Source organism: Telopea speciosissima, chromosome 3 (genome assembly GCF_018873765.1).
Source record: "Telopea speciosissima isolate NSW1024214 ecotype Mountain lineage chromosome 3, Tspe_v1, whole genome shotgun sequence".
Classification (NCBI taxonomy): Eukaryota; Viridiplantae; Streptophyta; class Magnoliopsida; order Proteales; family Proteaceae; genus Telopea; species Telopea speciosissima.
Genome location: NC_057918.1, coordinates 35,359,465 through 35,424,915, shown reverse-complemented (window position 1 = coordinate 35,424,915; position 65,451 = coordinate 35,359,465). Strand labels below are relative to the sequence as shown.

The 65,451-nt window shown below is 38.9% G+C and overlaps 5 protein-coding genes across 6 annotated transcripts in view; 2 read left to right on the top strand and 3 right to left on the bottom strand.

Moving 5' to 3' along the window:
• Nucleotides 1-5,452: 5,452 nt before the first annotated feature.
• On the bottom strand, nt 5,453-9,621 carry LOC122653736 (dolichol kinase EVAN-like). Of its 2 annotated transcripts, XM_043847674.1 has the most exons (7): nt 9,244-9,621; nt 8,654-8,766; nt 8,126-8,329; nt 7,854-7,958; nt 6,026-6,096; nt 5,855-5,935; nt 5,455-5,780 (listed from the first exon to the last, which is right to left on the bottom strand). In XM_043847674.1, the coding sequence occupies exons 1-7, from the start codon at nt 9,432-9,434 to the stop codon at nt 5,514-5,516; spliced, it is 1,032 nt and encodes a 343-aa protein (XP_043703609.1). In that variant the 5' UTR covers nt 9,435-9,621; the 3' UTR covers nt 5,455-5,513. The 2 variants fall into 2 exon arrangements, with proteins under 2 accessions (XP_043703610.1, XP_043703609.1); XM_043847675.1 differs by lacking the exon at nt 8,126-8,329 and having other exon boundaries at nt 5,453-5,780.
• Nucleotides 9,622-11,782: 2,161 nt separating this feature from the next.
• On the bottom strand, nt 11,783-21,723 carry LOC122655118. Its single transcript, XM_043849353.1, has 4 exons — nt 21,700-21,723; nt 12,318-12,398; nt 12,153-12,212; nt 11,783-12,070 (listed from the first exon to the last, which is right to left on the bottom strand). The coding sequence occupies exons 1-4, from the start codon at nt 21,721-21,723 to the stop codon at nt 11,783-11,785; spliced, it is 453 nt and encodes a 150-aa protein (XP_043705288.1).
• A 9,153-nt stretch (nt 21,724-30,876) lies between these two features.
• LOC122654367 (cell division control protein 48 homolog D-like) lies at nt 30,877-36,022 on the top strand. The gene is made up of 9 exons (XM_043848433.1): nt 30,877-30,923; nt 31,081-31,246; nt 31,896-32,124; nt 33,161-33,927; nt 34,025-34,246; nt 34,349-34,420; nt 34,517-34,798; nt 34,915-35,274; nt 35,506-36,022. The coding sequence occupies exons 1-9, from the start codon at nt 30,895-30,897 to the stop codon at nt 35,797-35,799; spliced, it is 2,421 nt and encodes an 806-aa protein (XP_043704368.1). The 5' UTR covers nt 30,877-30,894; the 3' UTR covers nt 35,800-36,022.
• Nucleotides 36,023-49,141: 13,119 nt separating this feature from the next.
• Nucleotides 49,142-51,749, top strand: LOC122656890. Its single transcript, XM_043851583.1, has 4 exons — nt 49,142-49,173; nt 50,422-50,632; nt 51,333-51,481; nt 51,558-51,749. Exons 2-4 carry the CDS (start codon nt 50,450-50,452, stop codon nt 51,643-51,645), a joined length of 420 nt encoding a protein of 139 aa, XP_043707518.1. The 5' UTR covers nt 49,142-49,173; nt 50,422-50,449; the 3' UTR covers nt 51,646-51,749.
• A 6,565-nt stretch (nt 51,750-58,314) lies between these two features.
• The window catches only part of LOC122653625 (SNF1-related protein kinase regulatory subunit beta-3-like), a 10,179-nt gene continuing 3,042 nt past the window's right edge, over nt 58,315-65,451 (bottom strand). Inside the window, exons 2-3 of the mRNA XM_043847529.1 lie at nt 58,982-59,025; nt 58,315-58,891 (exon numbers count right to left, since the gene is read on the bottom strand). Of these exons, the coding sequence (XP_043703464.1) occupies nt 58,565-58,891; nt 58,982-59,008 (354 nt within the window). The 5' untranslated portion in view covers nt 59,009-59,025 and the 3' untranslated portion in view covers nt 58,315-58,564. The remainder of the gene's footprint in view (nt 58,892-58,981; nt 59,026-65,451) is intronic.

Sequence of the window (65,451 nt, the reverse complement as noted above, 5' to 3'; positions counted from 1 at the left end):
AGCACTGACTATCGGCCAAGATCGAGGTTGCGCAATCATCACGTACGCACGAAGTATCGTGAACTTCAAACTCGGCGCCACAAATCCAACATTAAAGTAACTAAATCACTGAAAAATAAGGATATCCACAGGTGAGCTCTCAACTGAGCCGTAAGGGGGGTTCAAGCATACAAACACAATAAATCCACGATGACGTGTGTAAACTAAGCATGTTCCTAAAGACAGATACTAAGTCTCATGGGGTATAAGTACTACTACTAGTGGTAGATGCTAACCTCGGTCCCAGAACTAACCCTTCGGTAACCCGAGCGAAACCATTCTACCACGGTGAGGACCCGCCGTTCGGAACTAACACATCGGACCCGACAGACCCCTAAATGACCAACCCCGCTATTTATTCCCACAAAATAAATTAGGGACCCGCTAACACGGGACGTAAGATGGCATCCCTAACTAACACATCGGTCTGCCACGGTTGTCCAACACCTTTCCCCTATCGGTAAGGGGCGCAGATCGGGTAATGAATATCAACTAATTCAATATAGCCTAAACATAATGAGGCAAGCATGATCTCGAGTTATAATTTACCGAATTCCATCATCATAAATTCACATCATATAAATAATCAATGCAAATGCAATGCAGTATGTCTTTGTGCAACCTATTTTACATGCATCTAATGCATTAAATAAAAGCTAGAAAACTACATGTTCCAGGTATAGAGGTAATGATGCGTAGGCGTACGGCATTCAAAGATAAAGTTGAAATTAATGTGATAAACACACAGAAATTAAGGTCGAATCCCCACCGTAGTTGTAGCTAGCCTAGGTGAATAAACTCCAATGTAGACAGTAAGAAAGTACACAGACGATCCTAAATATGAGACAAGAATATTATAGATTAGTTATAGAAGGAATTCTAGGTCAGTTACCCACCAACAATCCAACAAACCGACTAGAAAACAGTAGAAACAACCTTAAACAACCTACCAAACACCGTGCAATAGGTTCTGGGATGGTCCAAGGTCAAGTCCCAAGGGGTCTAGGTCATAAGGGCACAAAAATGGGGGAGCCGGATGCAGACTTCCAGGGAGCCGGTCAACCGCCCCTGGGCCTGCAACAGCATCCGGGTCAGTGTCCGAATTTGGGGGTTTTGCTTCATTGGCGGATCTTTGCATGTATGGCCCAATTAGGAGTTTTAACGTTAATTGAAAGTGGGTCAATCTATTTTGGGTGTTGATTTCATATTTGGCTTCCTAATTTAGGGATTTCATAATTTAAACCTAAATTAGTTGACTTAGGGTTTATGGTTTGCCATTAGAAATAGCAATTGGGCTGATTAGAGGTACAACCATGAAGATTCAGGCATAGCTGAACCTAAACAACACTAAACAGTAAGAAATTAGGTGGAACTTCCACTGTTTAAGCTTGGATTAAAAGCTTTAATGGCAGAAATCTATTTAGGTATAGTCTAGGCTGAAATTAGATCAAATTTAGAGGAGGAGAAGATGGAAACAACAGGGATTCTCAGAGCTTACCTGAAATCAGCAGCAAGAAGGGAAGATGGCAGCCTTGCCTTTATGCTCTAAGGTCTCTAATGGAGGTCTCTAAGCTTCCAACCTTAGGCTAGGATGAATTTCCAAGGTATGCTTCTCATTTCCCTTCATCTTCTTCTCTTTTTCTTCTTTCTTTCTTATTCTCCAAGGCTGGAACGATTTTGGTTCCTCTTCTTTTTGTTGGTGAATAATGAATAGTGTAAAGAGGGTTATATTTATAGAAACTTAAGCACTAAGGGGCAGAATGGTCATTTGGTTATAAATTATTTCTAAAATTGATTCTTTTGTATTTATTACTTTATTCCAGCTACAGAATGATGTCATGCGACATCAGGGATGATCCGGATACGGGTAACTGTCCGGAATTACATTCCCCACTGGGGAACTGGATCCTACAGAGGCAATTTTACTAAAATACCCTTTTAACCCTATTTGGTCGTACAAAACGTTATATAAATATATTTTAAATTATACTTACATTGAGTTTAATTAAGGGGGAGGTCCTGCAGCTTGTCCAGCCAGCAGACCCGATACAGGTAGCTCTGGTGCGGGGTCCCATAAGGTAAAAATTACTATTCTGCCCCTAATACACTAATTAATTAAAAATACAACATACATATATATAAAATGGGATTCTTACCTGGGATTCGGCCTAAGACAGAGAGAGGCTTCGTAGGCCATTAATCCAGCATGCCAAGCTTATGTGTTGTCTTCCGTTAGACGCCTCGAGACTCATTTAAGGCCACGGTAGTTGGCTGATCGAGAATGCCTTCTACGGAGCGAGTCATGAGATAGGTCTGAATTTCTTAATCAAGACGGCCCACAACTTAGAGGCTAGTATGGGCAAAGTTGAACCAGAACTTGAAATCACACAGATTCCAAAAGTTCAAATTTATTCGGAAATTTGACCGGGTTTCACAATCCATATTTGAATCACTTGGTTCAGCCAGATCAGACCAGACCAAAACAAACCAAACCAAACCAGACCAGACCAGACCAGATAATGTAGTCCTAGATAAATGATAGAATCTACTGGGAGCCAGGTAAATTCATACCCTTGCAACCTACTAGCCGATTGGCAGTTTTGGGGCTGTTTAGGTCAAAACTAGGGTTAGGTTTAGGTGAATGGGGGTAAATTTTATATGGTAATGCTAGGCAGGTCTAGGGGAAGCTAACAGTGAAGGTTTGATCAAAGTTTGTATGGAATTTCAAATTTCAGAAAATTAGGGTTAGGGTTTTGGGTTTTAGGAAACAAAAAATGAGGTGAAATTAGGGTTTCAGTTTGGAAATTAGGCTAGGGCTTAAGGTCGAATATTCTAGAGATGAAGGAGAAGATTTGGCCAAGGTTTGATGAATAATGGAGGGTTAGAAGTGATGGATCTGCAATTTAGAGTTTTTGGGGAATTAATGAAGGATGGAGAATTAGGGTTTTTTTAATGGTGGAATGGACCTACAACCAAGGTTGAGTGGAAGAGGAGGGGTGATGGGGCTGTGGTTGAAATTTGGCTGAATTTGGTTGGTGGAATAAAACTGGACAGAAAGTTTGGGGTGTAGGGGAGTTAGGGTTTAATGGGGATTGATTGTGGGTAGGTAGGTTTAGGTTGGAAGGTGAGAAGAAGGTAATTATAGAAATCTGTAAATTACTTACTTGAAAAAAAACTGATCTTCAAAACAGTAGCAGCTTGAAGATTGATTGAAGAATGTATCTCCCGATCTGAACAGATGCGAGGAGTGAAGAAGAAGAACATCCCGATCTTAACAGATGCAAGGAGTCGATTGGAGATCCACCAATCCCTCACCTTGAGATCCACAAGACAACAGCACTCTCACAGGAGCAAAGGCAACAGCAGCAAAGGCAGCAAGCATAAAACTATATTTTTTTAAATTCTGAAATCTGTAGGGGGAGCCTCCCACGTTTTGTATTTATAATATGGCCTTGGGCCCAATTCCTAATACAAGTCTAAGAAGTCCTCCCTCTAAAAATCGTGGAGGGGAGGATTTAAAACAACTTAAAACTCTTAAAACAACAACCAATAGAAACTAATCACTTAAATTGAACCAAGACTGAACCGGTTGACAGGTCAAAACCCAAAACCGCTAAGAACTGGAGCCTCATTTTAGTTTGATGCCTGGTCCAATTTTAAAATGTCTGGTCCTAACCTTACAGCACTTTTGGCATGACATAACACAACAAGACTCAAGAACCTGCGTCCTCGCACCAGCAGCCCGAGCTTTTACCATCACATCAGGCAACAACCTTACTATGTCATCTCAAATGTCATCACTTACTCATCTTATATATAAGGTGAAGCATGCAGTTAAGGCCAAGGATACACAAAAAAGATGTAGCAAATCTGACATCTGCAGACAATAACACTCAGCTTAATATTTCTATTATTTTTTAAACAGATATAGCAAGATCCTATGTCACTCATTCCACAATGTGGCAGGTGGATACATCCTCAGCAAGTGGTTAAGCAAAATGAATATGAAGACCAAGTTCTAGAACCAAGGAACAGGTTCGCTTTTATATGTTCCAGTTCTTGCCATGATATAACCAACTATATAGAAAAGCCCTGGGGCTCTTTGGTCAAGGCAGCTAGGTGACACAGGGTGCTCTCAGCTCCTAAGGTGAACCATGAAATAGGCATAGCTAGGTAAGCAGACGTAACTACTAATACATATTCGTACTAAAAAAGCAATAAAACTAAACACTTTTAACATCTACATTGTCAAATAGTGGTAAGGAACGTGCAACGTGTACTTCAAACTTCTAAAAAGCCCTGAACAGAAGTAACACTCCACTCTAATTGATCAGGTAGGTCAAAATTAATTATTTTACCCTCTCTATAGAGACCAATAGATAAATGTAACATTTATGTATCCGAAGAAAAAATAAACATTTTTTATTCTTTTATGTAACATAGAAAAAAGAATTGGCAATGGATTTAACAAGTCCATCTGGCAAACACTAGTCTTCCCTAGGATTCATTGACCACTTCTACCTTGATATGGTCAAGCAATGTAATGGATATCCAGGTCAACTTTGTCAAAAAGAAGACCGACAGTGATTTAATACACCATTAGGATCTTTATCTCATGATTGCATCCTATGCATATCCATTTGATGCAAGCAGTGTGATCACGACATGTATACTACTATATCATAAATAATTTTAAATGATAACAAACTATAACAGTAGTCTTCTGACCTTATTTTCTTTCATTTCCAACTAAAAGGAGGAATACGGAGCAAGTGAAGGATAAACATCAGATATGCTAATGTTCCTGCGTGGCAATGAAACTACCAGGATAAGTTAAAATGTCCATTAGAGATTAGGCATACTGTCACAACATGCAAGATCCTTCCAACATGGAACTGCATCTGTACAAAGTCCACAGCTTCCAAAAGGACGTGCTTATTCAATCATAAAAGAATATACATGTCCCCATTACCCTTTACATTAGAAAATAAAATGCAAGCCTGAAGCTCAATGACATCAAGGGAAAAAAGTTATTAAAACTACACTGGCAGCAATTTCCAAAGTTTCTCTATTCAAACTAAAACACAGCATCTAGCAATAGCACAATACCATCAGAAAAATTCTATTGTGAGCAATCTACACAATATACAGTTCTATTATGAAGAGAAATCTACATACAGCAACCCATTGAAATGTATAACCAATCATAAAAAATTAGGTAAGAGATCGATGCCTGGTCGTGCGGCCCCTGCACCAGCTTGGGGGCCAATGAGACCATGCGTATGGGCATCAACATGGATGAGATTTTTTATTTCATGAGGGGTGGGGCAGTAATTTGCGTACTCCTGTGTTTGGGCGCAGGATCCACGCAACCAGGTAGCATTTTTTTCACAAAAAATTAATAAACTTGAAATCTACATACAGTTTCTTTCTATGACATGGAGCCGGGAAGAACTCAAAACACTCAAGAGCAATCAAGAATGCCAACATGAATATAAAGAACTCACATACCATAATAATGGGTGCACAAGAAAATCCTGAACATATTGTATCCATGCAGGAACAATCACAATCAAGGTAACTGCCAGAGAGGCATAGAAAATAAAAGATCTCTCAATCCCTTGGGATGTTCTTTCTTCACTTGCACAAGCTACAGAGTTGACCATGCCTGTTAAGCGTGCCCAAATTCGAAGAACAAACTTATAAAACATGGGAAATACGACAAGGCCAACTAGCATTCCCTGCAAAGAAGAGCACAACCTTACAATTCCAGTTTCAACATTCATAATCATTGTGTTCTGTTAGAGAACCATACCTGAATGATGGTACTTATCTCACTTCTTCTACTTCCATATCGTGCAGAAGCTAAACTTGATGAAGTTAAATATGCATCCATCTGCTGAAACAAGGTCCACAAAACATGGATCAAGTTTGATGACTACACAGGAATATATAATGCAACCTATTGAGCACAAAACCAGCTGACCTTTACAAGAGTATATGCGAACATATCACCAAAATAGAAAACAAGACCAGAAGTCACCAAAAGTGCCTCACCTAAGAAGAGGAAAGAGAATTTTTAATGCAGCCAAATAACAAGAGGTATTTCAGTCCAAGTATGTTGATAAGACGTGCACTCACCAACAGACTGACCAATAACAAGTTGATAGCTTAACAGAATTTAGCAAAAATTAGACATAAACAAGAACAAGAAATTATTTAAAATCCCTATAACAAGGTATCCACACAGAGTTTTGGAAGGAAATTTACAAACCCAGAGGGTCAGACATGAAATCAGAGGACATTATTCATCAGGAGATAACTGGCATTACTAACTTCTAAACCATTCATTCCCTGAAGAACAAATGATGTTCCCCCTCTCCCCTCTCCAACGTCTGTCCGAGATGGTCAGCAAATGAACAAGTCGTTTGAGAGGAAAAGTTGCCAATCTAATGAAACAGTAACCAATCAACCATGCTAATCTCAATACAACTTCAACCAGGAAGGGTTTCTCTAAAGAATAAGTGAGCAACTCCATGGTTGTATACTTTCAAAAGGATTTTTTAATTCCTGTATGACTCCTTGCAAATCAAAGCATATTTTAGGAAAGTCCAACAGTTAATGTACAAAATTCATTACATTAAAAGTCAATAAGCATGCAGTGCTGATGGTGGTGTTTCACTTGAGAGGATTGTGTTGGTGGGGATTGCAGCTACAGATTAAGAAGTGGCAAGGGGCAAAAGTCCCAAGTCCTACAAGATTCACATTACGGAGGTGGTGGTTTATGAGCAGTCGTGCAGTGGAAGGGGGTCTTTGGAAGGTCCACAGACAACAGAGGCAGTGGCATGGTCACGGAGGTTAAGATGCTGAAGACAAATATTGATGTGGCAGTAAAGGTACTTATAACAGGTGGTGGCAGAAGGGTAAGGTTGATGGCGGAGCTGCTGGTGGTAAAGGTGGTAGTAGCAATGATAACCATATGGAGGAAGCTAGTAGTAGCAATGATAACATGTTGGTGGCTAATGGAAAGTAATAAACATTAGCGGGTGTAGCAATTGTTCCTTAATGGAAATAGTGTTTCCACTTTCCAGATGAAATTGCAAGTTGGCAGCTGGAATAATGGTGGTCAAATGCACACTCACTTCAGAGAGAGAGATGCAGAAAACAAACAGGCTCTAACTGCTTTTTTTTTTTAATAAACGTTAGCGGGTGTAGCAATTGTGCTTTAATGGAAATAGTGTTTCCACTTTCCAGATGAAGTTGCAAGTTGGCAACTGGAATAATGGTGGTCAAATACACACTCACCTCAGAGAGAGAGATGCAGAAAACAAACAGGCTCTAAAAAAAATTTAAAAGCAGGCAATTTAACTTCAATTGGATCTCACTTTAACACGTCAGAATCATTTTGATCACTTTCCAAAAGACAGAGAGGTCAAGCACCAAATTTAAAATTGCTTTCCAGCTTTAGGTAACTTCAACTTTGCTGCACATCTAGCATTACAGATGAAAGTAAAACAAACACCTGATTTTACAGTTTCAAGCACATGCAAATTGTTAATCCCTTCCAAATAATGCAATTGTCATGGCAACGGCAAATTATGGATATTATAACACTAATCAGATTTTTGGTTGGCTAAGATACAATAGAGAGATCAAGCACTCGAGTGAAAATTTTAGTTTTCGGACATTGGTTACTTACCCATCATTGACTCATATGTTATCCTCAAAATCTAACAGCTGAGTTTAACATATTTCAAGCATGTTAAAGTTTTAAGTGTCTCCAAAAATATCAGAATTTGTAGTCGTATACTTACCAATTGAAGCACATGATGGAAAAGTATGAAGAATATGCTGAATAAATCTCACTGCTGCCAACCCATGACAAAATACCCACAGCAACTTCACTGCTACATTCAATCCTGACAAACAATGATGAAAGTGTGCAGAAATTTAGGCATAATCATATCCTGATTAGATATCAACCAATACAAAAGTCATCTAACTAATGAAATAGTTGTGCATTTACCGCTATAAGAATGTGACGCAAGAGACAGAAAGCACAGTATCTAAATAGTTGCGTACTTACCGCTATAAGAATTTGAGGCAAGAGACAGAGAGCACAATGCTGAATAAAAGAGTACAAAAATTAAGTTAAACTTGGCCTCTCGAACACTACACCAAGGAAAAGAACTATTCTTGGTTGAATGCCATATAATTGAGCACAGGAAAACAAGTATGCCGAGGCAGCTAGAAGAAACAGCCCAATATTGCACATTGAGATCAGCTGCTTCTGTCCAATCAAATAAAATTATTGTCAAACATGGAAAGACAGTACAACGCAAGCTAAGGAAGGCAAAGAAGAAAATTTGAAGAATGCAATTAATTGTAATCACAATATGTGACAGCATTTGAAAACAGAGTGAAAAGTGTTCTCCAAGAGGGGTGGTTTACGAATACATCACTATCTTTTGTACAGAGTCACTGTTGCGACCAAACATGCACTTGGCATTAAAAATGACGAGAAAAGTCAAGTCCAAAGCATTCCAGTGATATTATTATCAAACTGTCAAAGATCTGCCTACTTCGGTGCTTAAAACTTTCCATTTGCCTCTACCTTCAATTTTAATATCATGTGCAGAGAATGCTCTAGAGAGCTGTATCAATCGTGAATGCATGACGGCAGGGAGTGTAACCGCTCCCAGCAGTATTCCTGATGAAGCGCCCGGCCTGAAAGCATGATAAAAGAAAATGCAACTTGTCACTTTGGTTGTCCTCAAGCATTACAACTCTATGGTATATATCAGAATACAGAGACAATCCAGAAAGATCAACAGTTTACCAAAAAAAAAAATCCAGAAAGATCAACACACAATGATATTAGTAATAGTAGACTAAATCCCTTTTTAAAATCAAAACAACCAAAATTGCCCCACAATTTCATGAGAATTCGCAAAATTCAAAAGAATACAGAAGATAAGCACCATACATAGCAAAAAATTCCCTCAAAAATTCTATTTACCGAAAGAAAACCCTATTTTCCGCTCAAAGGTACCAAGGATCTAGCAAATCGAAAGCAAAATAAATTCAAAAAAAAAAAACGATTTCATAACTTCCATGGGGGCATAGCATGAAAACTTTCCGGTGAAAAACATAAAGGAGATCAAACTTTAAAAAAAAAAGGGAGACGAGAGAAAGGAACTTTACCGGGTTCTGAAGCGGCTGACGGAGGTAGAATTCTCGGCGGAGATCTCGACAAAAAAACCGGCGAAAGCAAGGAGAGAAAGGGCAAAGCCTTGGAAAAAGAGAGAGAGAGGAGTATAGCAGAGAAGGCAAGAGATGAAGAGAAGGACGACTGCTCTCTCGCCATTGATGAGAGATGCAGCCGAGACTGCCATGCCTGACTATTCTAACCGCCAACGATAACGAAATTCAAGACATATACAGTAATTAATTTAGCAGAAGAGAAACTATTGAGAACGGAAGCGATGAGGCGATCATGAACACCGTAAGAACTCAGAATATGCGCACGAAGCCTATTCAATGGTGGTTGCCCGGGTTGGTGTCGCCGTTGGTCTTTGGTCATCTGAAAGTCTGAATTTTTGAATAATTAATTAATCTGAAAGACTCGTGATCCGTAACGAATAAACGCAGGAAAGAACCGTGTTGCGTCAAATTGGTCAGATTTTAGAAACCCGACGAGCCCACCAGGCCGGAATTTTAATTCTCGCCTTTGACTTTTTTATGTAGAGGAATAATATATACCTTACCAAAAATAAATAAATAATTAAAAAAGACTTCCTTTGAAGCAGCTGAGAAACTGGTATCAGGATCGTCTCCAGGGAATAGGGAACGTCCAGGGCCAGCCGTTGGGCTGTGCCGCACACATTCTTAGGCATGTGTCGAGATGTGTGCGGCATTTCTCAATCATTGGATGCCTCTTGGTAGCACCCTAGGCACACGCCTCCTTGGAGACTAGCTAAATTCGAGAAATTGACCTATTTTTATTTTTATTTTTATTTTAATTAAAAAATAAAAATAAAGAAATAAACGTTGCTTGGTTGCATGGCTCCTCCGGCCAAACACTCATGCCCTCATTAAATAACAAATCTGATCGATCATAATACCCTTGTGTGTACTCTCATTGGTCTCCATGCTTGGGCAAGGGCTACACGATCGAGCGAGATCTCTTATTTATAAAAATAATATAAAATTAACGCACAATTTATACTTGATGAAATATAAATAAACATACAATATATAATACATATAAAGCTTAAGTTCTACCAATAAAAATATAAAGCTTAAGTTCTTAAATAATTGGGCAAAAGTTCCATGCACGGTTGTACCCCTCTTTCATGAGAGGGGGTCGAAATGATCGTATGCCCCCTATTTGATGCTTCGTAATCTCTCCTCCTTATGTGGTTGTGCATGAAAACTATTCGCTAAATAATTATAGATAATAAAAATTATAATCGGAGGTGATAGTATGAAAATGGATACATCAATATCCATATTGATTATACATCAAATATAAAAAACTATCCAAATTCGTATCCGATTTTTCGAATAAACAAATATAAATTTGAATTGAATCTAGATTTGTTTACCAAAAAAAAAAAAAAAAAGAATTGAATCTGAATTTTCAATTATCCATTTACAGCTCTACACTGGGCCCTCTTATAAACCACCTATCAAATTTGATGACCTATTTCAATCAGGATGTAAATTCGTTAGGTTGGTCTGACTCTGGGCTATCAGTTCGATTCCTTAACGGTTCCAATCGTAAGGGGTCAGGATCAAAACCGGACCAATAAGCTAACCGGTTCCAAACTTGAGATCTATGACCATTAACTAATGGGTGGGCCGGTTTCGGTTCCTAAACGGTTCCAAGCAGTCCAAATTGAAAAAAAAAATTTTCCTAAACACATGCTACATATATTTAATAATATTATAATTATAATAAGATAATAATTTCAATCACATGAGATAAGCTTCATTTTTTTTTTCAAATCTCATAACTAGTCTATATTACCTCTTTTTTTGTATTAATTAATAAGTAGGAACACCTCCACTCTCATAAATTAAGATTCTTTGAAGGTAGTTCTTAAGTTAGTATTCCCAAATGGACCTTTAAATTTATAGTCAAATCTTCGGTAAATTAGTACGTGAGACAAGTGGTACCAACCAAAATTAAAATATTAAAAAATAGAGGGTTTTTTATAATTACCATCCCAAAATCTTTCATAGTTATTATTACCCCTTAAAAACTTTGAAACAACTGTTACCCTCCCCTGTTGTATATTAATAACTAACTGGCCCCCACCATTACAGAACCGTAACAGAGGGAGTTAGTTGTGAGCGTGTGCTGTTGTCAAGAATTTTTTAGAACCAAAATATCCTTTTGGGGGTGATAATTGTAAAAAACTCCCACCCCATCACCGTCACTTCTTCTTCTTCTTCCTCCTGCTCACATTAACCGTACAAGCCTTCACAACCCCCCCCCCCCCCAAACGTCCCATCTTGCCTATGTTTGCTCTTTTTTCTTAATTAATTTTCCATTCATCCAAGAAATCAAAAGCTCCAAAACATCAGATTTTTAGTCTTTAATTCACTCCATTCTGTCTATACTGTGTTTGAATCTGAATATGATAACTGGTATGCATAAATATACAGATTACAACGTGGACATTAGTCATATCTTTATAAAAAGAAAGGGAAATAAGAGAAAGGGAGGTCCACATAATCATGTCACACGGCGACAGCGGCTCCAGAAAGCTGTTCCACTACCTCTTCCTTGAGCCACAGCAATTTCCCCATCTATGTAAAACCAGATGAACAAGGGGTCTTTTTTGGTGCTTGGCTCCCTCTCATCTTTTTGCCCCAGGCTTATCTGAAGTGGACCAAATGGCCCAACCTTTATTCTGACACACTCAAAAATAAAAGCCAATATTCTCTTCTTACATGAAAATCTCCCTTCAAATGTTAAGTATCCAAGAGGCCCAAAGAATACTCCATTCTCAATCCTTTTTCCCTGCAAATCAAATTGACAAACTGTGAGAACCTTTAGTACACTTAAGTATGTGAGGAAAGGATTTGAGGAAAAAATTGCTTACCGCTGCATCAAATCGTTGAACAGCAGTAATAGGGAAATAGGTATCACTCTTCAAACGATCCTTCAAAAACCTCACCTGAAAAATCTGAGTACCCAATAAGAAAAGTAACCCTAGAAGTCCAAAATCCATAACCCACCAAGAAAGGGAAATTAGTTAATTACCAACCTTAGCAGTGAAAATAAGCATCCAGGTTCTTCCAGGTGATTCAGATCCTCCAAGCGTATTGAGAAATTCAGAAGGATCAAGCTTGGAGGTTCGTACGGTTAATGTGAGCAAGAAGAAGAAGGAGAAGAAGAAGGAGAAGGAGGAGGAGGAGAAGGGACGGTGATGGGGTGGGAGTTTTTTACAATTACCACCTCAAAAGGGTATTTTGGTCCTAGAAAATCTGTGACAACAACACACTCTCACGACTAACCCCCTCCGTTACAGTTCTGTAACGGTGGGGGCCAGTTAGTTATTAGTATGCAACAGGGGAGGGTAATAGTTGTTTCAAAGTTTTTAGGGAGATAATAGTAAATATGAAAGATTTTGGGGTGGTAATTGTAAAAAACCCAAAAATAGAAGATTTGACCTTACCTCTCGTGACCTAGAGTCTTAATATATAATATATAGGGTTAGGATGTCAATTTGTTCCAGTTCTATCGGTTCCAACGGTTCCTAATTGGTAGATCCATAACCAAACCAATATGCTATTGGGTGGGGTTGGGTCGGGTCGGGTCCAGTTCCCGGTTCTAGTCAAAAATTGATACCCTTACATACACATATGTGTGTATGTGTGTGATAGGGTTCCCCTTTATCAAAAAAAAAAACAAAAAAAAAAGGGAGAGTGTTCCTCACGACACTAGTGTAAGAAGGAATCTACACGTCACACAAATGAGGGTATGGAGAATGGTATCATCTACAGGGGCGCACATGGTCAGAATAGGAAATAGGAGAGAGAGTATCAATGTGGGCCTAATGGCTCATTGTGTGAGAGGGCATATGTTGGAATTTACACTCTAGCAGCTAGGGGTGAAACAAAGTTAGGTTTTTTTAAAATCCCAGCCCAACCCTAAGTCCTCTTAGCTCAGCCCAAGCCCAACCCAACCTTGAGATCGGGCTGTGATATCTCAGCCTAGGCCCAATCTTGCTGGCTCAGCCCAACCCAGCCCGGCCTTGATTGACCTTGATCAGGCCGGGCTGGGCCGGGTTGGCCCTGACAGCCTTTAGTGGGGGTTGGGTCATGAACAAGAAGAGGATCAAAGATTTGTATCACTACTTAAAGAAAGGTTATAGTTTCATGTCTTTCAACCTTCCTAGGACTCCCTTCTGCAAAGCAATGAAGGTACTTAGTTATTTCAGTCCCACATTGTCCAAAAATAAATTGCAGAATTAGAGATTCAATTATACAATTTAATGTTGACTTGACTCAGGCAAGGACGCTTCTTAATAAAACCTTGAGAAGGGTAATTAAGGAAAGAAGGGAAAGAGATAACCAAGTAGATGAGGGGTTGTTGGGAGTTCCAATGAGGTCTAAAGATCACAATAACCTTTTAACTATCTCAGTGACTCTCAAATTGTTGAATGTTGATAATATCATTGGAATCATATTAGCTGCTCACGATACTACCGCAAACATTCTCACTTGAATTAATGTGCAGAACTGCAAATTCACCATATCCACGTGTTGCGTCAAGAAATCGTCGGGCGGTCCTGCGAGTGCCGTCACCTTCAAGAGGACCAAGAAGTCACCAGAGAGAACCGGTGTGGTTCCGGCCTAGGGCTCTCTGATGCCAAAGTCAGATCTCCTGAGCATACAGATGAATAGTGATTATTCAAGATGAGTTAAGATGTCCCCTTTGATGGGATTGTGTACCTTGCCTTTTATAGTAGTGTATGGCGGTGTGGAGAGTCCCAGTTGATGTAGAGTGTTTGTCGTAGGTGATAGAGTCCCTGAGTAGCAGGGCTCATCCTTGATAGGTTATCTTCCCGTGAGACGTGGTGTCATGGTAGACCTGGTAGTCGTCTTCCTGAGAGACGTGGTGTCCTTGATAGACTTGGTAGTTATCTTCTTGTAAGAAGTAGTGTCCTGATAGACTTGGTAGTTGTCTTCTTGTAAGTAGTGTCCTGATAGACTTGGTGTCCTTGGTGGATAGACCTCATCTACGTGGTAGATGGGATTTCTGGTGCATGAGTCCGTTCAGACTACGTGACTCGATAGGCGGCGACCTAGAGTCCTTGGTGATGCGATCTATGCCTTGTTGATGGTGGTGGTGACTGTCGTGTTCGAGGGAGACTTGTCCGGGGATGATGTGTTGGGGAAGCCGTGCCCGGGGATGATGTGTTTGAAGAAGGGATCCACGCCCAAGGGGGTTGGCGCCCAAGGGTGGCCGCGCCCATGGGTGTTGGTGGATGGTGCTTCACTGACTCTGTCTTGGCCCACTCTTCTGGGTTGTGCTACATGGTGATCTCTGATTGGTTGGTGTGAATTTGGGTTCATCACCACATAAGTCTCTCTTTACTTTTTTGATTGAGAAGGAGAAACCAAAACAAGGAACACTTTGAGTATAAAAAGAATGCCCAGAGAAATGGTAAGAACACTTCAATTTCGCAGAGAGGGATATCGAGAGAACATCTTACCATTAACCATTAAGGTTTTCTTCCCTGTTGCAGTGCTGCTTTAGCCACTTAAGGTTTTGTGATGAGAAGGGAGAGAGGGAGATCAAGAGAACGACGGTGTTGTTTCGAAATGAGAAGGGATAAAGGGATATTGGGGAACGAAGAATGGAAAACACGAGATAGACAAGTTAGGTTTCCTAGAATCCCATTTTTTACTAATGGACTTGCTCTTTTTGGGTTAGAATTTAGAAACTTAAAAGTTAAATGAATATGTAATTAGACATTAAACTCCTAAATCATAACACAGGGCTGGGTCGGGCTGGGCCGGGCTCAACCCGAGGTCTCAACCTTAGCCTAGCCTAACCCTAACCCTAGGCCTGAAGTTTTCAAGCCTAACCCACCTTTAGGGCTGAAAAATCTAGCCTAAGCCATGTACGGGCTCATGGTAGGCCAGGACCAAACTTACACCCCTACTGACAGTGTATACTTCTTTTGCCCACAAAATATATAGTGGGGTGTTTTTTACGGGGGAGTGCACCTTCGCCAACACCCCCTCTCTCTGTCTATCTCCTCTTCCCATATAGATCATTTCATATGGGAAGGAGAGAGATAGAGAGAGGGGGCTGGCGGAGGACTGTTCCCCTACAGGATCATTATCCCAAATATGTAGTATATAATTAGACATAAGGACAACTTGAGTCAATCGGGGCCCAACCCAGTCCACCTAGGCCCACCAGGGTCAATCAGAACCAGGTTGGACTTAGCCAGATAGAGCTAGGCCTCAGTTGAGATATCCTAAGCCAACCTCGATCTATATTGGGCCTATGCTGAGTTAGGGGACCTAAGTTTGGGCTGGGGTTTTGGAAAATCCAACCCAACCGATCTGGTTGCATTCCTAATCATATGGTCTACTTTGCATATGTTTTATCGCTCGAATTTTCAACCATCCTTATTGAGTGCAGTTTTTCTTCTTCTTTGACTTTCCAAACTCATTTTAAACATTTGTGACAACACACTATTAATTCAGTTGTGTTGGAAATTTAACCATGGGTAGATGATTGTGGAGACAACATATCTACAAAAAATTAGAGCCCTTGAGCTGTTATGTGACAACAATCATAGGGATTATGGAAAAAAAAAAAGAAAAATAGAAGCGATTGTGATGTAACTAAAGTCCCTTATTATAATTACTTTAAGGAAAAACGATGGACACATTGTCGGTGTATCGTAAGCTAACACCCACTATGTCTATTTCTCTCTTCCCTCCTTTGAAATGACCTCTGCCTCTCCTATATGATACCCCATCCCATGCCCCTATTGGTGCCACCAACTAGCTTACTGCCCACAAGCAGTGTGTCTATCCCTCTCCCTTCCCTTAATAAGGAAAGAACATTCAACTAAATTATAAAGAAAATTTTCTAAAAAGTATATTTGTCACATGGATTGATAATTTGGTATTATTATCATTAAATATTAGTATAAATTCCTGTGCATGCAATGTGTCAAATTTCTTGGCTCATCTCAATTGCATTGGCCCATTATGAGAGAGGCTTTTACTTTTATTTGTCTCTTTTCAACAAAAATTCTTGTCATTGACTATTAAAAAAAATCCTATAATCAATTAATCTCAAGTGCATTTTTTGGTTTTCAATCATTTTTTGACACTCAGAGAAAGCCAAATTAATTACAAAATTAAGCTATGAATATATGATGATATGGACATCTCATTGAAATTTTTGAAAGGGAGAACCCTCCCAGATCGTACTTCTGTTTCGGAAGTAGTGCATCAATGATATGGACATCTCATTGATTGACCTTGATCGGGTCGGGTTGGCCCTAACATCCTTTGGTGGGGGTTGGGACATAAACAAGGAGAGGATCAAAGATTTGTATCACTGCTTGGAGAAAGGTTAGAGTTTCATGCCTTTCAACCTTTCTGTGACTCCCTTCCACAAAGCAATGAAGGTAATTAGCTATTTCAATCCCACATTGTCCAAAAATAAATTGCAATATTAGAGATTCTGTTATACGTGCACCCAAGATCCTAATATTATAATATTATCTTTGTACCTTGTAGATGGAGCTGAAGTATATGCCGGTGAATTATTTGCAATGGTCATCAAATCGACCCACAAGATCATCGATTAATTTACGGGATTGGCTGTTGAGGGCAGATTCCTCAATCGAGAGTGCGAAAAGTTCGTCGATGATGACTTCACGGACTACCCTCCTAGTACAAGTCATAGGAGCAAGGAGTTCCGGAAGAGTACCCAGTGTCTTGCCACATCAACGCTTCATGCCTAGTGAAGTATGTGTTGAATTTAGGAAACTCTTCGAGATCCCAAAAGACACGCCATGATGGACCTGAAGATTACTTAATGATGAGTTTTCAACCCTTTTAATTATATGTGTACTTGCCCCTTTAAGTCATTGAAGTGCAGGCCAAAGCCCAGGATTTTGAGGTAATAAAAAGCCCTTTATACAGGGGCGATTTTTCGTGCGATTTCAATTGTTGTTAAAACCGCCCAAGCTAAAGTTGTTGTAAATAGGGTATATTGGTGGTGGGACCCACTTGCTTCGTGATTAACTCGGGGGGTTGGTGTCCCCATACCTTGTGGGCCCCTTCCACAACTCTCCTTTCCATATAGGGTCTTATTGGTGGGCCCACCTTGCCCATTTTGACTTTTAATGAGTTTTGGACTTATAGGAGGACAACTAAATAGACCATAGTTAAATGTTAAATTATAAATAGGGGAAGGAAGGCCATTCATTGGCTCATTTATTCCCTCCACCAACCAATTTGTGGAGAGAGTGAAGGAAGAGTGAGCAAGAGAGAAGAAGCGGGATATTAGTGGAAGCTTGGACCCACCTTGAAGGAGAAAATCCATGGAGGTTTCCTCACACTTAGCAGCGGGTAAGCTCCTGTAACTCCTCACTCCCTCTCCTACTCTATTTTGGGTTTTGAGGATTTTCTAGGGTTGGGTGTGGTGAGTCCCACTTGGAACCTAAGCCACTGTAGATTGAATATTAGGTGAGAGTTGTGTGGTGCTAAGAACCACCATTAATGCCCGTAACCAACCTTAAACATTCCCTGTTATTAGAAGTTAGGATTCATTCCACAAAAAACTAGTTTTGGATCCATCCTTGATTTCCACCCTTGAATCCTTGATTCTTTGGGTTGATTGTGCTGGTAGCAACCTATATGACCCGAGGACATTTCCTCCTCTAGCTCCTAGAGCCTTTGAATCCTCGGGAAACAAATTCTGAGGTGGAAACCTCAAGAACTCGGAGCAGGAGTTGGGTAGTTTTTCGCCCGGTGTAAGCTCTTGGTAGAACCATCCCTAAAACTACACAAGTATAAAGCCCTTGCCCAAAGTGATTTTTTGCCCAATTTCACACCCCTATGAGAAGCCGCCCAAAAAACCGCAAGGCCTAAAACCTCCTGTCCTGAATAGTTTTCACGCGGTTTCTTATACTGTGAAAAATCGCACAAGAAACCGCCTCAGCGCTAAAAGCCTATACACTTGAGCAATGATGGAAGTTCCTTATTGGACCTTCCCTACTTTGTTTAATATTATTTTTCAACTTTTTTAGGCATTAAAACACCTCCAGTGAGACGTACTACACGGCAACCGGCGATGAACTATAACTTCCAAACGTAAAATATATTGTGAGTGGGGTTGGGATTTGATTTAATTTGGGGAATGTTTTTCATTATAATATGCTTCTATGTCATCTATCATGCACAATTCATCTTGAATAATATAACTATGATTGTTACTGTGTGAAGTGTTATTATGTGATGCGATGGTGTGGACTTTATTATGTTTAGATACAGTGATCAGGCATGCCGACACTGAGATCGTATAGATTATATTGCTATCATATATTACCTTGACCTATCATGTGCCGTGTGGTGCTGGTACCTGGGTGATAGATGGTATGTGATGTTGATACACCTGGAATACTTCTCGATACAATAGATCATACAAAATTGTGGTTAGGGTTATGTGCTCCCTTTGCTACGACTGTCATGCCCCTATCCCAGACAAGGGATATAATATAATATAAGGGGTGACTAGGAGGATGAGTGTCATCCCATTAAGCTACCAGGATCACTGACACAGTATCCCAACGCACAGTCATAACCAATATTAAAGCCATATAATATCAGAGTGTGAAAAGGAAATATTACATTCCAAAATATCAATAGTTTTGCGGAAGCGTATAAAATCAAATAGTTACAAGATGTTCAAAGGCTAAATGATAAATACTGTAATTATTATATTTTCAAAGACCATCTAATAACTATTAACAGGGGTATAATAGTAAATGTTTATACATGGGCTTTAAGACCTAAAATAACAAAAGGAGAACAAGTCCCAAGTATCCTCACGCCGTAGGTGCAATCGTCACAAGGACACCCGTCGCCATGTTCCTCAAACACAGCTTTCGGCTCCTCCGTACCTGCACCATAATCTAAAAAGTGTGCACACGAGGGGGTTAGCTCCACTGAGCTAGTGAGGGGATGGGGATGCACAAACACACAGATCACATAGTCCAATGATGCATGCATATGTTAAATAAAATTTTCACCTATCATCACAACTAAGTCAGAGGTATATGCTACTGTGACAATTCGGGTAACACTGTGGGTCACTTCTATCATCACCACAATGAAACCTCAATTGTCACATGGGGGCCTACGCCGAACAATGCCACCAAAACATCCCAGTGGCAAACCCTTTGATAACCATCACTACCATGACTGACTCTCTCTCACACCATAGAATCCAGGCTCTGGTTATCCAACACTTAAACCCCTGTTGGTAAGGGTCGTAGCATAAGGGTACTAAGTCCTAACCGCAGATATACTACATGCAAGTCCTATCGTCCCGAGAGGTATTTCGGACGCATGATTTTTTCATCTGGTTTAGCACCCGAGTACCAGCACGACACGGCGCATAAAGTTCAATATGACATTCAATCAAATGTATTATATATATATATATTCTGGGGTTCCGGCACCGTCATTCACCGACACCGTAACCCAATGAGGAATGAAAAGTAACCACAAGATCATCATATCAATCATTTAATAAACTATGCAAAATGCACAATCATGCTTAATAAAATATACTAATAGCATGGTACATATGAAATTAATAATAATAGCAAGCCCAAACAAACAAAACCCACTCACTCTAGCTGTTATATCCCGAAGTTATGAGATGTCGCCGCGATTAAGTAGCACATTGCAAAATGGGAGATTAAACCTAGTGAAAGAGTGAGAATATGGTTAATTATGTCAAAGGGGAAGATCCCTAAAAGGTCCCCCTACAAATTACCTAAGTTGTAGATTTTAAAGGTAGGGTGGTTTTATGGGTGGTTTCATGCCCGAACCTAAAACCACATGTAAATCCAACCTTCACAGGGGCTTAAGAAGGGTTCTGCTAGGTGCGATTTTACGTGTGATTTTACCTCAGATATGAAACCACAAGTAAAACTGACTTTAACAAAGAGCTTCTTATGACGATGGTCTCAGGGTGATTGTAGGGGCGGTTTCTTGTAGGTCTTAAAATCGCAAGTAAAACCACATGTCTCCAAACCCCGAAATCAAAAGATTCTTCACCAAGGCTTCCAATTCCAGTAGATTGGAGGAAAAGAAACACCAAGAGAGCTTCCTCCTTGGCACATTAGGGTCCTAAGACCTCATTAGGCCTATGCATCCCAAGGATTCAACAAAGGAAAGCAAGGAGAACTTCATTTAGGGCATAATAGGGTAGAAACCCAAGGTTTTTCCATTGGGATGGGATTGGGAGCTTTGAGGTTAGTCAAAGGAGTAAGATAGCTCCACCATGATTATGGCCATGAGTTCACATCGATCCTTGGGTCTCAAAATAAATCCTCGATCGATACTCTCCCATCTCCCAATCCCAAAACCCAAAATAAAAGATGGGAGAGGACCATAATGGCTTACCTACCTCAAGGAAGTGATACTCCATGTTGAGGCTCTAAGAAGCAAGATCCTCAAGCCCCCTTTCAAGCTCCTCCACACCTCTTCTTCTTTCTCTCCTTCCTCTTTCTCTCCTCCACGTTTTAGGTTAGGTGAGAATAGTAAAAAGAAGTAAATGCCTTTAATTTTAAATAGACAAATATGACTTTAGGACCCGTTTGGTTCGGTAACATTAGAATAAAAACCCATTTTTAGATTCAATCATTAAGCCAAAAGGATTATTCCATTGGTTCTAAATAGGAGAGAAGGTTATTAAAGGTAAGGTCCATATAATATGGGACCACAAGTCCTTCACACGCCTCCCAAGGCAAGTGAAATCCACAAATAAAATATTTTCTACCCAACTAAAATAGTCCGGGCGGTTCAAACTTTGGCTCGCACTTCGAGGGCATCGAGGAAAAGGGTAAATAAATAAAATTAAAAGTTAGAACTTACTTCTTCAATTGTTATGGTTTGTCTCCCATGATCCCGATGGTTTCCTCTATAGGCAAACTCGTATTGTGGTCAATAATTTTGTAGCTGGATTTGACCACCAGTGAGAACAGTACACCAGCATATATGGCAGCGGTAACCACACATCACGGGAAAAAAATAATAATTAATTATACTCCCGAGGTGCGGGTATAACATCTTTCCCACCTTACAAGAAATTTCATCCCCGAAATTTGAGGCAGCTATGGTCTCAAGTGATAAGGACTGTTGGATAACAACATCTCAAGTCACCCACATCTTGAACTAAGTCAAAGGTCGGGTCAAGATGAGGTAGTGCCTACATGTCACAGCAAGTCAGGTTCCACAATTCTCTTTTACTTACAGGGTTACATAACCACAGGGGTGTGGTTCACAATAACCCTAGGAAAACAGGGTTCCAACTACTAAGTTAAGTCTCAAGGAACAAAAGTTTCCTAAATCTTTCAGATCAGGTGATACTACTCTAGCCTTCACTACTCTGGTCATCCTTGGGTTACAGGATTTAACCTGTCCATTTCCCAACACAGGGTTTACATTCTGAAGGCTTTCACATCTAGTTGTCTCATTACCTAACCCAACTTTAGAATGAATTGGAATATTGATGGAATCTCCTATTCTTCACTTCCAATATGGAAGGAACACATTTGGTGATCCATTACCCCATTCATATCTATCATTGGAGAAGGTCTTGTTACATCCTTCAGTTTCAGCTTTCACAACCTTTAAACCTACAACACAGTTATCCCATAGGGAAGAGTCCACATCAGTTCTCTTTCGAAAACCAACAACCTTTACTAGCTTTTGTCCAAGTCAACTCTTCAAGCAGGTCTCCATAATTTAACCTATCCGGTCATTAAATTCATTATTCATTACCCTAAAGTTTGATCAACCAAGGTCAGGGCTCCAACTAGTTACACAGCAAGGTCGAGGTAAGGTCATACTTGTAGTACCAAAGAATCACTCTAGTCACACAAGTCCAAGGTTCTATGGGATATCTATATATATTTCTATGTGAGAAAAGAAGAAAAAAAGATAACCAAGTAAGTGAGGGGTTATTGGGAGTTCTAATGAGGTCTAAAGATCACATTCTTAACTATCTGAGTGACTCAAATTGTTGAATGCTGATAATATCGTTGGAATCATATTAGAGGCTCATGATACTACTGCAAACATTCTCACTTGATTTAACGTGCAAAATTGCAAATTCACCTTATCCCCATAAGTCTCTCTTTACTCTTCTGATTAAGAAAGAGAACCTGAATGAAGGAACTCTTTGAGTATAAAAGGATTGCCCAAAGAAATGGTAAGAACACTTCAGCTTCGCAGAGAAGGATATCGAGAGAACATCTTATTGTTAACCATTTAGGTTTTCTTCCCTGCTGCGGTGCTGCTATAGCTACTCAATGTTTCGTAATGAGAATGGAGAGAGGGAGGTTGAGAGAAAAACAATGCTACTTTAGCCACTTGGGGTTTCATAATGAAAAGGGAGAGAGGGAGATCGAGAGAACGACGGTACTACTTTCTTAGGGTTTCATAATGAGAAGAGATAAAGGGATATTGGGGAACGAAGAATGGGAAACACGAGATAAACAAGTTAGGTTTCCTAGAATCCCGTTTTTTATTAATGGACTTGCTCTTTTTGGGTTAGAATTTAGAAACTTAAAAGTTAAATGAATATATAATTAGACATTAAATTTCTAAATCATAACACAAAGCTGTGTCGGGCTGGCCTCAGCCCGAGGTCTCAACCCTAGCCCAGCCTGACCCTGATCCTGACTTTGACCCTAGGCCTAAAATTTTCAAGCCTAACCCTACTGGCAGCGTATGCTCAGGCTCAGGGCAGGCCAGGGTTGATAGGGCCAAACTTACACCCCTACTGGCGGTGTCTGTTTCTTTTTCCCATAAAATATATAGTAGGGTATTTTTTACGGGGGAGTGCACCCTTTGCCAACACCCCCTCTCTCTGTCTACCTCCTCTTCCCGGCCATATGGATCATTCATATGGGAAGGAGACAGATAGAGAGAGGGGGTTGGCGGAGGGTTGTTCCCCTACAGAGAACATTATCCTAAATATGTAATAAATAATTCTATATAGGGACTACTTGGGTCAATCGAGGCCTAAACCGGTCCACCTCGGCCCACCAGGGTCAATCAGGATCGGGTTGGGCTTAGTTAGATAGAGCTAGACCTAGGCTGAGATATCCTAAGCCAAACTCGATCTATTTTGGGCCTATACTGAGTTAGGGGACCTAGGTTTGAGTTGGGGTTTTAGAAAACCTGACCCAACCGATCTGGTTGCATCCCTAGTCATATGGTCTACTTTGCATATGTTTTATCCTTTGAATTCTCAATCATCCTTGTTGAGTGCAGTTTTTCCACTTCTTTGACTCTCTAAACTCATTTTAAATATTTGTAATAACACACAGTTAATTCAATTGAGCTAGAAGTTTAACCATGGGTAGATGATAGTGGAGACAACATATCTACAAAAAATTAGAGCCCTTGAGTTGTTATGTGACAACAATCATAGGGATTATGGAAAAGAAAAGAAAAAATGGAAGCGATTGTGATGTAGCTAAACTCCCTTATTATAATTTCTTCAATGGAAAAGGATAGACACATTGTCGGTGTATCATAAGCTAGTGCCCACTATGTCTACCTCTCTCTTCCCTCCTCTGAAATGACCCCTGCCCCTCCTGTATGATACCCCATCCCATTCCCCTATTGGTGCCACCTGCTAGCTTACTACCCACAAGCAGTGTGCCTATCCTTCTCCCTTCCCTTAATAAGGAAAGATTATTCAACTAAAATATATAAAAAAAAATTTTAAAACAGTAACCTAAGTGATGTCACCTAAGTTAAGGAAACACCTGTTGGAAAGGACAGTAATCTCGGGATTCCTTCTGTTCAAGGCTGATGGAACTTCTGGGAGTTGTTCCTTTCGCAATAAATATGGATGAATAAGAGAACCACTGCATTCCTAGCCCAAATGATAGGGATGCCGTAACGATTATAACTCTTATTCGGTATTATATTGGTAAATGCACTGATTATGTAATAATTGACATGATTGTTTACTCGTGTCTAATATCTTGTTGATTGCTTCTTCCATGTATGATGTCAAATTCGGAAATGTTTTTTACTATTCTTACTCGCATTGGAATAACTATAAGGAAAAATAAATTATGGACCTAGAAGAGAATTTAGGGTTACTGTCCAAACTTGATATGTTTAGAAACACTCTAGGAGATAAGATCAGGATAGGAAAATGGGAACAGAGAAAAGGTATTTGTGTTCAAAAGACACTCATGATGAAGCTAAAGGTTTGGTGGTACTGGGCCATACAGAAATTCAGACAGTTGTTTCAAAAATTTGGTACAATATACTTGGTGGTTTATTGCATGTTTTAGTTAATCAGTGGGAGCTTATTGCTTATTTTGATTAATTAGTGAGAGCTTGTTTATTATGCATAACTGTTATGTTGCATACTTGGTTTGTTGAGCATGGATATTTATGAGTATGCATGGTTTGCTTGGTTTAGCAGTTGTATGCATATGTTTATTGATATGTGAATGTTTCAAGGTAGTAATGCCAATGTTTGATGGTGGTAATAACCAAAGGCGGTATTTAGCCAAAGTTAGGCGGTAAGCCAAGGTTAGGTATTAACCGGTTGTGTGGAGGTTTGCCCAAGGGGTGGTAGTTAATATCAAAGTAAAGGAGGACCCATAAGGGCATGACAACAAGGAATATGTGATCACAGGTTGGTTGTCATGGTTAATTTTTCATTGTGATTCTGATTTTCAAGTAGACTTGTGTTTGTGATTGACAGAAAGTTGTATGCCATATATTAAGGTGTATCTTCTGCTGTTGTTTGGCATGAGTCAATTTGTTGGCTGTTTTAAGGTTTTAAAGTGGTAATTTACAATGTGACTCACTGGCCAAGCCAGTAGGGAGGAGCATATAATTAATGTTGCCCCAAGTGAGAGATTATAAGATATTTCTAATATCATATTGGACTTAATTAATTATACCCTATTCTATTGGTGTGGGTCCATGGGCATAAACCCGGTTTGGGACTACTTTAAGGTTAATGGGGGTATACTAGTCTTTTTCCATTGTGGAGGTGGATTGGATTAGGATTTGTATTTATTATAAATACATGATTAGGGTCCCTGCAGTCACTTAATCGCATTCTCTGTTTTTCCCACCAAGAATGTGAGGGGTGTGTGAGACAAGGAGACTGGAGAAGATCTTGATCAAAGTTTCATCGGCGAAGGATGGCGACACAAAGGGAATTATTCTTCTCTAACATATGCGGGTACAAGGTACACATTATTTTTTCGTTCTTTTTATTCAATCGGGTTCTAGATCAATGTATGGAGATGGATTCAGATTTCACAAAATCCAAGGAATTTCTAACACAGTCTTATGGGCTTCATTCCAAGGGAGGAATTACGGATGTCAAATTTCGTAGCCCGAATTAGTTGGATTAGATGACAATGACTAGGTCAGCTTGAACCGAATCAAATCCTTATGATTAGGTTTTGGATATTATGAAATTTGTAGAAACTAAATCTGAAAAAAAAAAAATTAGTTAGAAACCAAAGAATTGATAAAAAAATCCATTATTTCAGTATACATATAGGGAGAAGGTTTTCTGAGCAAGCATGGTCTCTAGACCCTCACATTGATTATATTAATTATTGTTTCTCTTTCTTAAAAACATAATGGGAAAAAATAACGCTAACCAGTCATGTGGTTAGTGTGGTTCCTACACCTAAACACATAACAATGCCTTTGTGCACGAAAAAACCGTTCAACTTAATTGAAATGGAAAATCACATTCAAACCAATGCCTTTGTGTGCACTTTAATTGGCTACCGTGTTGTTGAAGGGGCTATACGATCGATTAGCGTTCACTTGCCCAAAAATAATATAATAATTAATGTGAGGAGGCGTAGTGCGTGCCTTAGGCTTAGAGAGCCTTATCCCATATATATAATGTGAAAAACAAAAATCGAATCATAGCTGTCATGGCCTCACCTATGGATCCGGATTCTCTCCAGGGAGCCCAACGTCCAGGGAGTGCATCCAACGGTTGGGCTGTGCCGCACACATCCCGATGCACGCTAGTCAACCATCAGGATGTGTTTGTCCCAACCCAGCCGTTTGATGCCCTCTGGGCACTAGGCGTTGGGCTCCCTGGGGAGGAGTTTGATGCCTCACCTATAACCAAGGCACTTTAGAATGGGCAAGGAAGGTGGACACTTGTATGGTCTTTTACAACTTGACCCTCACCTTGGTCACCTTGGCGGGCTTCATTTTGGGTTTTCTTTCTTCAATTTTTTTTCCCACTCACATATTATTGTATAACCTTATGGTGCATCTTAAAAAAAAAAAATTATAACACATCTCGTCTCATTATTTTTTATTGAGATAAAATTGGAAAAATGAATATAATTAAACCTTAAATTGTATTAATTAGGTTTTCACCCAAAAAAAAATTGATTAATTGGGTTGATCATTTATCGTTTGTTTTGGTGAATAGTGAATGATCATTGATTTATGAGTCAGTGTTTCATATTTCCTCTTTAGTTTGTATTTTATATTGCCACTGCATAGACTAAATATTAGCATAACTTAAGTGAAGATATTATACGAACTAGCATAACCTGAATGATCCTAAATCAAACCTCATTCTCTACATTTCTTTATCAATAAGTGTAGACGCCGATTTTTGTCACCCCCTAATTGGCGATGATGACAATGGGACATGGACGATGGACGACGCACCCCCCACTCTTTTCAGACCCAAAGATACCTGGCCCATAAGACCAAGAACCATGCTGAGCACAAAATGGCCCATTTTAGGCCAAAAAACAAGGAAAAATGGCACTGCGCGCCCACGACACTGTGGGGAGGTGTACCAGATTTCCACGGCACCATGAGGGGGTGTGACATCAGCCTGCTAATGTCACCCACGGCGCCGTGGAGGACTTTTTCGGCCAGGAGAGAGAAAAGGTCCCTCCTTATAAATAGGAGGGTCCCCTCCCACATTTCCCAAGGAATTTTGGGTAGAGAGACCCTCCCCAAGTGAGTCCTAGCATCTTTTCTCCCTTTTTACCCTCATTTCTCCTCCTTCTCTCATGAGTGTGTGAGTATGTGAGGTTTCCCTGGGGTGGACAGATCCTTCGATTGTCCCTCTGAGTATAGAGCGCTTTGGCTCCTTAGCTTTGGTATCCCGTCTGTGCACGGATAACCATCGAAACTCCCTTATTCTGAGACATTATTCATGCATTTACTCTTTTCCAAATCACTCGAAAGAGCAGTTACTCCGCCAAGAAAGAAGCAGGCGTCGGTCCATCCGTCCATCTCCCCGAGCCAGGGCATACAACTATACAAGTATAATTATTGCATTTTTGTCGATCCAATGTAGTCCTTTCATATTTTACCGCTTTAGTCGCACTTTTCACATATATAATGTAGTTTATTGTACTTTAGTTTAATTCATAGCACGAATGTAGGTCATAATATCCCCATCCCGTAATAAGAGAAACAACATTCGCCCGTAGCATTACAGAGACCGGCGGCGCGTGGGTGCTACCCTTTACCGAACCTTGTGACCATATAGAGACCTGTAGTTTACACTATAAACTGTATGTCCTTCGACCCTTACCCGAACCTTTGGTTGGACCATATGGAGTCACGTAGTCCAACTCCCGCTCACCACCATTATGGTAGGGCTACACAATTTACCACCTGTAGGGCTACACTTCATGAATGGGTTCTTAGGCCCTAACCCTAGGTGGCGACTTCTCATTAGGTTAACATATTTTAATGCATGATCCCAATCCCCTATTTATCATATATTGACAATGTTATCCACATCCATACACACACACATGTGTCTCCCAAAACCCTATGTCACCAATACACTAGCAAGAAGGGCTGAGGAAACCTTCGTCCCGGAGGACCGCGGTACTTACAATAAGCATTAAGATGAAATCCATATTAGATGTGAGAATAGTGATGGCATGAATTTCTCATTAAAATATTATCAATGTAGAGTGAACAGATAAAACTACAATTAAGAAATCCCTTTGTAAAAAATAACTACTCTAAAAGACCAAGACCTACATCAATGGTTGTGTTTCTTTAGTTTTATGCTAGCATTGTTTCTTCTTGAACTGGCAAGAATTCCTATCATTGTTGTGGTTAACTTTCAATGGTTTTAGTTTATATAGTCCAAATATATTTTTCTATTCTATCTAGTTGGAATCGATGTCTAAGTAGAACAAACCTCCAAAGCATGGGAAACCATAAAAAATTGTTGGCGTTTCATCAAAATCACCTTTAAGGTGTGACAATCTCTACCAACCTAGCTAACACACGTGGACAATATTTTTATAAAGTTAAGTTCCCATTAAACACTTCCACATAACAAAAATAGTCTGAGGTTCCGTTTGGTTGCAAGCAAAGTGACATAAAAGAAAGTGAAATTACTTTTGAGAAGAGAATGGAACATAGAGAATGGAACATTTTGAAATCAAGATTATATAATATACATAAAACTCTTACCACATTTGGTAGATATACTTTTTATATAAAATTTATTTTACTTTACTATCAAAGAATAAAGGCTCCCTCAGATTGCAAGAGAAATAAATGGAAGGGAAGTGAAATCAAATCATTATAAAATTGAAAGTTTTTGTAATCATTATCTCACATGCTGGTGTAACTATCTCCAAAATATATCAAATATGATTGTTAAAATTTCGCTTTAGTTCCATTGAATATGATTGCAAGTTAAGGAACTTTTTGTTGGTAAGAAATAAACGAATTAAAGGGTAGTGAAATCACTTTTGATAAAAAAAAAAGCAAAAAAGTTTTGTAATCATATGATTCGATAACCAACTTATAATTCTTATCATATTTGGTAAATATATTTTTTTATCATATGTAAAATTTATTTTATTTTTCAAATCAAAGGATTTTGATAGTAAAATAAAAGAAAATTTAAAACTAAATTTGGTATATTTGAAGTTAATTATACCATCATATGAGATAATGACTACACAAGATTCCATTTCCCTTCTCTTTTTTATTCTTACAACCAAATGGAACCTTAAATTCTTTTGCCTTTATATGATGAAACATTGACTATCTTTCTATATATCAATCTAAAATTGCACAAAAAATATCTTTCGTCCACCACAAAAGGACAAGTCATGGGTGAGATATGTTTAATAGTATGTTTGAATTGCGTGTTGCATAGTTAGTGTACATGTGCACTAGATTATTGTACTGTAAAATTCTTTCAACTAACAATGAGCAAAGTATTGACAAAAAATATTGGGAAAAGACTCTTAGAGCCAATAATATCCATAATCTCTCCTCTCTCAAGAAATTACTTCTCCGACCCCTATGTATGAATCCATACATAGGCGTGTTCTTCATTGGTGTGTTCTCTTATGCCATTTGAGAGAATCCTCTCCCTAAAAGATTGAGCAAAGTATATTAATGTTGTGTTACTTTGTTCCATAAAGACATCATACGTGGCTAGAGCTGAGGGGAAGTGATGCAGAGAACACATAAAAAGGAATTATGAATATCTACCAAGTGAAGAAGGCCAAGCAAAGTAATTATTGATTTTGACACTCAAGAAAAAAGTAGAGTAAGTTTCTATTACTTTCTAGATAGAGAGAGAGAGAGAGATAGAGAGTAATGAATCTCTACCAAGTAAAGAATGGCAAGTGAAGAAAAGTGCATTAATTCTTAAATTCACTCTCACTTCTCGAATCTATAAATTCTAAGAAACAATGTTGAATTAAAGTTACAAAAAGGTAAAAAACATTTCTAAATTTAGATATGTTTGCTAACAACAGGTGGAGTTTTTATTTTTTTGGTTAAGAAAAGCAAAAAAATTAAATTAAGAAAAAGAGAAAAGATTCCAAATCCTCAAATAAACTATTTTATAGCCTTTATCTTTTTTTTTTTTTTTTGGGTAATTCCTCAAACAATCCTATGGGGAGAGGGATATTACAAAGCCTTTGGGTGTTAAATGGTCCAATTTAGTTTAAATCGCTTAATTAAACGGTCTCGATTTTGAAACATAATTGAACTATTTATTAAATGATTTCACAGTTTCGATTTTAAACGGTTCAGTTTTGATAAACGTCTCTGTTTGCTTTTGGCATATTGATATACATTTAAGAGTGTTAAATGGTTTATTTGGTTCAACAATTCAATCAATTTAAACCATTTAATTAAACGGTCTTGATTTTGAAATCATAAACGAACCATTTGGTAAATGGTTTCATGGTTTTGGTTTAAACGATTTGATTTGGTTTCGATTATTTTATATATTTTTTTTTAATAAAAAATAATAAACTATTAAAAATCAATAAAAAAGAATATAAAATAAAAAAAAATGAAAAAGAAAAAGGAAAAGGAAAAGGAAAAGGAGAAGAAAATCTCTTACTTCTAACACAAGAAATAATTTCGGATACTATAAATACCTTTGCTCTAGTCTCCTCATTCCCCACACCATCCTTTCCTATTCTCTGTTCATCGATTTCCTCTACTACTAATACCAAGCGATTGTTCCATCTCCTTCTGTCTCCTGCTCAATTATTGTTATCGGAAATCTTTCCGAAGATGACTAACCGAGCTGAATCGTCTGACTCGTAAGTCCCTTCTGTATGATCTAAGCTGTTTTCGTTATGGGGTTGTTGCTTCTTTTCTTCGCATTGTTTTATTTATCCAGTAGCAATTTGGGTAGTAGGGGTTGTTGCGATTTGTTGAATTTTTTGGGATTGTTATGGTGGGTTTTATCTAATTCAGGAAGGGAACGAAGAGGGATTTCAGTACTGCAATTCTTGAACGGAAGAAAGCTGCCAATCGTCTTGTCGTCGACGAGGCGATCAATGACGACAATTCGGTGGTAACATTGAATCCAGAAACGATGGAGAAGCTGCAGCTTTTCCGTGGTGATACCATCTTGATTAAGGTAACTTTAGGTTTCCTTTTAATTCTTTGATTTTTTCTTGAACGGCTCATATTTCTATCTTTGTTGTCTTTTACGGTTTCAGATTGAGATGTTTTTTCTGTTTGTAGGGATCGATGATAGTTAAGTTTCTTTGAAAAGAATTGGTTTTTTGTATTAGGGCTTTTCAAACTAGGGTTTTTAAATAGAGATTGGACTAGTCTTATTTGAAATGGGTATCCGGGACGTCGGAGAGTCGAAGTCAGTTTGAGCGAGAAGTTATTTTAGCTTTCCTTATTAAATTTTATTGGTTCCTTAAGATCGAATGGCCTAGAAGGAGGTTGTCTTTTTTGCAATTCCCAACAATTTCATTGCTCGAGGGTTCTGCAATTGTGACATTGATGAAAGTAGAATTCTAAGTATCGAGGGCCTTGAAAGATTCTATATTTGCGAGAGTGGCATTGTAGGTTCTTAATCTTTATGTTTTTAAGAATATTTTAGTGAGTTACCTTACGTTCTATAGTGATTAGCTGCAGAGTAGTTGGGTTCTTGAAGTATAGGATAATGAAATTGCACTTGCTGAACTAGTTGGAAGTATGAGCCTATGATTTTAATATTACTTTTTTTATGTTTACTAATTTTGGTTCACCCCACACTTGCTGTGGTTTTCCAGGGCAAGAAAAGGAGGGATACTATCTGCATTGCCCTTGCTGATGATTCATGTGATGAACCGAAGATCAAGATGAATAAAGTTGTCAGATCAAATCTGAGGGTTAGGCTTGGTGATGTTATTTCTGTTCACCAATGCCCAGATGTCAAATATGGAAAGCGTGTCCACATACTGCCTGTGGATGATACAATTGAAGGCGTCACTGGGAATATATTTGATGCCTATTTGAAACGTGAGTTCCTGAACTGTTTACTTGTCAAACCTGTTTATTCCGTGTCTTCTGGTCAATAAGTAACTTCAGGATTCCCCCCCCCCCCTCCATTTTTGGATGGAATCTTTTAAATCCTGAAGTAGAGTTATGTCTAACTTCAAGCGTTGTCATAAATGATCTTATCATACTGGACTACTTTCTGTTTGTAAATAGATATTTCTATGTGAGTGATATGCATTAAATTATTCATCACCCCTCCTCCCCCCCCCAAAAAAAAAAAAAAAAAAGAAAAGAAAAGGATATGCATTGAATGTATGATGTGAAAATTTGAATATATGTTTTACAGGTGTCTGTTTTTTTATGTTGAAAGTTGTTGTATGACTGGTTCTATTTTGCTTATATATTTTGAGGTTCTTCAGTTGGACTTCAGAGTTCCAGTTGAATAATGATCTTGTCATCACCTAAACCCTATTTTGCACTCTGATTGAAAGGGTAATCAAGGTTTGAAGGTTAGGGATATTACATTTAGTATGATTTACAATCAATAACATGCTAATATGGCAGCAAATAATTGATTATTTTGATCATGACAATTTGAAGGCTAATTGACCATTGTAGAGTGATAAGTTTCACCTGGTTTTTATTATGTCTCTATGAGTTCATTTCGATTAGTCTTTAGGTCATTTAAGTTTGCTAACAAAAGTAGAGTGGCCTAGGCAAACCTGTGATTTTAAATGTCAACCTGGGGATCAATCATCAGTTTTTTTATTCAATGACATGTAACCATTATTTTGATACATAAGCAAGCAGCAGTGCTTGGAGAAAAGGGTCAGGCTTTAGTTGAATTAAATCATTTGATTCCTAGCTAGTAATTGAATATCATGTTAATGAATGGGCTTTTCTCATTCTTTTTCTTATCTCCAGTGTCTTCCTTGACATCTTTTGGGTTCAGAAGAAAGTTCCAATTGTCTTAAGAGTTGTTAATTAGATCTTTTATTCAGGTTACTTCTTGGTGGGGGCATTCTTATTCTGATTGTTGAGCTTTTAAATCTTGCAGCATATTTCTTGGAAGCATATCGTCCTGTTAGGAAAGGGGATCTCTTCCTTGTTAGAGGTGGAATGAGGAGCATTGAGTTTAAGGTCATTGAGACTGACCCATCCGAGTACTGTGTTGTTGCTCCTGACACTGAGATATTTTGTGAGGGGGAGCCAGTTAGAAGGGAGGATGAAGACAGGTTGGATGAAGTGGGTTATGATGATGTCGGTGGTGTGAGGAAACAGATGGCTCAGATACGAGAACTTGTGGAACTTCCTCTAAGACATCCACAGCTGTTCAAATCTATTGGTGTGAAGCCCCCGAAAGGAATTTTGTTGTATGGTCCTCCAGGTTCTGGGAAGACTTTGATAGCCAGGGCTGTTGCCAATGAGACTGGTGCCTTCTTCTTCTGTATTAATGGTCCAGAAATTATGTCTAAATTAGCTGGAGAGAGTGAAAGCAATCTCAGGAAGGCATTTGAGGAAGCAGAGAAGAATGCACCATCTATCATCTTCATTGATGAACTTGATTCTATAGCACCTAAGCGAGAGAAGACACATGGAGAAGTTGAAAGGCGTATTGTTTCTCAGCTCCTGACGCTGATGGATGGTTTGAAATCTCGTGCCCATATTATTGTTATTGGGGCTACAAACCGGCCTAACAGCATTGACCCGGCTTTGAGAAGGTTTGGTAGGTTTGATAGGGAAATTGATATTGGTGTTCCAGATGAAGTTGGACGTCTTGAGGTTCTTCGCATTCATACAAAGAACATGAAATTAGCTGAAGATGTATACCAAATCCTCACCTATTCTGTGTTTCAGAACTGTTTTTTCCTGTTATTGTCTTAAATTAGTTGCTAATAATTCCAGTGGTTTATATACACAGGTTGACTTGGAGAGAATAGCAAAAGACACTCATGGGTACGTTGGCGCTGATCTTGCTGCTCTCTGTACTGAAGCTGCCCTTCAGTGCATCAGAGAAAAGATGGATGTCATCGACTTAGAAGATGAATCCATTGATGCTGAGATACTGAACTCTATGGCTGTCACAAATGAACACTTCAAAACTGCTCTTGGAACAAGCAATCCCTCTGCCCTTCGTGAGACTGTGAGTGGAATTCCCAGAGTCCTTGGTCTGGGTGTTTGTGTTTAATGATATGCTTGTTTTCTCTTATTGCTAGTTTTTGCTCATTAAGCTGTTGATGTGCAGGTTGTTGAAGTGCCTAATGTCAGCTGGAATGACATTGGTGGGCTTGAAAATGTCAAGAGGGAGCTTCAAGAGGTAAAAGCTATGCATGCAGGATTTCAGCTGGTTTTTTATTATTATTATTTTGGTTGTAAATGATGCTTAGCTTTTATACACTTTTTTGCTATGCAGACTGTTCAATATCCTGTGGAGCACCCTGAAAAGTTCGAGAAGTTTGGTATGTCACCCTCAAAAGGAGTTCTTTTCTACGGTCCTCCTGGTTGTGGTAAAACTTTATTAGCCAAGGCGATTGCGAATGAATGCCAGGCTAATTTCATTAGTGTTAAGGGTCCTGAGTTGCTCACTATGTGGTTTGGGGAGAGTGAGGCCAACGTGCGAGAAATCTTTGACAAGGCCCGTCAATCTGCACCTTGTGTCCTTTTCTTTGATGAGCTTGATTCAATTGCTACACAGGTTTGTTTTACATATTGTCCTTCACTCTCTCATTATTGCTTTCATGCCTGTTTATTTCCATTAATACCTGCTTTGCTTGCATATGTTATTCACTGAATCTTTTTTTCATATGGCAGAGAGGGAGTAGTGTTGGAGATGCTGGTGGTGCAGCTGATAGGGTCCTGAACCAGCTCCTGACTGAAATGGATGGCATGAATGCTAAGAAGACGGTTTTCATTATTGGTGCCACCAACAGGCCTGACATAATTGACCCTGCTTTGCTGAGGCCAGGCCGTCTTGATCAGTTGATTTACATTCCTCTGCCAGATGAGGACTCCCGCTATAATATTTTTAAGGCCAACCTGAGGAAATCACCTGTTTCAAAGGATGTTGACCTGAGGGCTCTTGCAAAATATACTCAAGGCTTTAGTGGGGCTGATATTACAGAGATATGCCAACGTGCTTGCAAATATGCCATTCGAGAAAATATTGAGAAAGTAATCTTCTTTACCCCAATTCTCTCTTTTCTTTTGAGTAATCTCATGATCACATTTTATAAATTATGATTATGCTCATATCCTAAACTTTAGCATCTTCCCCTTTCGAGACTGTGATTGGTCTAGGGTTTCTCAATTAGCTGTATGAACACATCACATTGGCATGCGTGCAGATATAACATGCGCTCATATGGAAGAAAAGAAACTAATGATGGGAATCTGTTGATGCAGGACATTGAAAGGGAGCGAAGGAGAAGTGACAATCCCGAGGCAATGGAGGAGGATGTTGAGGATGAAGTAGCTGAGATCACACCTGCACACTTCGAGGAAGCAATGAAGTATGCACGCAGGAGTGTGAGCGATGCTGATATCCGGAAGTACCAGGCATTTGCACAGACATTGCAGCAGTCAAGGGGGTTTGGAAGTGAGTTCAGATTTGCAGATTCTGGATCTGCAGCTACAGGAGCTGCTGACCCATTTGCGGCATCAACTGGTGCGGCCGAGGAAGATGATCTCTACGGTTAATCTGCTTTTAGTTTCATGTTCTGTTATATCCTGTCATTTGTACCTTTGTATCTAATACTTCCCTGGTTGATTGGGTTAAGCTACAGTATTATGTTATTAAGCCCATTCCTTTGGGCAGTGGGTACTAGACGTAAGAAGCTTAGAGGGGAATACAGTATGTCCTCTTTCTTCAGAGGATCATATTCCCTATTTATCAGTTTCAATTACATTGGGAATTATCCACCAAAAAAATTACATAGTTTCAATTTTCAGTTGCATACATTATTGTCTATTTGGTGCATTCATGCATACTATTGGCCTTGAGGGATGCAGAGTGAGCTTGGGATTCAAAACCTTGCCTAATCTATTGGATGAATGCCTGGTCTGTGAGAAAGCACAATCCTGCTTATTTTTCATTCTTCGAATGGCTGGTTTGATTGATGGATGATTTAGAAGTAAAGAAAAGCTTAGATGGGATGTCTGGTAAGTGTTGTTACTGCGTAACATTTTTCAGTTATTAACCACAACTCATGTTTGAGCCACTGGTACTCTCTCTTGATTATTAGTTGCTGCCAAGTTTTTTGCAGGGATCCCCTCTGCCCGTCTCAGTAACCACTTTTACCCAATTCACCCTCAGTCTCCTTTTTAAGTGCAGTGAAAAGCTCAGAGGCAGAAGAGCCTAGCCCACCAAGCAGCACCACACGACTGTTGCCCGGTTTTTTTTTTTTTGGACAATACGGGGGCACCGGTTTAAGTATAGGTATGGCCGAAATGTATGCTGATACCAATATGAATCAGTGGTTTAAGTATTGCTGGAGGGTAAAATGGTTTGAAAATTGGTTTTTTGGTGGGTAAAATGGTCCGATCACTCCGATACGGCTGATCTGTATCCGTATCAGCTGAGACTTATGGTACAGTACTAAAGTAGAAAATTTCAAATGCACTTTTTTTTCTTTCGTTCTGGTCATTAGAGGTAAGTTGCTTGCGAGGGAAAGAATCATGGGCACTGATACTAAGTTCGGATTCAACCCAAAACCTTAAAGCATAAGGAGGAGAAAGCAAGCTCCTTTGAGTGTATGAAGGTACCAAGTGCCTCTCTACACAGTAAGACCTGACATCTCCTTTAAGTGCATGAAGGTACTATGTGCCCCTACAAAGTAAGACCTGACATGCTCATCAGCTGACTTACCCAGATTTTGATAAGATTTGCCGATTTGATCTCAAAATCCAACTGAGCTTAAACTTTAAATTGAATATAGAACTATAGAAAGCCCTGAACTACTAAAGCACTCACCATAACTATCACCAGGAAAAGCTCTAAGCAATTGTTTGAATTTTTTTGTAGTGATCCTTTCTCATACCTCCCGTGACTCCCATTTAATATCCTGAACTCTCCCGAGGTCTATCAAATCCATACCCACAATCCCCTAAATCACACCCTATCTTATATGGGATAATGGGTGTCTCCAGAGTACCCTCATGTGATCATGATGCCTAATGACGGACCAAACAGCCAACCACCAATGGCTCTGGTTCCGGTTAGTTGGCCGGTTCAGTGAGTCAATAAATGAGCAAGGCAAGGGGAGGTTCAAATCTTCAAATTAATGGCCAAAATTTTGACCCTTTTTTGCCAAATTTAAGGGATTTCTACCTGAACCCAGTTCTAGAGGAGAGATCAGTCAGTTTAGCCTTGTTTTCAACTAGTTCATCATCAAGTCTAGTTAGAAAACAATTTTCTTCAGTTCTTTCTTGCATTGGAGCTTGGAAACAATAACAAAACTTGGAATTAAAAAGTAAAAAATCAAGAACACCACAACCATCATTTATCCTTCTTCCTAGATGAGTTTTGTGAATTTACTCATGAATTTAATGTCTCTTTCCCCCCCCCCCCTTTTGGTAGATATTATAGTAACTTTTCATTGATTTAAACAAAGAATTACAATCAAAGAAAAAGAAAAAGAAAAAGATGGAAACATGACATGAAAATAAAATGTAATTGCAGAGTACTATGCCTTAAAAGAATATGGGAAGAGTCTTATTCATGATCAACACTGATCAAGTATATATATCTGCTGCTGATAAATCAAACTTTTAACACATTTTATATATCCCTTCCCTATGAACAAGATTGAAAGACTTGAATCTCCATTATCTCCCATTCCTTCTCATAGTAGTAACCATTAACACAATAATCAAATTAATCACCACATTACCTCCATAGTTATTCATCATTAATCATCATGGTTTCTCAAAATGTTCATCATCTGAAGCGCATGGCGAAGAACCAAGTATATGGTAGTTGACATATCGACTAGGAGCCGAAGAATGCCGGAATCCTTTCGGTAAGCAGTTCTTGATCTCTCCATCTTGGAAAACATGTTGCTCTCGATCTGGTTTCGGTTGTAAGGTTGTGTAATTCTGTGTTTTTTCTGAAGCCAAAGGCCTCGCCGCGAAAGCAGAATAAGGGGATAACAGTAAGAGGTTGATGAGGAAGAGGAGCAGAATTGAGTAGTGGTAAGTAGTAGTCATTCTTGGTCTTTCTGTTTGTTCAGAGAGAGAAGAAGAAGAAGAAGAAGCTAGGAGGGTTGTCTTATAAGGGTTTGGGAGATATTGAAGATATTGTTGAAGGGTGAAGAGGGAAAGGGGGTTGTCTTAAATGGGCTCGTGACCAACATAAGATAGGAGAGAGTAGATGTGGTGTGTTCATGGCTGGCAACTGGTAAGAATGGTTGTAAATAGTTGTGAATCTGTGAATCGAAGTTGCTTTTTATCACCTGCACAGGTGAGTGGATGCTCGTGTTCTCCATTAGTTCCATTTTTCTATTTCCTAAGATTTTCTCTTTTAATTCATTGCCCAAGTCAAAATACTTCACTTGCTTCTTGGATTACTATATCAAACCCAAACACTTCTCTGATTGATTCTGAGGTGGTACAGAGATACAGACCAAAGGGTTCCTCATTTAATTAGTGCTATTTGAAAATAGAGCTCTTTAAGAAGGTTTGTATAATAAGTCCTTTATGACATGACCTCAAATAGAGTTGATTGGAGATTAAAGATTCATGGTTAGTTTAGGTCTTGCTCCGTGTATAGTATGATCTCAAATAGAGCTGAATGGAGATCAAAGATTCATGTGATCGATCTCATTTAGTTGGTCTTTGTTGTGTATTGTCTTTTTTTGTATTCATCCCTTTTTGAGACCTAGCGTAGAATGTTGAGCATTTAAGAAGCAGTACGTAGTTGAGATGGGTCGATGCTCTAGAGATTTGTGTTGATGTTGTTTTCCCGCCCTCTTTTTTACTTCTTTGTACCTATTTGCTTTTATAGGATCCATGTAACCAATCCCATTAAGTTGGGATAAGGCTTGAATGTTGTTGTTGTTGTAGAAGACCCAGTATTGTACAAGGGTATCATAAATGATATTGGATCGGTTGAGTCGGTCAAACCGACTGATCGGATTTTCTAATTGATTCGATATTGATTTTTGTTTTAAGAAACCATTTATGGAAGACTGAAACCGACCTGACCAGTCATGAGACCGGTAGAAGCCAACTACTTGGACCAGAAACAGAAAAAATTGATACAATTTAATATGTTTTTTTTTTTAACATTTTTTTTTATTTTTTATATATGAAATACTGAGAACGAACCAATACGAACTGACTGATAATAGACTGAAATCGACCGGACCGATACTGGACTGAACTGTAACAAACGAAAACCTTATTGGTCAGTTTTCGATTTGGTCAGGTATATGCATAAAATAAAATACTGATATAAACCAGACCGAACCAGCCGTTTGATGCCGGTACAAATGATGCATGTTTTGGTTTGGGTTGAGAAATCGCCCAACCCAAAAACCTATGATCGATTTAATTTGGGTCATTAATGACCCTAACCTGGAGGATTTGGGTTTCACATTCCACCCCTCCCTAGTTCTTGCCATTATGAACAATCATTGATGGTTACTGTTAAGGATGTCAGAAGGTCGGTTCAGTCCGATTTAATTGGTTTAATTAATGCATGTACAATTCTAAACCGAATCTGGACCGTTAAGTAGGCGTTTTTGTTTTGGTCCGATCGGTTTTGGGTTTTCCTTAATAGTTTCTTATCAATCCATTGGTGGTTTGTTACCAGATCAATTACGTCTTCCATATAAATAAAAAACGAAATGAATTTTTATTGGTTTTTTTTTCCCCGTTATGGTCAATCTTAGCAATCGGTTTGGTCTTGGTCTTATGGCAATTTTTGGTCCTGATTCAAATTTTTTATTGATTTCAATCGGTCCAACTACTTTAGGCTAACTTTTGATGCCCTAGTTTATGTGAAAGGTCAATTTTATTTAATAAAAAATAAAGGGAAAAAAAGACCTCTATTAAGCCGCATACAGTTTGTATCCTGACACAAGAGCGTGCAAAATGACCATCTCGAATTCAAAAGAACAAATCTCACCCTTGTTGATGCCCCTACAAGTTATTAGGCTGTGCTTGTGCTAGAGCCACGTAATAGCTTGGCAATGATCTTCTTCTTCTTCTATAACAACAACTCCTCAGTCTTATTCCAACTAAATGTGGTCGGCTACATGGATCTTTACCCTCCTTTTGGCTCTGTCAACAGATTTCTGTCCTTAAATTAAAATTAGGCAAAAGAATACTAAACAATCGTATAACTCCTACATCAGTGCAGAGGCCATTTAGAATGCATGCAAAAGCATTCAATTGGATGAGATTTTTCAATTCAGTGTTGATGAGCGATAATCTCGCATGATTATGTGTCTAGGCATAGAAACCACGCGAGAGATTAACGTTCTTTTTCCATTTAAAATTTTATAGAATTTATAGGAAATAATTTAACCTGACCTTCTCTTTAGTCCTAATCCCAACCATTTTTTTGGTAGAATCCCAACCATTTATGCCCCCCATAAGGGCAAACACTAGTCAACGTTACAAGTCTCTCTCAAATATAAAGTCAACGTTAACATTGAACATCTAAAGTGACCTACCATCTCCCCACCCCCCTAGACCAGGTGGAAGGATATCATTAGTCCACGTATCAGGGATAGCTGACTGATGTGGACCCTCTTCTCCCTCTGCTGATTTGACTTTGCGTACGGTTCACATTCGTCTTGGTCAAGTGCCAACGCAACAGTGTCGTGTATGGATAGTGTAGGGCAGTAGATAACCTACCAAACCATCTCTTCGATTAAAGCCACGCGGCAAGATCTTGAGAACTCCTCGCATTTGCAATCGGCATTTGATAAAGTTACACGTGTCTCCTATCTTTGAAAAGTTTTGAATCCCATTAGATTTGCTTAAAGTCATAGGACCATCAGTATCGTATCAAACCGATATGTATTGGTATCGCCGGTATATGATACTGATAACAATATAGATCGGGAGTATTAGCTACAATGTGAATAATTTTTGCATATATGTTCAATACAGGCCCGATACAGGAATGATACGGCCTGATCTTTATGGTACCAATATTGGCATCAATAGAAATCGATATGACCACCGATATCGATATCTATAACATTGGATCTGTGGATCTACATTCCGTTTGATATCTCCTTAGGCACATGTGGTTTTTGGACACATTTTGTTGTGGTAAAGGAAAAGGAAGTGAAATTAGTTTTTAGTAAAAGTTTTACTTCACTGTTGTAGGTATACTCTTCATCCACGAATGGAGGGGTTTAAGTAGAGATATCAATCGATTGGACCTAATCGGTTCCCACCAATTTAAGGCCCCGGACTATTTAGTTAATCAATTTTCATAGGCTAGGCATCGACACACTTATATTGGTCAGCTAGTTACATGTCCATAATTGAGCTCATGTTATTGGACTATATATACATGAGCTAATTGGATTATGAACTGGCTAATCAGGTCATAAATGGGTTTATCAAGCTCTATACGCGTGGCTACCGGTTCCAGTCAAGCACTCGTCAAGATACTGCCAAAGGTCGACTCTGACCAAATATTATCGGTCTAGGCCCGACACCAACCTATTTACTAACTGGTCGGTCCAATTTGGGCTTTAACCAATTGAGTCTACATGTGCGGCCTAGTTTTTGACACCTTTTGTTATTGTTATTCTGCCCCTTACTAAACACTCTGAATCTATCCTACAATAAAAAAGGTCGTTGGTTAAGAGATTCTCTCTTTTCTGTATGTGGAAAAATCGGTCCTCAATTTAAAAGAATAAAAATTTTAATCATAATTATGTAATTAACTTGAACTTTTACTAAATTGATTATACTTTTCAGGAGAAAGGTTTCATACACGGCAGTGTAAGCCATGTATGTGAGAGGGTGGGAGTTTCAAGGCATTAACTTTTCCAACTCTTTGTGAGTGGGAACACGACCGTGCATGCTTACACGGCCGTGTATAAAAACTTCCCCCTGTTATTTATCTTCTTAAAATCAATGAATTGATTTGAAAATTTTAATACAATTTAATGATTTGATTTGGATTGTTTTGATAATATTTACACAATCATCCTACGTAATGATTATAATATTCAATAGCATTGATAAAATTTCCTTTTAATATTGATTTGATTTGAATTCCCTCCCATCCTATGAAGTAGAAACACCTCATATTAATAGAAATTTTCTGATTCAAATGGCAACATTGTAATTTGACAATTTGTAACTCCGGCTAGCCAGTCTTCCATGTGGCTGAACTAGGTGCATTCCAAGATTGTCAAAAAAATTTCCCCTAATTATAATAAGGGAAAAAGGAACCTGTCGGGAGCATGGCCCTTGCGCCTACAACCCAACCAATGGGAGTACATGGATAAACATCAATAGGGGGACTAGGGGGTGAAGTTGTCATTTTGCCTGGCCCCTTGTCTGCCGCAGGGGCTACACTCCCCCATACAGAGGAACATAAAAATTATGGTATGCCTTCATTTTCACTCCTAGTGCCTAATGGGGTTCTTCTCACCTTTCTTTCACCATATCGTTTCTACAACATTTTAAAGTTAGGGAACCTTTTGGATTGGTGTGTGGTTTGTGTGATTACAAAAAAAATATATATATATTTGAAGTTAGGGAGAGGTTCTTTGAGCATGAACGGTAACTCTCCACCCTTTCTTTATTTTGGTAGAAAGGAAGCTTACTTATTGATTCGTGTCCAGCACAAGGCATCCGATAACCATGGAGTAGAGAGGGGTCAAATTGTCTCACACGAACAAGACATGGCCATCCTAGCTAGGGAGTCAACCACGCTGTTAATCTCCCTGGAGATATAGGAAAAAGAGCATTTCCTAAAACAAAAAGCTAGATAGGTAATGTCCTTGACAATAGAAAAGATTTCGGTTAGTGGGATTACTCCTCAATGTAGGATTTCAAAAAGCTCCTTTCAATCCGCTTCAACCTCCAATATATCAATCCCTTCTGAAATTCCATATAGCAATCTGGTTCTGATGGCAAAGGCTTCTCTTTGAAGTGCTAAGGTGATGCTAACTAGAGTTGATATAGTCAGACGAGGTTAACACCTACTATTGCGAATAATACACCCAATACCTCCCTTTGCTCTATTGAGAGAGGCATCTGTGTTTAACTTGAAGCAAGGGTGAGAAGGTGGAACCCATGACTGAGGCACTCTTAAGGTAGTAGATGCAACATCTTTTGGGTTGGACCAATAGGTGAGGTGATACTGTTAAATTCCGAGATAAGAGTCTCTGCCTGACGAATAACTTCCAAAGGAATTCTAATAATACCTTGAAAGATGATATCATTTCTAGCTTTTTCTCTACACCCTTTCACATAATAACAACATTCTGTTTCCAACATTTTTAATCATTCTTTCTCTCACTTTAAAAAAATATAATAACATATGTGAGGAAACGTAGTGTACACCTTAGGCTCAGATAGGGCTGCAACAGGGTTGGGTTGGGCTGGGCCTTTTAAAACCCTAGCCCAACCCTGAGTCCCTTTAGCTGGGCCCAGGCCCTGACTCAGGGCCATAAAAATCAAACCCTGACCCGCCCTTAGGGTCGAGCTAGGACGAGCTGATCTTGATTGGCCCTAAACATGGGGGGAAGGGAGATGCATGAACTGGCCAAACTGGGAAGAAGAAGAAGAAGAAGAAGAAGAAGAAGAAAAAGAAGAAAGAATATGAAGAAGAAGATAGGGTCGGGTTAGGCCGGCTGGGCTCAGCCCGAGGCCTCAACCCTAGCCCGGCCCTGATTAAGGGCAAAATATTCCCAACCCTGACCCACCCTTAGGGTCATATCTCAACCCAGGCCCTGTTCGGGCTCAGGGCGGGCCAGGGCCTCAGGCCATTAGGGCCAAACTTGCACCCCTAGATTCAGAGAGCATTTTCCCTTGAAGTTATTACTCAAGTTTGTAGTTATATGGTACTTGTAATCATTTAATTATGTGTTAATTTTAAGTTCAATCTAACATCATTATACACTAAGAGAAGTTCAATATTTTATTTTGAGTATATCTGATGGGACTTGGGTTCAAGCTAGCTAGGAGCCTACATCGATGTTAATTGTGCCGCTGATAAGGGTGTCAATTTTGGACCAGAACTAGGAACCGGAGCGGACTAGAATCGGAACCGACCCACCTAATACCTTATTGGTCTGGTTCTAGATCTACCGATAAGTTATTGATTCATTTCTGGATCTACCAATTAGGAACTGGTGGAACTGGAACAAATTCACATCCTAACCCTATATATTATATAATTCTTAAGACTCAAGGTCATAAGAACTAAGGTCAAACCATTTATTTTTTTAGTCTTTCAATTTTGGTTGGTACCACTTGTCTCATATACTATTTTACCAAAGATTTGGCCGTAAATTTAAAGGTCCATTTAGGAATGCTGACTTGAGAATATAACTTAAATAATCCTAACTTATGAGGGTGGTGGTGTTCCTACTTATTAATTAATACAAAACAAGAAGTAATATAGACTAGTTTTGTGATTTGAGAAAACAAAAAATTAAGCACATCTCATGTGATTGAAATTAATGTCTTATTATAATGCTACCGTTTTGAGTTTTAGACTTGGGAAGGAAGATGGAAAAGGGAGAATCTCTTCACCCACTACTTAAGTTAGTGGGTAATCTCACTACTATGGAAGATAAGGGTAAAACAGTCATTTCATATCCAGTTTAAGGCCCACGTCATCACTTATGTTTACTTGCTAACGAACTAGTAATTGTGTATTTTTGAAAAATAGAGAGGGTGTTTAAGTGCGTTTCTTGAAACTTTGGGTTTATTGTTACTTTAGGCAAAGTATTAGGGATTTTTTTGGGGGACTGCTTTGAATCGTTTAGGAATCGAAACCGCCCTACCCTAGTTAATGGTCTTGGATCTCAAGTTTGGAACCGATTAGCTTATTGGTCTAGTTTTGATCCTGATCCCTTAGGGCTGGAACTGTTAAGGAACCAGACCAATTGATACCCCTAGCTGCCAAGATCCATTGAGGTGAATCCTACACACCACAGAGTCGAGAAAAAGACACGAAGGAGCTAACCAGTGGGCTCTAGGGGGGGGACTCTCCGATGCCTAAGTCAGATCTCAGAAGATATAGTAGTTGTGGAGTTAAGACAGAAAGAACAATAGACTTATTATAGAATGAATTCACCTTATCTTTTTTTTTATGGTAAAAAGAAAATATAGATTAGCTAAAGGGCATTTATACAGAGTTTTTAGATTGCCCGTGTCTAGCTAAATTCAGGGCAAGATTTATACAAAACGAATCTCCCTTATTGTTAAAGGAGATATTCTGCCCTATACTATTTATGTAAATCAAGTCCATGATAAGAAGCCACGGCCAAGGTGGTATAGTTGGAGATGGAAGAAGATAAGTGATCTGTTGGTTTGAGCACCACACTTCTTTTATCGTCAACGCCATACTTGAAGCATGGTCCAGGCCATTCCAAATACTAACTATTTTAGGTTCCATCAGGATGGAAGAGGGCAAATGTCCTACAACCAAAAAGATAAATCTGCCATGTAGCAAAAAAATATAAGACCATCCGGCCAAACTTACTCCTAGTGACTGGTATCTTGCACAAATTAAAACAGGGTAGCTAAGATTTGGTAGAGAAAATGAAATAGGAAGTTTAAAACCCCCTACATTGCTAGTATAAACATCATGGGATGAAATTATGGGAGGGGATAAGTTCATATCTACCAACCAGCGATTAACCTGATTAAGAACCCATATAGGGTCCGGAATTTTAGACTCAACAACAACTTTGTTCCTGACAGCCCATATGAAGTAACAAGTAACAATGAAAACACCACAAAACCAAACTAAGGATTGTTTTATCTAATTTACGAGAGAAGAAGATAGCAATGCAGAAGCCTTTCAGAGAAGCATAGGCCAGATACTCCGTTCTCAATCCCAAGGGTCCTGCCACCAAATTATGTTTGACCCAATCGCAAGAGAGAAATAGATGCCAAAAGGATTTGATACAATTTCCACATAAAGCACAGGAAGGGTCGATCTGAAACCATTTGAAAAGAGAAGCCTTGACTCGAAGTCTTGCATTTAGCACACGTCAGAAGAAAAATTTTAACTTGGGATGAATCTTAAGTTTCCAGAAAAAATTCCACCAAGAGGATTGAAAAATTACTGCTAAGAGAGAAAGAATTTAGCGACATAACAACAATTTTAGTACTAAACATGCCATTCTTGGCCAAAGAACACCACCAACTGTCATCAGAAGAAGACAACCTAATTTGTTGTATCAAAGATGAAATATTCAAGGTAGAGTATTATTTTGAGCAGAAGAATTCCATCCAGATTCCATGGACAAGGAATCCATCGAAATCATTCTATCAGTCTCTGGGACTGATCTCAAATTAGAATCAAGGAGGCAGCCATTAAGATGAAGAATCCAATGATCAGTCCAAAAGAAAGTAGATTTACCATTTCCTGGTTTTCTTAATGTTATCCGTTCCAGAGATGGGATTATGTGAGCAATACTATTCCAAACCCAAGACCTTTTTCTCAATCTGGTTTTAGGATCAAAGAAGGAAAGTTTAGGAAAGTATTTTGCTTTCAAAACTTGAGACCAAAGGGACGAGGTATCATTGATAAGTCTACACCCAAGTTTCATCAGAAGAGCTTTATTGCGATGTTCCGCCTTACGGAAACCCAGACGCCCTCGAGATTTAGGAATACACATTTTAGTCTAACAGATCGGAGTAAAATTTTTCTTCTTCTCAGATTTGCCCAACCAAAAATTAAGGCAAATAGAATCAATGTTTGGACAGATCTTTATAGGAAACAGAAAACAATTCATCAAGTAAGCAGGAGTAGAAGTTGAAACAGATTTAATTAAAACATTTCGTCCTGCATAAGATAAAAGATTGCTCTTCCAAAGAGAGTTTTTTTTACAACCTCAAAATCACCCCATTTAATTCTTTAACTTTGGACCTACAATGAAACAGGTTAGTACCCAGATAGATAGAATCCCTTGCCATTTCCTTAATACCAATAAGAGAACACAATGATGTTCTTTCCCTGTGAGGGACATTTCAACTGAAGTGAATTCCACTCTTAGGAAGATTAATCTCTTGTCTAGATAGATTAGAAAACAGATCCAGAATTGCCTTAATGATCAACAAATCCTCCTGAGTAGCACGACAAAAAATGAATATATCATCAGCAAACAACAGGTGTGAAATTTCTAGGCCTGGTCAAGAAATCTTGATACCTTGAAACAGATTCAAATCACGGTCAGTAGAGAAAGCCTAGAAAGAACTTCCATAGCAACAATAAACAAATATAGACTAAGAGAGTAAGAGGACATCCTTGTTGAATACCCCCAGAACCATGGAATAAATCGAAAGGGCTTCCATCCAACTTAATGGAAAAAGACGTAGAGGAGATTAGGGAGTAAATTAAATTACCCCATTGATCCCCAAAGCCCAAAAATTGGGACAGAGATTTAATTAAACTCCATTCAAGTCTGTCATAAGCTTTTGACATATCAATTTTAATGGCCACAAACCCGGTCTTACCTCTAGTATGATCAAGAAAATGAAAAAATTTCCTGAGCAATAATAATGTTATCGGTTATTTGTCTACTAGGAATAAAGGCAGACTGATAAGGGGAAATGAAAGAATTAAAAAAATGTTTCAATCTATTTGCCATTAACTTGGATAAAATTTTGTAAGTCACATTGCAAAGGCTAATAGGTGTAAAATCCTCCACATTTGAAGCTGAATCAGACTTAGGTATAAGACAGATAAGAGTATGGTTGACCCCATGAGGGATGCAAGCATTCAAAAAAAAAATTGGAAGCAAGGGAAAGTAAATATGAACTTACAAGATCCCAAAACCTTTGGAAAAAACAAGCTTGAAACCCATCTGGACCAGGGGCTTTAAGAGGGCCAAAGGAGAAAACTACCTTCTTAATCTCTTCCAGGGAGGGAGGAGAACAGACGAAGGAAGCCTCTTCGAGGTATAAGACCTGGGGAAAAAGACATTCAATAAAATCAGCATCCAAAGGATTAGAAGTGGTAAAAATATCATTGAGATGTGAGGCGAAACACTGAGCAATCAATTTTGGGTCTTCAACTTTATCTTGTTCAGTTATTACGGCCGTATTTATATGTCCAAGGAGGATTGTCTTGAGTCCACGTAAACTTCAGGTCCAATTGGTCCTTAGCGTACGTTAGATGCCCCCTTCTTGAACTAGAACCATCTTGCAACTGGAGTCTTGGGGAGTCTCAAGTTGACTGGCCATGTGGGGGGCTCCAACTGTTGGTTTGGTCCAAGGAAGCTCGGCCTTAACAACTTCTTCGTATTCTTGAATCGATCGCAAATGGGGCTTCCCATGTGATTTTGAGTTTGGACTCCCGACACGTATATGTATCATTAATAAAATCCCAAATTCACTTGGGGCTGAAAAATGAAGCACAATTAGAGTCCAGTTGGTGCCGAATGAAATTCCATGATGGGCAAATCAAGTTCATATCGATATGGTCTAGTTCACATTGGCGCTGGCTGTTAGAACTAGGGGAACAACTCAAAACTTAAGCTATTAGGTGAAGAGGCCCAAAGACATACGAAAACATCTAAGATAACATACACGTGTAAAGATAGACTGAAGAAAGACAAACGAACGCTCTGATACCATGTTAGAGTGTGAGGGTCCAACTCAAGCTAAAACTATTAGGGGCAGAGGCTAGGGAGTATAAAGACATCTAGTCCCAATCTCCCAAACTTGACGGACCAACATAGGATAGTAGTCCAGCCGCAGCGGAATGATCTTGTTGACTGATTAGGATATTTTGGGAATTCAATCCCTCCACGAGGGCAAAATCGAATAACAAAACTAACCAACCCAAAGATAAGAAGCCGAACAAGAGGTGCTCTCTGCTTCACTAACACTGCGTTCCCTGTCAAATTCCAGGTATTAACTATGAGTTCTCTCTCCCTCTCCCTCTCACTCTCAACGTCCACAGGAATTCAAAGATCTCTTAGCCGTTAGCTCTCGGCACAGTGCACAATCACTTGGTGGTTGGCTTTTAAATTTTTCAATAATATAAAAAAATTCCTTGCATTTTGGCTGTGATTATTATAATCCAATTGTCTCAATGTGTTTATGAAAGTTGGGAATCTAGATTTGATGTCCACCAACTGTTTGAAATTTTGGGATAGAAGACGGTTTTAGATTATGTAGTCAATTTCCATTGCCTTTTTCTTTCTAGCCTTTCCTGGAATCATCAAGGTCACACTTTTGGGCTTTGTGGTAATCTTTCCTGGAATTATAGAGATTGTTATCAGAAAACTTATAGTTGGATGAGTTGAATGCTCTGAGTTCCTAGCAGTAACAGACTGAAAGCGTGTCATGTTTATTGTCTTTAAAGGATTTGTTCTGCAAATGAAATGGTTCTAATATGTCTGCTGAAATATCTCCCCCCCCCCCCAACACACACACACACAAAAAGAAGGGTCTCTGGTGGATCTTATTCTACTACTCCCCACCCCCAGGCGAAGTTGTGAAATGTTTCACCAATTACAGAAATTGTGCCCACCTTCTTTTCTTTGTTTGATATGGGAAGAGATAGATAGATGGTCAACAGGCATAGATCCTCCAATACTCTCATAGCAATAATGTGAAACTTGATTTAATGAGCTTTATATATCTGATTCTCATTCCAAAATTAGTCTCTGGATCTATGGCAAAACAATCAGGTCATTCTTCTAATAGAATTTTGAATTGGAAGTTTCCATATTCCATTCCACTCAAACTTGGCCATATGCATTTTAGAGTCTCCTCTTCTATGATTGGGTTTTTGGCTTTTCATTTTTGCTTTTCTCTTTAATGCTTTTGTGTGACACATTTTTGTTTATACATGAATTCCTAGTCTTTTCTGACTGAATTACAGTTGCCATGGTTTTGTTTCTAAGATTTCCCATGGCATCTTGTATCATGTATTAAGGATCTGTTCATGACAAAGGGACTAATACACTGCTTGAAACAGTGGCATTTGTTTTATTAATTAAAAATAAGCATCAAGGGTGTTTTATTCTGATTCTTTTACTGCTGAATAGATTCTTATTACAGCCTTTAAACCTTTTGCATTCTTTCATGTAAAGGGTTCAAGCCCTCATACATCTCTTGGGTATTGATGGCAAACTGATGTTAATTTTACAGTGAAGCCATTACACGCTCAAAGTCCATAATGCAAGCTGTCCGGAACTTCTCTTCTCCATTTACACTGAAAACAATAGAACAACGAAGAAAGAAATTCACCGCATCTCCTGCACTACCAGAAACTGCTGCTTCTGTGGTACTTGCAGCCACAGTGGTGGGTGCAGCAGCAACCATCCTTGTAAGGACGACCAGAGGTTCCAAAAAGACTGATGTGCGTACTTTCACCATCTAGTGTTTGCTATATGCTTGAAAGAAAATCTGGCCTTGTTTTGGAATCTGAAATATAGGTGGTAGTAAAGAAACTACTGGTTGCTGGGGTTAGAACTTCTGGTTTTCGAATCCCTTATTTTTGTAGAAAGCAAAAGTTTGCCCTAGAGGCAGGAAAACCTTATAAGTGGATCCAAAGAACATGACAAACAAACTTATCAAATACTTGACGAAAGGAAATGGTAGGTGTATCATCTTGCAGCATAGATTTTTTGGATTCCCAAATGACCTTAGCCAAATCAAACATCTTGAATTCTTTGTTGAATACACATGGCACATTTGGACTGACCATTGGAAGCTTGCACCTAAGACACTCTCCCCTACTTGACAGGTGACCTTAATGATCTGATGTATGGCATCCCCTGTCTGCAAAAGAAACATTTAATTGGATGATTCTGACTGTATAAGTAAGTCCGACTTTTTTGGTGCAAAATATCTTCTAGATGAGGTATTGAAAATGTGTAACCATCTGACCTGTGTGCATGTTGAACATGTAAATGCATAAGTAATCTAGAAGGAGGTTGTAGTAGACCTTGACCTTTTAGTGTTCTTCCTTGTCCTTCCGAAACTAATTTTCCCCCATTCCTCTCTGCTTAGTCTCTTTTTGGAATGTGTTACTGATTGAACTCTTTCTTAATAGACAGAACTCTGTCAAAACTTGCGAAGATTGTGGTGGATCTGGTATCTGTGCAGAATGTAAGGGTGAAGGTTTTGTACTGAAAAAGCTGTCAGAAGAAAGTGCTGAGAAGGCAAGAATGGCTGCAAAGAATATGGCCACTCGATACACAGCTGGGTATACAATGTCTTTGAGTACTGCTAAATTGACACTTATTGCAATTTGCTAATAATTTCAAACTGCTTTTTGTTAGGCTTCCAAAGAAATGGAGTTACTGTACAAAGTGCTCGTCTGCTCGATCCTGCAGTACTTGTGGTGGCTCAGGGCAGTTAAGTGGATAATTTGATGCTTCTCTGCTTCTCTGCTTCTACTAGACTTAAATTGGGATTAGTGATTTCATGTACTCTATCATCAGAGGCACAAATAACTTGAGGTTTGATCTTCATAAATTTCTTGTATATTTTAATGTAATTTTAACCTCAACGGGAATATTGTCAACAGCAAATGTGCTTCTAATGGTAAGAAATTTTCTAGTATAAAAAAAATAAAATTTCACAAAAAATGCTATCCTTGTTTGTCTCTCCACCTACTGAAGTTTAGCTATCAATATGGCAATATTTCGTGAGAATAAACAAAGCGATTGCTACACACTACCTCTAAAATTACCTTTTATACCAGTACATGCTGTGCTTTGATCTATAAACTCTTTCAGCATTCACATCTTGATTTGGATTTTCGAAGTTAATAAGTTTGTTGGGGGGGGGGGGGGGGAGGGAACCATGGAGTAATTGAGAAAGTTTGGGGGTTTTCAAACATTATATGGTCAGTCATCGAGGGTGGGGGGAGAAGGAAAACATCTTTTCGTCAACTGGACCAAATCTTGTGGAGGCCCAAATCAGTGGGGAACACGATAAAGAAAACTCTCTATTCTAGAAATTCTCAAAATCTTTTCTTTTAATGTCTATAAGCCGTCGAAAGCTTCTTCTGTTCTTGTATCTTTGCAATGAGATGAAGGATTCTTTGTTTGGGAAGATCAGTGTGGACTGAGGTGTCCTATTAACTAGAAAGCAGTAGGTTCTCTTGTGAATCATGTTACATTTACTAGCTGTTCTGAAATAAGAAGTAAGAAACAGATTCAGTATTTTCTTTTTCATCTGAGAAGAAGATACTCGAAGAAAAGGCACCATTGGGCAAGAGAATTTTGAAATGAGGTTTTATCAACCAATCAGTGGTTGATTATCTTATGTAAAACTGGTTGCTCTGCAGAGACTGGTTTCAGGGTTCTTTTTTTGGGGTGGTTGAGCAGAAGATGGACCCTGTTTATTACCAATTGAAGGCACTGAATCTTGATTACAGATGAAAAGATCAGATGTTTGTGCAACAAATAGATATAATGAAAGATCACTAGAGAAGTAACTCATTAAGGTCAGGTTACTCTCCTAAGTTGGAACTTTTTGATATGAAACTGTTGCCAGGTAATAGTGATTCAGCATTCAGGCCATGGGATGATAGGCCAACTGGCAAACAATTGGAGAAGGCGATTTCGGTATTGCCAATGTCGCCTTTCTTGAGGTTGAGGTTGTCTCGAATGATGGGTACAAGGGGAGCAGCAGCAAATATGGATATGAAGCACATGAAGAAGGAGATCCAGGAAAGATGGAAGGTGCACATACAAGGGTTCGTGAAGGAGAAGAGTTTAAACACAGTGGCCTTGCGCTCAGAATACACAGAGAATGCGAATTTGGCAGTTGTGTCGATTGGGATTGTGGATGAGTCAACTGAGAATGCATTGCTCTGCTCTCTGCCAGTGACTCCATACAATGGAGCTGCCTGGGGCACCATCTATGTCAGTCATCTTCATTCTATCTGTTGAAGGGAAAGAAAATAGAGAAACGCAGAATAAGAAGTGAGCAGAAGAATTTGATTGTAAGAATGCAACTATGGGGCCTCAATGGACCTAAAGAGACCTCTTAAGCAGGAAACTGGCCTGATTATGACTTTAAGACCCACATTTAACCATGTTTATTTGTTTGGGTTAGTGAACAGTTATGTTGAATAGAGTGGATCGAAGTGGAGTGACAGAACCGGATTTGTGTCTCTGACCTCATCAAATAAATGGGATGAAGTTTCAATTGAATTAGTTACTTTCTTTAGTTACAAAGAATGTGCTTGTGCTGTTTTGTTTACTAAAGTTTATCATATCATAGATAGCTGAGAGCCTGAGACACCCATTTTAAATTAGGGTGCAACTTCTTGTCACCAAAGGGTGAGCCAAAAAGTTTTACCTTTTTATAATTGTCTTGTCTTATTTCTAAAAGTTATTTAATGCAGGGATAAAAAAGGGTTTTCAAAATATTGAAAGTATTGTAATATAAAATTTATGTAGAATGACAGGATTTACCCTCAGTAAAAAAAGTATTTTATATTAAAAGGGCAAAATGTAAGATTATGACTTTTTTTTCATCAACCTTGGTTAGAACAAGATTTTCCCTTTAAATAATCAAATGGGTTTTGTTCCTATCCGAATTGGAACACTGTAACAGCGGGTCTTTGTTATGATAAGGTTGTTTATGAGTTGAAGGAATGAATCTAGTTTTATTAGAATTAAACCATAACTTATACTTCATTACTTGCACCAATTCCAATTTTTTTTTTCCTTGGAAAGAAGTTTCCCACATGCCAGTGTACTATTGTAGTCTCACATGGGATTTTTATTGTTTTCTCTCTCCTACCTTGTGTTGGGGCTTTGGGTTACGGTGTCTTGTATTTCATCACTTGCATAAGTGGGTTGGTTCCGAAGGGCCGTTGGGATCAGCCGACCTTTTGAGTTAATCTACGTTATTGGTGGGGCCTCGACGAATTAGCAGGTCCATGTGGGGATTCGGGGCGGCAGCTCTTGAGAATGAGGATGACAACCCCATTCCATGTGGACCCAATTTGAAGTCAGATGAGGAAATCATTCCTTCATATTTTGGACTAGCATGCAACCTTCTTAGTTGGTCTCTCTCAATTGGAAGATCCAAAGTTGAAGCATACAGAGGAGGTGATCCAACATGTTGACAATTTAGAGGGTTTGTCAGATTTGAAGTAAAAAGAGGAGTTTCATTGGGAAGACACTCAAGTCTCTACTTGGCATAGGAGGAAGAATCACTGTATTAGGTTTGCCCCTTATTTTCTTTGCTCAGGTAATTGGAAAATCTAATGCCCCTTAGAAAATCGCAATGTGAGTTCGTAATTGCTCCTTTTTTAGGGACGATCCAGTAGTCTTGGGGTTTTTGTTCATATTGTTTTTCTCTTTGCATGTCCAGGGCCTAGTGCCTCTTGGTGGAATCTTTGCCTTATAATGTAATTTCTCCCTTCCTTTGAGGTTTAATATATTTATTTTGAGAAAGAAATCTCTATCCAGAAGCGTAGCCCTTGCGCTGCAAGGACCAATGAGAGCATGCATGAAAGGATCAACAATGATAAAATTTCTGCCTTTCATGGGGAGGGGAGGCGGTCATTTTCCTAACCCCTCCCCCCGCGCCCAACATTTTCCCAAACTGTATATAAGATGAAATGCCGTAAATTACTGTCTCTTCCTATCTCTTCCCTTGGAACCCCTTGAAAATAGGAAGAGTTTTTCCATGATGTCAGAGTATAGTTTATCAACAATAAGAAATAGTTCGTACACAAGGGGCATTTAATGTGGGGAGAATGTGAGATTCATGGACAAAAAGTGAGAGGGAATGGGCAGAATCTACACACTTGTGTCATGGGAAATTGAGAATCCTATTCCCCTGAAACCAATTTTAAAAAGCAAACAAATCCCAACAGGTGTCCCTCCTCGGCTATCTTACAACCATGAACATGTGTGACTTGGCTCAGTGCAAGGATTACAAACTTCCAATCAAGGGTCAAATTGATCCTTAATTCCAATAGATGAGCATCCTTTTTAAATGGAAGAATATCCTCTTTGAAAAGTAGTTTGGTTCCATCTGCTAGAGCTTGAAGAATTTCAAAAGGATCAACGTATTCAAGTCTAAGTACATTGTTGCATCCTTGCAAATAGGTTTTTCTAACCACACAACAATCACTACTCCAATTGTGATTCTTGATACAAGAGAAAAAAAATAACTATACGAGCTCATAGACCTCTTTTAAGGATTCCAATCTAGAAAAGTAATTGATAGCTTTTCTGTCATAATATCAATCAATTCCATACGTTTTAACTTGAAGTGAAGAAGAATTTACTAATCATTACCAAAAAACCATTGAATATCCAAAAATTTTTGTACCAAATAACGAGTTAATGAATATCCTTCTTTTTGCCATTGAACTTCCAAGTCAAATTCATCCCAAGGGTGATTAATTTTATGAAGTAGCAAAGATTATAATTAGATCAATGATCGTGGACCTTTTTTCAGTCATTGACTGATAAATCACTACAAGTGATAAAGATATATAATTTAAATAATGGAAGATCCAATATTTGAAAATTGTATGTAAAGTAACTGAAAAAATAGAAACAAGACCAAATATAATATGACCGTTATAAAAAAGTCCAAAATCTTTAGAGGCAGAACCAATCATTAGTTCACAACCATGGGGCGAGTGAAATCAGACACACAAATCGATTAATAAAAGAATAGAAAAATTTTTTATTGCGTCACTTAAGTTATATAGGGATTCCTGAAGCCAAAAATTTAGAATGACAAGTTCTTCATTACCCAGAATAAAATAACATCCGATCTAGATGAGATCGTAATCAAATCCCAAAACCCTAGAATCAGCCCCCTCTGATCAGAAACCCAATGACCTGGTCCCAAAAACCTTAGAATCAACCGATCTAATTCCGATTTTTGAAACAATGGTTTATTGTTAGGATTTGATGTTGATAATAAAGAGGACGGAATTGTTCACAGATACTCCTTGTGTTCTGGCTTGATAGGTAGCTGGGATCATCTTCAATTGTGGATCTTTCAAATCTTGATCCTTCTTTGTTTGAAGGCTTTAACTCTCATGTTGCAGATTTTATTCACAGCACGGAGTGGCACCTCCCTCACGTGATATCGTATCAGTTGAAAGATATTTTTGATTTAGTGCAAGACACCACCATTCCAGTCCCACCTCTGGAGCATGTTTGTGTTTGGTCCCTATCTCCCTCAGGTGCCTTCTCAGTTAGATCAGCTTGGGAATCCCTTAGAAGAAGAAACCCTATGGTGGCTAAGAGTGTTAAACGGTCCGATTTAAACCGCTTGAGTAAACGATCTCAATTTTGGAACAATAATCGAATCATTTATTAAACAGTTTCATGGTTTTGGTTTAAACGATTCAATTCGATTTCGATTTGATTTTGACATCCTTAATGGTGGCATGGTCTTCATTGATTTGGCGAAAAGGTCTCCAGCCTCGGCACTCTGTATTTGATTGGAAATTGTTTCATGGGAAGCTTCAGACGAATGACAAGATATAAGCTATAGGTGTCTCTATTCCTTCTAGATGTGAGCTCTGTTTGAAAAAGGATGAATCACTAAACCATCTATTTCTGGAATGAGAGTTTACTCAGTCGATCTGGACCTCTTTTGCTTCAGTTTTTGGTGTAGGTTGGCAGCCTCTTCCCTCCTTAGACGGTCTGTGCATATGGTGGAAATCAAAAGCTTCTGTCATATTTGTAAAGGAAGCCTGGCTTGCTGGTTTAATTCTCATTCCTTTCTTTGTGTGGTTGGAACGAAATCGTAGACAATATGAAGAGAAGAGGAGGACCCACCTTCAGACTTGGCGTGTAGTACAGAAGGAGATGAGTTACTTATCCTCAGTTTTTCCCCATCGTATCTCTTCCATGGACGACCAGATGCTTGCAAGGAGATTGATGCTTGAGTATCACCCTCGCTCTCCAAAGTCAATTTTGGAGATTTTTTGAGCCCGACTTCCACCTACTTGACTGAAACTTAATGTAGATGGATGTTCTTTGGGAAACCCTGGGCTAGTAGGCGGAGGAGTGTTTTTCATGACCACAACACAGCTATGATTTTATGTCAGGAATTTTTTTGGGCCTCAACAAATTTTGAGGCGAAATTCTTGGCGCCGGTATTGGGTCTGGAACATGCCAAACGGCTGGGTGTCTCTCACCTATGGATTGAGTGTGACTCTGTTGCTGTGTCGATTCTTGTTGCTAAAGGGCCCGCCCTGATTAGATTGCTTAGCGAGACAATGGATATAGGGGCCATTAAAAGGACAATATTCAATAAAAAGAAGTTGCCTAGTTTTTTTCCAACGTTTGTGGAAGAGTCAGTTCTCAACAATAATATCAGTTGGTTAGGTTGCCTTGGAAGTCATTCAAAAACAGAATTAGTAGAAAACTTGCATGAGCTGAACTGATTCATATCACAATCATAGCATCATAACCAACGTTTGGGTAGTGGTCCACTATTTACTGGAAAAAAGCTTTACCATGACTGAAGACTTGTTTCTACTGTAAGTCCATACAAAGCTGGACAGCTTCCATGAGCTGCAATTCAGAACCCCTGAATTTTCTGTACTCTCCTCCTTTACCATCAAAGTAAAATCTTTTTGGGAAAATTATAAATTATCCATAATAAATATGTATTACTAAAATGCCTAAACAGTGTTTTCTCTACAGAAAAGCTCAGATTATAATATTAACTATATTGATGACATACGTTGGCATCGATAATTCTTCCTCAAAAACAAGGATGACCTCTAGAAGGCTTAAAATGATGATCATGGATCTAAAATGATAATTGACAAGACCTTTAGTTACCTAAAATGTTGGAGTTACTTCTCAAATGCAGAGTTTACTATCCAGCTGTAGAAGAGACTTGATCATCAACAATGAAGGTTCAAAGTGACCACAATTGTCATGAGGCGGGTTCAAGTGACCGCAATTCTCATGAGGATGCATTTGAAAAGAAACTACTCATGCATATATGCACATTAATGTGTGCTCTCAATGATCATCTCTATGAGCAGCTAGAGCACATTTGCCCAACTATCATAACTCATATGGGTTGATAAGGAAAATATGGACAGTATATCTTTATAAACATTTTAAAACATACTACCATTTTAAATACTCCAGGGAAGAAGCAAGTAAGACATGCAACAATGAGTTCTGGAGTCCAACAAAGTGAACCTAAATTTCATCAGCAGCACTGAGACAGTTGACTTACTTCACTGCTATTTCCCGTATGAGTTCTGCCACAACTATATCCATTTACGGAAGGAACAAACCAAAGTGAAGGTGATATAAAATGCACCTCAAGTGCTTGTTCCCCCCGTCCTTTGAATTGGTTTGAAAAGCACAACTGTAACAAATTTTGCGCGGAAGCGATGTGTGACCCCGAGTGCCACCACTGATTGTTGGGTCTCCCTATTCTCAATGCAGAGATGGTTGAGAATCACATTCTGCGGCGAAGGAAGAGAGCCAGAGGTATCTCTTCCTGCTGGAAAGCTCAGCAATGGGTGTTGCAAGTGAGGAGGAACTAGAGGTGGGTCCCTTGCCTCATCTTCATTGCCCGGGTACGGGTTGTTGTAGCTTGAATCAGGTGACCTGGGAACTTCAAATCCCACCACGCTTACCTCATCCTACATAAGGTGTCTCATCAAAATCACAAGCCTTGAGGGGTCATAATTATCAGAGGAATTAAATTTAAATTACCAAGGTGCATTGCTTACTTGGTCTTCACCATACGAATTATCCATGATGATACAAAAATGACCTGGATACCAGTGCCCAATCATTAGTATTTAAATAGCTCAAGACTTGAACAACACAAGCAGAAATAGGCACAAAGCTATCAAAAGGTGAGCTACCCCAATGATCAAATGGAAGGTGCAAAAATGGAAAGAAAAATGAGAAGTAGACAACCTAAAGGATCATATAAGTCAAAACCAATTAATAAAATTAGCTCATTGAAAACAAAGATTTCCTTTTATTATTCTAGACCTGCCATGGTGCAGTTCCTTTTGAGGGTATAATATGGTCCATTAGTTTGACTAGGAATTTATCTTTTGGAGGATGAGATAAGCAAATTCCTTGAGTTATGAGTTAGCTAGAGTGGCTGAACAGACACCAGCTTTCATCTGCCACTATCTTACCTTCTAACCTTCTTTTTTTTTTTTTTTTTGGGACAGGGAGGATGCGAGTTTTGGCCCTTGGCCATTTTCGCTTTCTGTTGTTGACAACATTTTATTGTAGCTTTCCCTTCTCCAAAAAAGGAGGGGGGGTCAAATCCTTTAATTTTAGATACCAAAACTTTGCAGTAACTACAAATATAGCTCATAAATCTCAAGTTTCACCTTACGCTAGCAAACAGAGTTGTTTGGAACCGAAAACCTCTAAATACTAGCGGTAATGGGAGGCTCCATCAATCAAATTAATGCAGTTGGTTCAGGAGAAAGCAGTACTCTTCCAGCCACAAGGCCAAATGGCTGCAAGTGCAAAAGCATAATCAAGTTCAAGTTCAAGTCCAAGTCTTGTAAGATCCCAAAGTGAAGAAGCAACAAGCTTCCTTAAGGAGCCTGGATTTGAGGAGAAACAGAAGAAAGCATAATTGTCAAGGCATTATTTAGGCGTCGTCTAGGCATCTTGGGGTCTTCTTGGGTCCAAGGTGATAACATGCTTTGTTTGATGCAAGAAAGGTGACTGACTGCGTTGGATGCCTAGGCGCCCCCTTGTGGACAGCATAGCTTACATAATATCAATTTTTTGACACTTCGTGAGTTTATGTTGATTAATGTTTATGGCTTTGTTTTTTATGAATATGCTTGTATTAAATTCAATGCTTTGTTTATTAATGGTTAGTTACAGAGGCATAGAAGTGGACCCCTAAAAAATAAAGGCCGTAATGGATATGCCACCACCCAAAACTGAGAAAAAATCAGGGGATTACTCGGTAGGATCCATTACATCAGTTGATTCATCACTCAGTTAACCTTGGTGTGTGAAACAATCTTCAAATTGCTCAAGACAAACCAGCCTAGGGAATGGAATGAGCAATGTCAGCAGGATTTCAATAAAATCAAAGAATATTTGGCGAACCTGCCTGTCTGAACACTGTCAATACCAGGGAAACCCTTACTATTATACCTATCAATAATAGACACTGGAAAAGGGACAATGTTGGCGTAACATCAGGATACAATAAAATACCTATTTGAAAAGCCAGCCTTAACAGTACGACTCACTCGAAGGATTCTATTACTATCAGAGTTCGACGTCAAATATGTAACACAGGACGAATGATTGCTGTCCATCTCTCATTGCATCCAATCCCTGATATCAGACCTCTGGAAGATGTTTTCCAAGAAGAGGATGTCCTGAACCTAGAACCAGAAGACAAGAAATGGTCTGGCATTTTGCTGATAGCACCAGATGGATCTCACATCTCATGGGCGTTTAAGTTAAACTTCGAATGTACAAACAATATGACAGAGTATGAAGTTTGCGCCATAGGACCCGAGGGCGCATTACAATTGACCTCAAAAGATTGGAAGTTTATGGAGTCTCATCATTGGTTATATGCCAAATGCAAGGAAAATGGAAAACAAAGGATGAAAAATTAAGGCCATACCAAGAGCACGTAGATGCCCTGGCCAAACAAATCACCTTCAACTATTTACAAAGAGATAACAAGCTGTTCGTCGTTGCATTGGCTACCCTCGCATCCATGGTCGATATGGACTGAAGAACTTAAAAAGAGTCCCCTAACCCCAAATCTTTCCCAGACACCTCAAAACCTTCACAGAGAACATCATAAGAACAAAATTGATTTTTTACCATTCTTCAAATTTCTCAAATTTTACGCATTAGGATGCAGCAGAAAATTCTTAACCTCCCAATTGAAAAGGTTAAACCTAAAAAAATATAGACCAGAACCTCTCTGTCCACCAAACCATCATATTGCCAAATGGATGCTCCTCTGTCGATCACCAGCCAATGTATATATGGGGAAGTATGACACAATCAACCCCTTCCAACTACCTCATAACCCACTTTAAACCCAACATGCCCCACATAATCAGTTCGCAAGTCTGTAATATTTATCCATACTTCCAAACTGTTAGAGAGCCTAACTTCTCTAGAGTTCTACCAACCAATACTCCAGACAATTTTCATTCACAATTATGTTCCTCCGAGGAGAACTATATATAAATCATATTAAACCTTGATGCAGGGTAAGGCCAGTCCAAACAGGCACCTTAGTGGTTCCACATGGGTTTGGTTCTAGGCAGCCCAAACCAAGGCTTATTCTGGCCATCAATTTGACTCCTTGACAGGCCCACAATTGGGCCCATATAGGTGTTATTTTTAAGACCATTGGTCCAGCCAAGATTCTGCCCTAGATACCCATCGGTCATTAGGTTTTAAAGTGGAGATTTTTTTTCCAGATTTTGTGGATCCCAGTTGGCTGTTGCATGGAGAGAATCAGGGTGGTACTTCTTTGCTTAGAGAAGATTTTTAAGGAGATCTTGTGGGTCCCATTAGAAGTTATTAAGTGGAGGAAGATCTTATCCTAGTGCTGCCATAGTTTGGTTACTATTTTCAATAAGTTTCTAATTCCTTTCTTTCTTTTTAATGTAATAGCAATAGGGTGATTTAGTTTCTATCTTCTCTCTTTCTTTTTTTTCCTTTTTTTGTTGAAGTTTAATTTCTATCTTCAAGCAGCCCACGTATAGTCTGGGTTACCAATTTTGTAATCTGATTTCTTACATTATTATAAATACAAGAAAGGGGAGACATCACCACCGATTTTGGATATTGAAAGAATGGGCTTTGCCTTGTGTGCTGATTGAGTCAGTTGCTGTGGGCAACAGTGTATGGTAAGAGACCATGGTGAGAGGCCCTTCTTATCTTTTCTTCTTTTCTTTTGCTTTCCAACGGATATTCTGTCCTGCAAAGTTCAGCAATCATACCTCCTCTGTCGTGGGTTATTTCCAGGTAATATCAGTATCTATTTTGTGCCTGAATAACTACTATTGCTGTTCTAAAAAATACTAATTGATTCTGAAGTTTCCAGTCCGGTTAAGTGCCTGTGATAGGTGTTGTTTAAAAGCAATAAATTTTAATTTTCAGCCTCTGATTCTGGAAAATCTAACCATCAGAAGAATCTGAGTTTTTACTATGTTATTCCCCTACTTGTCTGTCCCCTTCAACCCCAGTCTGAACTCCATCAGACCATTGGATTGAAAGCTGAATGAGTTTATCATTACTTTCTATTTTATGTGTTCTTAACCTTCATTTTCTGTTCTTATCTGTTTCTCTCAATCCAACCAGTGCCAAATATTTTAGGTGCATAACCTATCCTTAACGACCTTCACTCAACTAGGATATCAGCCTAATCCATAGGGCAGAATAGGAGTTAATGCTATTGCTACATTCTGTATGCTGATCACTGCGATTCTGGCAATTAAGTAGGTTAGCTAGTGTTTGTTCTCTTGCAGCCTAGTCCACCTACAACAAACCTCCACAATGATTTTTTTTCATGAAGTCCATAGATCTATATCCAATGTCTCAGTACACCCATTGCAATCTAATCAGACCTCCCTCCCCCCAAACAAAAGAAAAGAATATGCACTCTTTTCCACCTAGCCCACCTACATCAAACCTCCACAATATATATATTTTTTCTTCGTCATGAAGTCCTTAGACCTATATCCAACATCTCAGTACACCCATTGCAATCTAATCGGACCTCCCTCCCCCCCCCCCCAAAAAAAAAAAAAAAAAGAAAAAAAGAAAAGAATAGAAATATGCACTCTTTTCCACCAAGCCCACCTACAACAAACCTCCACAATGATTTTGTTTCATGAAGTCCGTAGATCCTATATCCCATATCTCAGTACACCTATTGCAATCTAATCAGATCTCCCTCCCCCCAAACTAAAGAAAAGAATAGAAATATGCATTCTTTTCCACCTAGATAACCTCTTTTCCAGTCTTACCAAGACAGTATGACAATTTGATACAGCCTTAGAACCCACCCCATGAGCGATACCCAAAAAAATAAACAAAAATCTCCCCCTTCAAATTCCCAATCTGGTACTGGTCAGAAAAAAAAAATTACTCTTCCATCCTAACCCCAATTAAGAAACTCTTCCTCATATTAACCCACAATACTGGAATTGCTTCAAAATCCCTAGGCATAGCCCCAACCAGGGACCTTACACATCGTTAGCCCCAATCCTGACATTGCTTTGAAATCCATACACTAAAAGACCATCCCAGTGCACGAGGCGCCCGCCACTGCAGGGTCTGGGAGGGGAAAATCTACGCAGCCTTACCCCTGGCTGTTTCCAATTTTTGAACCCACAACCAACAGGTTGCAGTATCATCCATACACTGCAAGTGAGAAATCACCAGAGAACATTAACTACACATACCGATTAAACCCATCAATTTCCTATCCAAAAAAATCTAAGTAAGCGTTTTTACCGCAAACAAAAAGAACTCAGAAAGTGGATCCCTTGTCTTATCCAACGAATAGGCACCCTAATTAGATTATATGAATAATAATATCATGAAGTAGTTCATTAGCCTGTCAATTTATATGGTATTTATGGCGCACCCTCCCCCTAACAAAAAAATAATAATAAAATAAAATAAAAAAAGGAAGAAAAGGGTATAGCTCTTTTTGTAGTTTCCTTATTGAACAAAAACCTGTTACCTGGGCACTTCAAATAGTGAGCTGTACAAATGTCCAACACTTCATATAAATAAATAAGAATGCAAGAAATGGAATCTTTGCTGCACTCAAATTGTATCTTTGGCCATGTCCAAGTAACATAGCTAAAACATCATGATTCATAGCTGTAACTTACTGCAATAATATCTAACTGTTGGACCACATGAATGTTCTCATACTCATGATTTCTTCATCATTTTCTAGTTCCAAAATATCATTTTTATTGCCACTGGATGCAAGTCCTCATCTGTGAACATTTGCTGCTGGGGTACTGTAAGAAAAAGAAAGCCATTTGATCATATAATTTCAAAAGGAAAATTTCCCCCACCCTCCTTTGGTCGAAGTGAGCCTAAGCCTCAGTAAGGCCAACCACTATCTATGTGACAACTGAAATAGGCAATACTACCCATGTTTTTTATTTATAAGTAACATCACCCAAGAATTGGATGTTATACTAGGAGTCATCAATTTCCAAGTGTAACTAAGCCCATTGCATTGCATTGTGTTGGATGACTCACCATATTTTCGAATCTGACTGCTTTAAAATGAGACAGGCACATACATATATGGGCTTCATTATTAGTTTTTCTGGGTAGATGGATCTTCATCATCATCATCAACAACAACAACAACAACCCAGACTTATCCCAACTAAATGGGTTCGGTTACATGGATCCTTGCGAAGACAAAATATTAATAATAAAAGTAAGAGAAATGAACACAATGCAACAAATACACATCAGTCTCATAAAAACTAACTGGATCGGCTACATGGATCCTTGCCCTCCAATCAACTCTATTTGATGTCGTCATACTTGACACAAGGAAACAAGGACCAAACTATACATGTCTTTCCTCATCACTTCTCCAGGGATCATTTTAGGCTTGCCCCTAGTTCTTTTAGTATCTTCAATCTGAATCAAGTCACTCCTCCGAACTAGGGCATCCAAAGGCCTCTGTTGAACATGGCCATGCCACCTCAGACGACTTTCTCGTAGCTTATCTTGAATCCGGGCTACTCCCAAACCAGCTCTAATATGATCATTCCTTTTAATCCTTCTTGTTTTTCCACTCATCCATCTCAACATCCTCATCTCCACTACACTTAGTTTATCTATATGAAGCTTCTTAACTGCCCAACACTCTGCGCCATACATCATAGCCGGTCTTATGATTGTCTTGTAAAATTTTCCTTTAAGATTTAAAGGGATCTGTCAATCACATAACACTCTGGATGTACCTCAATTCATCCATCCTACTCTAATCTTCTGTGAGACATCATCTTCTATATCACCTTCATTATTGATGATTGATCCTAGATACCTAAAATGGCCACTTTGCGGAATCTCCATTTCCTCAACTTTCACCCCCTCATTATTCGTCCCGGAGTTGCTAAAATTACAATACCATATACTCCATCTTCGTTCTACTTATCTTAAAACCTTTTGATTCCAAGGTTGA

Bases quoted from the DNA above. Each gene is read 5' to 3' on its own strand.
- LOC122653736 (XM_043847674.1), bottom strand. From the start codon at position 9,434: ATGGCAGTCTCGGCTGCATCTCTCATCAATGGCGAGAGAGCAGTCGTC. The intron at 8,767-9,243 runs GTAAAGTTCCTT...TCATGCTTTCAG, and splicing joins GTCAGCCGCTTCAGAACCCG to GCCGGGCGCTTCATCAGGAA. The intron at 5,781-5,854 runs GTATGGTTCTCT...TCTTCTTTGCAG, and splicing joins AGATAAGTACCATCATTCAG to GGAATGCTAGTTGGCCTTGT.
- LOC122655118 (XM_043849353.1), bottom strand. From the start codon at position 21,723: ATGACCAGAGTAGTGAAGGCTAGA. The intron at 12,399-21,699 runs GTAGTATCACCT...CGAACCTCCAAG, and splicing joins CCAGAGTAGTGAAGGCTAGA to CTTGATCCTTCTGAATTTCT. The intron at 12,213-12,317 runs GTTGGTAATTAA...AGGTTTTTGAAG, and splicing joins TGCTTATTTTCACTGCTAAG to GATCGTTTGAAGAGTGATAC.
- LOC122654367 (XM_043848433.1), top strand. From the start codon at position 30,895: ATGACTAACCGAGCTGAATCGTCTGACTC. The intron at 30,924-31,080 runs GTAAGTCCCTTC...TATCTAATTCAG, and splicing joins CGAGCTGAATCGTCTGACTC to GAAGGGAACGAAGAGGGATT. The intron at 34,421-34,516 runs GTAAAAGCTATG...TTTGCTATGCAG, and splicing joins TCAAGAGGGAGCTTCAAGAG to ACTGTTCAATATCCTGTGGA.
- LOC122656890 (XM_043851583.1), top strand. From the start codon at position 50,450: ATGCAAGCTGTCCGGAACTTCTCTTCTCCATTTACACTGAAAACAATA. The intron at 50,633-51,332 runs GTGCGTACTTTC...CTTAATAGACAG, and splicing joins GAGGTTCCAAAAAGACTGAT to AACTCTGTCAAAACTTGCGA. The intron at 51,482-51,557 runs GTATACAATGTC...GCTTTTTGTTAG, and splicing joins GCCACTCGATACACAGCTGG to GCTTCCAAAGAAATGGAGTT.